This window comes from Euleptes europaea, chromosome 5, assembly GCF_029931775.1.
Source record: "Euleptes europaea isolate rEulEur1 chromosome 5, rEulEur1.hap1, whole genome shotgun sequence".
Classification (NCBI taxonomy): domain Eukaryota; kingdom Metazoa; phylum Chordata; class Lepidosauria; order Squamata; family Sphaerodactylidae; genus Euleptes; species Euleptes europaea.
Window position 1 is genome coordinate 75,259,764 of NC_079316.1, and position 72,089 is coordinate 75,331,852.

At 43.6% G+C, this 72,089-nt stretch overlaps 1 protein-coding gene across 1 annotated transcript; it reads left to right on the forward strand.

The window, feature by feature from the left end:
* Positions 1 to 10,461: 10,461 nt before the first annotated feature.
* Positions 10,462 to 42,394, forward strand: GLRX3 (glutaredoxin 3). The gene is made up of 11 exons (XM_056849511.1): positions 10,462 to 10,550; positions 15,945 to 16,053; positions 21,622 to 21,696; positions 22,188 to 22,389; positions 32,189 to 32,361; positions 32,456 to 32,517; positions 36,660 to 36,717; positions 37,065 to 37,117; positions 39,247 to 39,286; positions 39,404 to 39,496; positions 42,326 to 42,394. Exons 1-11 carry the CDS (start codon positions 10,462 to 10,464, stop codon positions 42,374 to 42,376), a joined length of 1,005 nt encoding a protein of 334 aa, XP_056705489.1. The 3' UTR covers positions 42,377 to 42,394.
* Positions 42,395 to 72,089: the final 29,695 nt, after the last annotated feature.

Here is a 72,089-nt window from a genome sequence, read left to right on the forward strand (position 1 = left end):
GTATGGTTTATCTCACAGGTTTTGGGAGAATCTGGTGAAGAACAAGAAGGCCATACTAAGTTTGATTCTAACTTGGAATAGTTAAGGTCTGAATAAGAGATCTGGCCAAGAAGATCCGTGAATCTAAATTGCTGCACTGAGTAATCACAGGCTGAAATTAGAGTCAGACTGGGAAATATTCTTTGTGGCTAGCAGGCAATAGTTTGAAGTCTATGCCCCTGGGTGCTTTGTTTGTATTTGATGTGTCAAATGTTCTAAAGGTAGGACCATATTCAATAACCATCCATAGTGGTTTAGGCTGCACTCCTGAGGATCCTTCCTGAGAGTGAGCCCCACTGAATAACATGGGTCCTACTTCTGAGTAAACCTGCTTAGAATTGCTCCCTAAGTCGCAGTAAAGCTGATGGGGCTATTTCATTACATGGTGTTTACAAGTCAGCCCCTGTAACCACCACAAACAACAGACCATTCTTTAACTTCTGTCATCTTATATTAAATAGGCAATCAAAGTCTTATAAGCAGGAACTATACTTTTTATTTATAAAGTAACTTTCAAATGTGCGACACATCTGCCCTCTCAAATGTAAATTATAACTGAAGATGCCATCTTTTAAATATTTTAGATACATTGATAATTTTGGGATTTATAGCCCTACATTGATTTACATGCTCTTTTATTAATGATATGGAATACTGTTAGCTGCTCTGAGCCCGATGTTTGTTGGGATTGAGCGGGATAAAAGTCAAATAAATAAAATAAAATACTGCTCAGAATATTTTTGATGGATACAACATTACTATAGGTTATTCTTTGTGTGCTAATACTGAAGATTTCCCTTATCTTAAATATTAGTACAGAGCTGATAATCTGCATTTGTGTGCTCATCCCACACAACAAATGCCAATGCCATGCAACAAAAAAGATAGAAAGTTTGAGTGTTCCAAAATGAATGCTACTTTTAAGCTTTCCCCCTTCCAAGACAGTTAATAAAAAGAGATAGTAAAAATCTAATAGCAACACAGTTGCTCGCCTTCAGAGGCTGTGGATGCCATCTACAGACAAGCAGCTATCTTTACAACTTGAATGTGTAAAAAAGACTCGTTTTTGAGAAATGTCTTAAGAGCTCAGTGGCAGCATGACTCTGTTTTATTTTAAAGCAAATGTGGAGTTAAAGATCTTTAACAAAGATCTGGGAAATTTGGAATTAAAAAAATGATTTGGTGTTATTTATTTACTTCACCAAATACATTTGAGCGCACAGAATCAGAACCTTTGCTATTTTTGACATCAGGTTAAACTTACATTCTCTTCTTGGTTAATATTTTACTGATTTTTTTTAAAAAATCTGTTGTGACATTTTGCCTTGTAGCATTTTCTTATATCTTTTTCATGTTCATATTTATATGCAATGCTTTGTCCTTACTTTCCGTAGACTTATGGGCAATTTGGAATTTTAAAGTTTTGTTTTGTTGGTTAGGTCTCTGTTTTGCATGGTTTGTGGGTTAGTACTGTAGCTTCAAAAAGTTGGGTACTACTAAGGAATCATGGGGGGATGGACAGTTTATCAATTTCATCCTACTCCCCAAATCCTCGGCTAAATTCTCAGGGGACTGAGCAGTTAATTTTACCTCCCACTCCTAATCTGTCACTCAGTTGTTTTCAGTATTCTACCCCTTCTGGGGCATATTCAGTCCTCATTAAACCATTTTCTGCTTTCTTTTGATTAATTTACAAAGTCCTATTTTTCTGCATAGTTGTGGAGCAAAATATCACCCCTACCTTGTCTGTGGGTGGCTTTGTTGTGTGGTTTTCATTATGCAAACTGGGGCTGGTCCGTTTGCTATAGCCCTCTCCAGCTATTACCCCATACATGTGATAATATGGGGAAATCACGCTACACGTGAACCAGAGCCAGGATTCTGGTACTTTTGTACCAAGGCTGAATGTATGTGCACTCCCCCTTTCAGACCAAAAGGTAATTGCACATATTGGGCACAAGTAGCACATTCTCCCCATATGTGTGGTGAAAAGTAGTTACTGAAAGGGGCATATTAAATATAGGGATGCTTTTTTTATGCTGGTGAAAAGGAAAAAAATGAGTCTATTTTAATTAGTGTGTGTGTTTATTGTACGATTGTGGTTTATATTGTTAAGTAATTGACATTTGCTTCAAACATCATTTTTTAAGATGGAAAAATAGAGTATAGTTTTAACTTAGAGCTCCCTGGGTAACCTTGGGCAAGTGACTCTTAGCCTAGCCTATCTCACAATGTTTTTGTGAGGAAAAAATGAAGAACCATGTATGTTGCCCTGAGTATGTTGGAGGAAGGGTGGGATAACATTTGTAAGAGAGATATATCCATTCCTATTGTCTGAGCCAGGCCGAGAGCTCTAAATGTTTAACTAGTTCCTGTACAGTTCCTTTTTAAACTATGAATTTTTTTCAATGCTCAGAGGAAAGAAATAGCTCCGATTCTGGGGCATCCAAGTTCAGCGAAGCTGGTAGGATAGCAACTTCAAATAACTCCAGATGTACAATTTTCATTCGCACTAATGTGCTATACCACATGTGGGAAATGCTTCTGAACACACACACATAGCTGTTTCTGACAAACTGTAGGTCCCTGGCAATCTAGAAAGCTGGTCTACTGTAATGATTGTGTGTGATTTGAGAAGTCTCTGATTCAAATCTTACATCTCTAGTGAACTTGCAAGATGTTTTTGTCAAGCTACTGTCTCTCACCTTTATATTTACCATAAGGGGATAATTCTGATTTGCTTTTACATGCTTCAATACCTGAGATATATCCCAGGAACTCAGGATGTGCTGTTCAGAAAGTAATGTGTGTAGGGTGGTACCAAAATACCTTAAAATGTCTCTGCTATCATGCAATACTCTTCACTAAGTGGAAGGAAGTCACTGGATCTAAACCTACATTTTCAGTCTCATTGCTTGTCTTGTCTTGTATGATATTATTGATGTTTCAATTCTGTTTTTAAGTTTTACCTTTTGCATTTTTACATTTTGTTTTGTAAGATACTCTGAGAGCTACATGCTGGCAGATAACGATAAGTAACAAATTAACATCTTTCTTTAGAACTCAGTGCCTTTGAATTGACTTAAATTTACTTCCAAGTAAAATTTCTTACGACTGCAAAAGTTAGCATAGCAAATGTGGGATGTCCATCACAACGCAAGGTAACTGCAGTATGCTTTTGTTGGTAGAAACCAAATATGCCTCTACACTAGGTACATAATAAGTAAGTTAAGCTTCAAACAGAGTTATATCTTTCAAAGACTACTGACTTGGTACCTTGGCATTTCAAAGGTGCTAAGTAAAGACCATGGCCAAGGCTAGACTAATCTCATCAGATCTTGGAAACTAAGCAGGGTTGGCCCTGGTTAGTACTTGATAGAAGACCACCAAGGAAGTCATAGTTTCCTACACACAGAGGCAGGCAATGGCAAATCACCTCTGCTCATCTCTTGCCTTGAAAACCCTACGAGGTCGCCATAAGATGACTGCGACTTGATAGTACTTTCCACCATCGCCACATAAATGCCAGTGTTCACTGCTTCCAAAATTATATTTTGACATGGTAAGTATTTTAGAAATAGCAAGTGGGCACCCAGAAGATACCACATTTTCCCTCCCCCACTATTTGCTTTCCCTTCCTTGAAAGCCCCCATAGTCTCTCCCCCTTTTCTGCTTCTCTCTTTCCCACCCACCCACCAGCCAACCTATCTCCCCGTGTCTTTAGCTTTCTCTTCCCCTGGCAGTTTCTACCTGGGAAGCTAGGTTGAGTTGTGTAGTGCCAGCTGTCGGGCCAGGTCCAGTTGTGCAGTGCTAACCACTGGGCCCATCTGTGCAGTAGGGAACCTAGATAGACTTGTGGGTAGCACCTTTTCCCTGTGTCTCTCTCCCCACACTATTTATTTTTTCCTCCTTGCAACCCCATATCCTCACCTTTCCATGATTCCTTCTCTCCTTCCCACTCACCAAACAACCTACCTTTTCTCTGCCCCCCATCTTCAGCTATATTTATTATTTATTGATTTATACCCAACCTTTCTCCCCAGTGGGAGCCCAAAGCAGCTCACATCATTCTCCTTTCCTCCATTTTATCCTCACAAAACCCCTGAGAATGTGTGACTGGCCCAAGGCCCGATAAACTTACATGGCAGAGTGGGCATTCAAATCAGGTTCTTCCAGGTCTTAGTCTGAAACTGTGGCCACTGGCTTTTGTGGGGTGGCCCGCTGTTGAACAGTAGCAAGCAGCCAGTCCTGGGTGAGTCATGCAAGTTATGTAGTGTCGGGTTTCCTTGTGGTTGCTGCCAGGCCAAGGCTTGAAGGCTGGCAGTACTGTTGTGGTTGACCAGTAACCCTCACAGTGAATACTGACAGGGTATTTGTTTCTTAAAGCTATGTGCACTACTTCTATTATTGGGGGTGTTAACCCCCGCTTTTTTTTTTTTAAGGAGTTCAGGTTTTTCTGCAAACCTGGGCTTTTTCAGGATTGTTCATGGCTCCATTCTCTGGGTTTAACTATCCACAGACTTGGCCATGTTGAGAATCAGATATGATTCTAGTAAATTATGCTAGTAAATTGTATACTAGTAAATTATCAGTAACTGAAAATGCACAGAATGTTTCTGGCAAAATATTACAAAAATACTTTGTTCATAAAAAGGATTGTATATATGAGCTCCCCAATCCAATTAATACATAATAAACAATCTGGATACTCCCAATAGTGCTACAATTTCCCAGATCTGAAAGAGGGTGTATTACCACAGAAAATGAAGGAGGAGAAAAGGTTTTAAAGTATTCCTTGTAGACAATTGGTTAAATTTTATGTATTTTATTATACAGCAATGGAGAGATAAAATTTATGTATAGAATGTAACCTTGTATTTGCCTTGAATTAATTTTAACTCTGTTGTCATGCATTTCCCCTTGACTTCAATCATTTCACTTCTGTGATCTGAAAAGACACGTCCTCCGTCCACTGCGATGACTTTGACTGGCTCTGTGTGAGGAAAGTGGTTTTAAGGCCAAAGAGCTTAAAGAAGTAAATCCTATTTTCCTGCTTCAGATAAAAATAGTGGTTCCAAAGGGAGTACTGGAACAGAATTCTGTTTAACTGTGTTAATTTTTAATGGGGGAATTTCTCTGGTGAATACATGGAAATAAAAACTGATTTTGTCAGGAATATGTTTTAACCATTCCAACAATTCCTCCCAAATTATTCTTATGAGTCTGCCATATTATAATAATTTGCAATTTTCCCTTCTTAAATCTTTACAGAGAAGACAAAATTTGATGAACCACAGTGCAGTTCTATGCAGAAGTAAGTCCCACTTTATTCAGCGGGGTTTACCCCCAGGCAAGTGTGAGCAGAATTGCAGCTGCAGTCAAGAATCATGAGCCTAAAAATTTGTGAGTGTATAATCCCAGGTGTTCCAACTGGATTACTTATGTGTAGCTGGTTACAAAATACAACTGTAATTGACAGGCCGTGTGGTCGTCAAGATATTTTGTCCCCTTTAATGTGTTTTACGCAGATTTGGATAGGGGCTCTCTAATCTGTTTCCTTTTAATTTGAGGTGAATACCTGCACATCTGGAAACTGTGGTTTTCCTACTCACAGAGCTGCCCCATTCATTTCAGTAGTGCTTGTATTGGCTGAGCGGTTGGAGGATTATATTGTCTGGGAGGTTTGCCAGATTAATTTGGCCTGCTGCCTGTTGTTCAATCTGGAGCCACTGAAGCCCTTGGTTTCTCTGGGACCCTGCTGCCAGATATTCCATATGGGATGCCCAGAAATATAGCCTAACATTAGGGAGATTTAGTTCTCCTATGTCTCAATGGGCCTATACATTTTTAATGACAATTCTTGTTTTTTGCCTACTAAATGAACCTTGAAAAGGTCTTGTGGAGCTTATTAAAGTGTGAGGTTTTAAATTTTCTGAAACAGTTGTAGTTGATATAAGAGACTAGGGAGGGTATTTATTTTAGGAAGCTGTATTCTTTCCATAATTGGTGTAGGGAGATTCATCCACCTATCCAGATGATCCTTAACATTCAGTGGCATCAGGTTTGTGCTTGGTTGCTGAATAGTGTCATTAGCATGTTAAATGAGAATACGGGCATGGAGTATATAAGGGCTTAAGTGGTTTGTGGATCAGAGATATGTCAGGATAAAAAATTATGGAAGGGGACTGAAATGCTGTTTTTTTTTCAGTTGCTAAACACCACTGTCCTACATATTGTTTGGAAATGTCCCACTGATTGCAGTGCAATTTATTTACATATAATGCCCCCAGTCCAGCAAAGAAAACCACCTGTACAACTGGGGATTCCTCACTAGCTGCTATAGAGCACAAACGTTTCATTTGGGCCCACAGGGCTCTACAGTTCAATAGCCAGCAAGACATGGGAAACCTACATGTTGTCCACTCCCTGGGTACACAAGCAATGTAAGGAAAGAGGTGATTTTTAAGCAAATGGTGGAAGGGGTCAAGCAGTTGCTTCTTCCCACTGCTCCTCTGCTCAGACTGCAGTCCTTTGAGGATGTCTGGCAGGTGAACACATGAAGCTGCCTTATACTGAATCAGACCCTTGGTCCATCAAAGTCAGTATTGTCTAATCAGACCGGCAGCAGCTCTCCAGGGTCTCAGGCATGGGTCGTTCATATCACCTACCTGCCTAGTCCCTTTAACTGGAGATGCTGGGGATTGAACCTGGGACTTTTCATGCCAAGCAGATGCTCTCCCACTGAGCCATGGCCCCTCCCCCAAAAATTGAAAAAAAATGGACTGTGGTGGTTGGGTGGGAATCTTACAACTGGTTTTCTGGTGTAGCTCGAGCCTCAGAATGTACTTCTCTTCCCCACCTCTTACTCCCTGTGGCTTCTGGCTCTCTGTCCTGATGTTTAGGTACAGTACTCTTTGAAGTAGCATCTCATTTCACTCTTATTTTGTTCCTCCAGAATGTGTGTTGATGCATATACTACAGTGTAAACACATACCAATTGTACCTAATCAATCAAGGCAATGAAGCTGAATCATAAAGCAATTTAAAGATATGGAATGGCAACCGTTTAAAGAGAAAACAGAGTAGTTTGAGTGCTATTTTATGGATGGGCAGAATAGATATAGTTACATGTATACATAAATATATGCATTTTTGGCATGTGTCACTTAAAACTGATTTTGCGTCAAATCCTGAAATCACTTTTGAACTTGATCCTAAGAAACATGATGCAACAACAAGAGCAGAACAAGAAGAGCCGCATGAAAAGGAAATGTGATGTTAAAATGTAAACAACTCTTTGAGTTGCAGCCATTTGTGCAGTTCACAGAAACTTAAACATTTTCAACTCTGTTGAAATTTATTACCAGTGATACAGCTAACTTTTTAAGGTGACATCACATGCATAGTGCTTGCAGAGCTCAATTTGTTTCATGCAGAATATTAATCTCCTTTATTTCTGTGGAGGTAGTCCAAGAAAAGAAGGCACCCAGGGACTGAGACAATAGACAATTTTACTCGGCAACTTCCCATCCTACCCTGTCCACCCGCCTGCCCATTTGCCTGACTGCTGCCCCTGCCTAGGTGTCAGAGGATCCTTTTTACCACTCACCCAGTCCTCTTTAAGAACAGCGCTGCAAACCACATGCTAATTTTCAAATTCCCATAGGACTCCTCCAGCATGGTGCAGTGGTTAAGAGCGGCAGACTCTAATCTGGAGAGCCGGGTTTGATTCCCCACTCCACTTGAGCGGCGGACTCTTAATCTGGTGAACCGGGTTTGTTTCCCCACTCCTACACATGAAGCCTGGGTGACCTTGGGCTAGTCACATATTTCTCAAATATCCAGAGAACCCATCCCATAATACAATCCATAATGCAGTATTAGTCAACGTTACTACTTCAGCATAAGTGGCTTCCTTTTGTGAACAGCAGGCAGGGACGGCACATTTTCACAGTCAATGCTCATAGGCTAACTGTGTTGTCAAATGCAATAACCTACGCAGTAATATATTTTATTCTTAAAGTTCTTCCCATGGAAATTATTAGACAAATATAACACCTGGATGCAAACAGTAAGAAAAAGAATAAATATCTGGGCTTTATGAACTGACCAAGATTGTACAGTGAGCGACACCTCTGTAATTTCGTATGCTAGTCCAAGGTATCTCAATTCCAAAATACACAAATGGGACATTTGAACAGTGCTCCCTTGAAATGAAGGATCAGAATGCATCACAAGATAGTTTTAATTATTATTTATTTAACTTTATAGGCTGCCTTTTTCACTGAGGCTGAAAGTGGAGCATAAAGTAATTCCTGGGCAATGCAATGAACTAGGATTACAGAATTAGAAAACAATGCAAACAACAAACTATTTAAGGCAAGGTATACTACAAATAAAACAGAAAATGGATTACAAGGTAAAGTAAAACACAGTAATAATTTCAGTGGACTACAGTCCTACTCCATTATAAAAGTATCCTATTGGGCTGTTCCATTCTGCTACAATTCTAATCTTTTTAAAAATGCCCTCTTGATCCTTTACTGGTTTGCACATTCTGCAGAATGACTCTGGGAGCCTTTCTGACCACCTCAGGCAGGACGGTTCTACAAACTGGGAGCCACTGTAGGGTTGCCAGCTGTAGGTTGGGAAATTCCAGGAAATTTGGGGGACGGAGCCTGGGAAGGACAGGTTTTGGGGAGGGGAGGTGTTGGATTAAACACTGGAGCCTAATTTGATTGACAGAGGGTTCTGTGCTCCTCTAGAATCAGCCCTCCCTTCTGGTGACAGTTACTTGTATCCAACTGACGCTGGCAACTGTCATTCTCTCTCTGCTTCACACGCTATCAAGATGTCACATTGTTTCAGTTAAGCTGAGGTTAATGTTATAGAAACCTCTAAAGGAAAATGTTGTTTGTTTTAAAAGACTTTATGGACATTTATTAAAAACAGTTTTCTTCAATTTTAATATGTGTGCTGTTCATATTCCTCTACATTTACAATATTGGCTGTTTTGCAACTCTGCTGCTTGAAACAGGTGGAATATCCTGCACCCAGTGAGTGCTGGGATATTGCCCCACAGAAGGGATTGGATTAAATTCCATTCCCCTCCCCTACAGTAGGGATCTCAGCAGGATATAATACCATAGAGTCCACTTCCAAAGCAGCCATTTTCTCCAGGGGAACCTATCTCTGTAGTCTGGAGATCAGCTGTGAGTCCAGATCTCCAGCCACTCTCTGGAGGTTGGCAACCCTACACCACTGAGAATGCAGGTGAACAGGCAACTGCCGATTTTACCTATTTGAGAGGCAGCACCTCTAGAAGGCTTTGCTTGGATGAGCAAATCTGCAAATTTGGTACAAGCCCAAGATAGTCTGATACTAGACAAGCCGAAACACTTCGAAAACAGGCAATATGGTCCCCATGAGTACAGAATTCTGACAATGATCATTTCGTATACTTCACTATAGGGAGGGGCACGCGATGTAGCACACAGCCAGAGACGGTATACCGAGCTACATTAAGGCTTAGACATGTGGGTGAGACAGCAAGGTAGACTTCCCCTGACTATGGAAGGTCCACTGATTTTGCAATTTGTAATAATCTCTTTTCCTTTCTGTAAATGTATTGAAATGTATTAGGACAGCAAGGGACAGCTTGTTGCTGGGCAGGGTATCTCTGTGTGTCTGTGTGCTATTAATTGGGGCAAGAGTCACGGAGGGTTACAGTGAACCATAACAAGAACTGGGTGAAACTGTTACTTTACTGCCGCCTCTATGTCTGTCGTGCTATCAGCTTTACCCTGAATGTTGATGGGTTGTCATATCTTGAATTTGGATAAATATCCCTTCCTCAGCACGATCGGGACTCAGAGACTTCTGCCCATTCGGGCCTCTGGGTCGCAGCGTCCAGAATAAACTGTTTTCTTGAAAACACTCCCAATTATCACAGCAAGGAATTTAGATCTGGATTTGCAGCGTGCAGAATTCCTTTACTAGCAAACCAATCAAGCTTCGCTCCACTCCCAAGACAGGCTCGAAGCATGCTAACGCGGAAGGCAGCCCCAGCAACGAGATTTACGACCCCCCACCCCCCGCGCAAGGAACTGCAGTCTGCCGCTATCTGCGTTTTACCTGGGAGCGAATCCCACGAAACGAGGTCGGGTTACAGGCTCCGTCCCCAGAGGCGGGAACTGCGGGCGGAAACGCAGCCGCCAAGCCTCACCCGCCCCGGACCCAACGCGCACGCGCGAGATTTCAGCCCGCGTTCTCGAAAACGGCGTCGGGCGTGAAGACACGTCGGCGTAGGTGAGCATGCGCAATGAGGCGTCCTGGAGGCGGAGATGGGCGGAGGGGGGAAGAGGGCGCTCTTAGCCCCGCCCTGCCGCTGCTGGGTCGCGGTGAGGCGGATCCGCAGCAGCTATGGCGGCGGCCGAGGAGGGAGGGGCGGCGGCCGTGGTGGAAGCGGCGTCCTCCGACCGGTTCCGGCAACTGCTGCAGCAGCCGGGAAAGTACGTTGCGCTGCAGATCGGTCAGGTCGAGGGGGGCGGGTGACGGAAGGGAAAAGGAGAGAAGCCGGCCTCGGAAAGCAGGGCAGGTCGGCAAGGCCGCACCGATGCCGCCGCCTGCACACGAGCGCTGAACGCGGGGTTGAGTTGCCCGCCTGCCGTTGCTTCCCGGCCCCCTCCCCCCCAGCCGTTGGGATGATTAAGGAACGGCCTCTGCGTCTAAGTTTTGCATTGGCTCGTGTGGGTGGGGTTCATGCGGTGCAGTCGTTTTTTTTAGAGGAGGATAATCTATTCTCAGGGTTTGTCTGGGATGTATTATTATTATTATTATTATTATTATTATTATTATTATTATTATTATTATTCCAGATCCCAAAGTCTATGAATGTGTGAAATACAAATTAAGTGTCTAGTGCCCTTCCCATCTCCATGCTTAGGTAGTAGAAAAGGGCAAGAGTCCAGTAGCACCTTAAAGACTAAACCAAAGTGCCCCAGAAAACCTTTTCCAAATAAAACAAACCTCGAAATCCTGGCATGTCGGCATAGGGGAGCTTTCAAATCAGTTGTAAGGAGTTGTCAGCAAATTTGTAGTGCGGTTCTGTGTAGAGTTACTCCATTCCAAGCCCGTAGATTTCAGTGGGTTTGGGCTTGAATAACTGCATCAGAATGGACTGCCAGTCATCTTATGTTAATGGTTATTCACAGTGGGTCGCCGCGTTAGTCTGTCTGCAGTGGTAGAAAAGGGCAAGAGTCCAGTAGCACCTTAAAGACTAACAAAAATATTTTCTGGTAGGGTATGAGCTTTCGTGAGCCACAGCTCACTTCTTCAGATGTAGCTAGAATGTGAATCCATCTGTCTTTAAGTAGAGGAGAGTGAATTCAGACAAGCATTAGTATGTAAATGTTAACAGTATATAAATGTGAATAGCAGGCGTGATGGGATTAGGTGTGGTATGCAGAAGAGTCTGTGATGTCCAGGGGAGACCTTGCATTCATAAAGATCTTGCATTCATGGCTCATTACCAATTCTGATTTCTCCACACCCATCTCTCCCCTGGACATCACAGACTCTTCTGCATACCACACCTAATCCCATCACGCCTGCTATTCGCATTTACATACTAATGCTTGTCTGAATTCACTCTCCTCTACTTAAAGACAGATGGATTCACATTCTAGCTATATCTGAAGAAGTGAGCTGTGGCTCACGAAAGCTCATACCCTACCAGAAAATATTTTTGTTAGTCTTTAAGGTGCTACTGGACACTTGCCCTTTTCTACTACTGCAGACAGACTAACACAGCTACCCACTGTGAATAATCTACATGCTTAGGGTTCAGCTTGCCAGTGAAGCATGAGTCCAGGCAGCTCGCTTCTGGGGAATGCTTCTTTTTGTCCCTGGAGCGCAAGACGTTCATGCTTCCATGGAGCGGCCCCTAAGCCGCAGGAAGAGATAAGGGCCTTGTCTAGGGCTCCTTACTGCTTTCTGCCACAGTATTTTCTTTATGTAACTGGTGGCTTCCCTTTCAAAATGACTCGTTCTCCTGAAAATAGAGAGGGAGCTTCCCTACAACTCTGTAATTTGAAATGTAAGCGAGAAAAATGCTGTATATCTAATCTAATAAGAAACTCTTTTAAAATCATTGGAGTGGTAGTAATGTGTAAGGAATGATAATTGCCGCTTTGTGTAGTGTAGAAGTAGGTTTGTGCCTGTACGTGTATACTTAGATGTTTTCCACAATGTATGATGTGCCTACTTTTACTGTCATGCCTTTCTTGGATTGCTCTGACTTTCTCTGACTGCTTTGATGTTCTGTTGAACCCCTGTACCTTCTAAGTTCTATAACTTGTATAGTGTACCTGAGGTGGAAAAACCCTGTCTACCCAGGAACAAATCTGTCTAACCCAAGCCATTGTAGCAATTCCATTAAAATCCTAATGTAGGTATGAGGATGTTCGCTGGGATTTTTTTTTTTTAAAGATGTAATCTTAGGTTCTGCTATGTAGGGACTGTGTCATGCAGGGCACAGTATAAGACACTGCTGTCAGGTGGCCGTTTTGTGATTATCTAGATCAGCTGTCCTTAATTGTGTGTGTTAAGTGCTGTCAAGTCACTTCTGACTCATGGTGACTTTATGAATCAATGTCCTCTAAAACATCCTATTGTTAACAGCTTTGCTCAGCTCTTGCAGACTGAGGCTGTGGCTTCCTTTATAAAGTCAATCCATCTCATGTTGGCAAGGTTGCCAGCCTCCAGGTAGTGGGTGGAGATCTCACACATGAAGCTGCCTTATCCTTAATCAGACCCTTGGTCCGTCAAAGTCAGTATTGTCTACTCAGACTGGCAGTGGCTCCAGGGTCTCAGGTGGATGTCTTTCACATCACCTACTTGCCTACTCCCTTTAATTGGAGATGCCAGGGATTGAGCCTGGAACCTTCTGCATGCCAAACAGATGCTCTACAAACGGATCTCCAGCCCTCTCCCGCTGTTACAACTGATCTCCAGGCAACAAGATCAGTTCCGCTGGAGAAAATGGCCACTTTGACAATTGGACTCTATGGCATTGAGGTCCACCCCCCAAAACTCCAGGTATTTCCCAACGCGAAGCTGGAAACCCTAAATGTTGGGTCTTCCTCTTTTCCTGCTGCCTTCAACTTTTCCTAGCATTATTGTCTTTTCCAGTGACCCAAACTATGATAGTTTAGTCATTTTGGCTTCTAGGGAGAGTTCAGGCTTGATTTGACCCAGAACCCACTTATTTGTCTTTTGTGCTCCCCGGTATCTGTAAAAATTTCTTACAACACCACATTTCAAAGAAATTCACTTTCTTCCTGTCAGCTTTTTTCATTGTCCAACTTTCACACCCATACATAGTAATAGGGAATACTATAGCATGACTTGATCTTGATTGCCAGTCATTTTTTGTTTGTTTGTTCTCTGAGTGCATACGTCCCATTTTCATAAATGGCATATTTGGGGATAGCAGTTTCTGTACTCTAGGGATTTGGTAAACTGGTGTGGAGAGTTCTAACAGATGTAGGAGTATATAAGTGTAGTTCTTTGGAGCTAGGGTTGTTCTTCTAAGGGACATCTAGCAAACCAAAGGGGGTTACCGCACTTGTATTCCCACCAATGTATTAAGAGTTTGAAAACGTTATAAAAAATACTGTTCACACTTTGTTTGGCCCCTTTAGCTGTGAAGGTGTCTTCCAACCATTTATAAGTTGTGGTATCCAAAAACCCTTTTAAAGCGATGTATTAAGAGTTTGAAAATGTTGTAAAAAACATCGCTGGGAATACAAAGTGCGGCAACCCACAAAGTTAGTTCTTAGCATCTCCTTACCTCTGCTCTCTCTAAAGGGATGCTTCAATTGCCAGTGTTTAGTGCCTATGACTGAGGTCTATACATTTAAACTATGACATTAATATTCCCATCCAGACAATAGCTTGTGTTGTATGAACATTGGAGAATGTGGTTTTTAACACTGCTATTCCAATTTCTGCAACTTAAGGCCTGTTCAGAAAAAATAATAATCAAATGTTTCATAAGTCCTGTCCTGTAGCTCCCTACGGATCTCTGGCTGCATCCTCTTGAGACAGAAGTGAACTTGAATGTGTGTATGCTAAAATGCTTGCATTGGATATTTCTTTAGATCTGATTTTTGTTGAGTAAGTGAGGTGAGCTGCGCATGCTGACCTTGCTGAGGAAGTTTTACAGACTAGGAATATGCTTGGCAGCAGCTCTGCATTCAGGGAAGGGTGGTTGGACACAGCATAAAGCTAAAGTATGTGTAAGAGTTCTGCTACTGACTTCTGTGGGGCAAAGAATTATTTTAAATTGTCTGAATTATTTGGTTTGCCTATGTTGCCAAGAGTCAGCGTGGTGTAGTGGTTAAGAGCAGCTAACTCTAATTGGAGAACTGGATTCGATTCCCCACTCCACCACATGCTGGGTGACCTTGGTCCACTCACTGTTCTCTCAGAACGCTCTCAGCCCACATGAAGACAGGCAAGGGCAAACCACCCCTGAACTTCTCTTGCCTTGAAAACCCTATGGGGTCACCATAAGTCAGCTGTGACTTGATGGCTCTTTCCACCACCACACATTGCCAGACCTTGCTCAAATACAATTTTTAAAAAGTATACACACATCTGTTCTCATTTTTATGGTGACCTCAAAAACAGATTTTTTTTTTATGAACGTATAGCACTTCAGAGAAAAAGGAATAGCGTTTTCTAAACAACATGGCGTAGAGGCTGCAAATAAAAGCGGGAGACCAGCACAGGAGGAGAGACACCTCTTAACCCTTTTCCTCTCATGCTGCATTTCTGCTGAAAGTTGCTTCTGTGCCCCCTCTATGGCATTCTATGCTGTTGTGCTTTATGTGCAGCTTCGTGATTTAAAAAACACGAGTTCCCACTGAGACTTAGCACTGTGAGTAATTCTCTGTCAGATCAGGTTTTGCTAAGATCAGGGTAGTTGTACTCAGAGACCCTCAGTAGAACAAACATCCTGGAACTCTCTCTTCTTCCTAGATGTTCTGCCACTTTTAAAGCAAAACTCAGCATATTTCCCAGCTTTCTCTATAAAACCTTAATGACTGATTATCCAACCATGAGGGAGTGGTTGCGGAGTGCCAAAGGCTATCACAGAGAAGAAGAAGAGTTGGTTTTTTATATGCTGACTTTCTCTACCGCTTAAGGCAGAATCAAACCGGCTTACCATCACCTTCCCTTCCCACAACAGACACCCTGTGAGGTAGGTGGGGCTTAGAGAACTCTTAATAGAACTGTGACTAGCCCAAAGTCACCCAGCTGACTTCATGTGTAGGAGTGGGGAAACCAATCCGGTTCACCAGATTAGCATCTGCTGCTCATGTGGAGGAGTGGGGAATCGAACCCGGTTCTCCAGATCAGAGTCCACCGCTCCAAACGACCACTCTTAACCACTATGCCATTCTGGTGAACACGCTCTGAATAAAGTAATTGCACTGGTTCAGCTCACAACTTCTACTGTATTCTTCCAGGGAGCTGCTGGGCTGACACTCTTCCAGAACATAGTCTTTTGAAAAATGGCTGGTTGAACTGGTTCCACAGATTTTCTGGTGACTAAAAGGGATGTGGATGGAAGCCCAATGAATTAATGGAATTGGGCTCTCCAACTTTGAATGCTCGTGTATTCAACAGAGTTGGAGGAGAGACTGATTTGCCATCTGCTTCAACTGTCTGCTCTTGCTGTTTGCAGCTTCAAACTCTCAGGCAGAGAAAGGTCTTTCCTAGACTATTGCTAGATATCCCTTAACAATAGGTACTGTTGCAATTTCAGTTACTTTTATTTACATTTGTCAATCATATTGTCAGTATCTAACCTTTGTGTGTTCCCTCTTTTGTCACAGGTCTCTTGTGGTGGTTCACTTTTGGGCCCCATGGGCTCCTCAGTGTGTTCAAATGAACAATGTCATGGCTGAATTGTCAAAAGAACACCCACGGGTTACATTCGTGAAAGTAAGTTAGCTTGTCAAAATACGTTGTGGTATAGCATGATTGCTGGCTATGTGCATGAATGGTGGGGAAGATGGAAATTCAATTTTAACACATTGTCCCAGATTTTCAACATTTCCTAAAACCAGAAGCTGGGCAAGCAGGATACATTTTCGCTATCAAGGGTGTGTGTGTGTCATATTGATGCTGTCTCTTCCCTGTTCTCAGTTTAAATAGCAATAAGAGCTGAGTCTGTGCCTGATATCAGAAGGTCTTTTCTTCTCCAAACAAATACCCCGTTCTGATTGGTTGACGTGGTAGGAGTGCCTTTGGTGATTGTAAATGTTGAGATTTGTGAGGACTGGCAGAGCGCCTGTTGGTGTGGAAAACCATGTTCACTTTCTCATGTAGAAGTGAATTGCATCCATTGATTTCTATGAAAGGAACTAATTGGTGGCACTGTTGAGCTGGGGTCAATGCTCACCAGTCCAGAAACTAGTTGCCTCATAAACCTTTTGCATAGCAGTCAATGGGAGCCGAACTTTGCTGATGAGAGGAGGGAACTCGGGCCTTCTTCCAACTGTTTTATTGTTGTTATGTTGGATTTCCAGTGCTTGAGTGCCCTGTACATGGGAGAAAGGCTTCCACTGGCAGTGCAGCATGACCAAAGGGGATATTGAACGGGCATTAGATAGAAATGAAAAGCTGTTTGAGGGGGCAGTGGGTGGAGGACTGTCCACACGTTTCCTCAGTTTAAGCTGCTGCTAGGCGAGGAAGTGATTGAGGTCGGTCTGGAAAATGGAACAGCTTTTAATGGTGGCTTGGGGGATGGGGAGAGGAGAAATCACCAAGGCATGTGAGAGGGAAAAGGAAAAGTTTGCATGTTATGGTTTTAGAATTGTGCTGGATTGAAAATGTTGGGAACTGTTGCTGAGGCGATGGTTACTGTATAGGGTTGCAAGGTCTCCCCTGGCCACTGGCGGGGGATAGAGGATAGGGTTGCCAGATCCAGGTTAGGAAACTCCTGGAGATTTGGGAATGGGCTTTGAGGAGTTCAGGGACCTCATTGAGGTACAATGCCATAGAGTCCAGCCTCCAAAGCCTCCATTTTCTTCAGGGGATCTGATCTCTGTAGACTGGAGGTGAACTGTAATTCCAGGGGATCCCCAGGTCCCACCTGGAGGCTGGCATCTGTATTACTGTAAGGTGAACCTTAACCGGTGCAACAGTTAATGTTTGGACAGCTTTTCCAAGTCAAAAATTCCTTTTGGGCCTATTTGAGCAGAGTCTGTGATATGGATGGCAGATGTGGAGGTGGGGTTGGTGAAATGGTTGTGGTAAAATATTTGTACTTACATGGTGCAGATTAACCTTTCAGATTATTCTTTTTAAGTATCTTTTAGCTCACTCCCACCGACTTTCAACATAAAACAGCCTGAGAATAAATGTACTATTCTCTCTCTAGGCTGATTTTTCACTTTCAGCTCTAGTCACAATGGCTTAATTGTACATACATTTTTTTGTTTTAAAATATCTGGGAGAAAATGTCTCAGGATCGTGCATAATGTGCAGTTCTGCCCTCGAATATTGCAGCAGCTCAAGCATAGCCACCAAAACAAGCTCTTCAGTGTGGCTAGTTCTCTGTGTGTGATGGGTTGGACTGCCAGCTACTGTAATTCCCATGCCAATTCTCATCTCTAAGGCTGCCATGTGAAGACCAAACTAAAACTGTCTGCAGCCAGCAATGTCGGCAGAAATGTTGACTATTGGTTGATGTAAGGAAAGCAGAAGGAGGGTTTGGACTCTTTTGCCAGGTTCAGAGACAAGATTGGCTTCGAAGGGAATTTTGGAAACTAAATGGGGCCCAGCTGGTAGAACAGACAAAGGAGGGGCAGAGTAGAAAGTGGTCTCATGAGACTGGAAATGATGGGGGGTGGGGGACGACACCTGATACAAAGTGCAGCGGCAGGAGGTGCTATTTCCGGGAAGGGGTGGCAAGAGGTCTGTGGGCACATAGAAGAAAAAGAGTTGGTTTTTATATGCCGACTTTCTCTACCACTTAAGGGAGACTCAAACCAGCTTACAATCACCTTCCCTTTCCCTCCCTACAACAGACACCTTGTGAGGTGGGTGGGGCTAAGAGAGCTCTTAATAGAAATGTGACTATCCCAAGGTCACCCGGCTGGCTTCATGTGTAGGAGTGGGGAAACAAATCTGGTTCACCAGATTAGTGTCCTGCTGCTCATGTGAAGGAGTGGGGAATCAAACCCTGTTCTCCAGGTCAGAGTCCATCGCTCCAAACCACCGCTCTTAACCACTACACCATGCTGGCTCTCTGTAGGTACTGTGGCCCACGGCTTTGAGGATAGAAGCAAATGTGGAAGGCTCTTAATACCAAGCATTGCCTTGGAATAACTAGCCAGATCTTACTGAATGTTAATGTTCTTGAAGATTCAGTCTTCTTTTGAGTTTAAATCTGTTCTTATACCAGGATTTGAGATGAGGATAGTGGCACTGTTGTTTTTTAAAAAGTGCTAAGCATTTGTTAAATCAAGACAGTGATGGTGTTGGTTAGGCAAATATGTATTTATTTATTATTAAATTTCAGCTGTTGAGACAGACTTGAAGAAACTGGTTTGTTGGATTGTCAGTTAAAGTAGGGGTTTGCTTTCAGTTAAAACCCATAAATCTTAAATCCTCATTCTGTTTAACTGGGAGTAAGTTCGGTTTCTTTCAGCAGTGCTTACTTAGTGGTCACAATAATGGGAGCCGAACTTTGCTGATAAGAGGAGGGAACTCGGGCCTTCTCGGTATTGAGAATGCAATACTATTGAGGAAACTATACTCTGCACTCTCCAGATTGGACCCCAGTGTTGTAATATGTAATAGGCACATTCAAATAGTAAACGTGTGAGTGCAGCAATATCATACAAGATAACTTATAGTACGGTACAGATCTGCAGTTGGGATAATAACAGCACTATGTATAGCTGAGTGGTATATATTAGGTTTCTGCAAATAACTGATATATACAGCAGAAAGTTACATTATCCTTCAAGCCTTTCACTGTGCTGCCAAGTAAAATTAATTATCAAATCTAATCTGTTTGCCTACTTATGCTAATGATTAAGAGAGAACTGATGGGGCTTAGAATGAATTATTATAAAGAAAAATGAAATATGAAAATATACCATTAGTCACGTTAAACAGAAAGCATATTGGATCTCTTTAGCTGTACTCATTGAGCTGATTCAGCCTAATATAGTCCTCTGAAGGGGCTGTGCCACCTCAGAACAACCAGCCTTCTCAATGACATGAAAGCTTTCCTTGTGTTAAGAGACTTTCATTATTTCCCCCCCCCCCCCAAATGAAATCTGGTTGGTCTTAGTTCTGTAGAAGGATTGCCCTAAAGGAAAACATCAAAGGAACAGTAGAAATATACAGGGAAGCACTACCAAAAGTCACAATAAAAAACCCAAGACTAAACCAAAGTGCCACAGAAAACCTTTCCAAATAAAACAACCTCGAAATCCTGGCATGTCGGCATAGGGGAGCTTTCAAATCAGTTGTAAGGAGTTGTCAGCAAATTTGTAGTGCGATTCTGTGTAGAGTTACTCCATTCCAAGCCCATAGATTTCAGTGGGTTTGGACTTGAATAACTGCATCAGAATGGACTGCCAGTCATCTTATGTTAAAGGTTATTTGCAATGATCTCTTGAGTGCCTTTCCCTGCCTTCCTGTTAGCTTCATGTTTTCATGTGTCACATGCTTGTATAGTTCAGTATATAAAAATTACATTTGCTTAGGTTCCGGCGGTTTTAACATGTGAATGTTGACTAGGGTTGCCAGGTCCCTCTTCGCCACTGGCAGGAGGCTTTTGGGGTGGAGCCTGAGGTGGGTGGGGTTTGGAGAGGGGAGGGACTTCAATGCCATAGAGTCTAATTGCCAAAGTGGCCATTTTCTCCAGGTGAATTGATCTCTATCTGCTGGAGATCAGTTGTATTAGCAGATCTCCAACTAGTACCCTGAGGTTGGCAACCCTAATGTTGACAGATGTATTTTGTGAATGTTTTGGGTACTTGGGTATTCCAGTAAATGTTGACAGGCCATGTAGCGGTTTTCAAACATCTCGAGGTGGAACCCCCTTCTAAACGCTCTGTACATTTCAGGATCGATTTGCAGCGTATTTCTGTACTATTGCCCCCTCTCCCCAGTTAACAGTAAACCAGTTTATATTTTGTTTTTCATGTTTACATTTAAAGATACAGCATTAGCGAGGAGGCTATATTGTGTGACTGTTTCACATGTTACGCATTAAAATATCCATTGAGCCCTTTCTCCGAGCACACCATGCTCTTTCTTCTTCCTCTTGGTCTTGTAATCAACTTGCCAGAAAGTCGCAAACCACTTTTGGGCCCCCATCCATAGTCTGCGAGCCACTGCTTTAGTGTGATAATCTGAAAAGTGGGGTAAAATACCTATCTTTATATGCATGAAGCCTATTTGGGCTATCGGCATTAACATATTCATGTTGTCATTCTCCGTTTTGGGCCACTGCTTGTTTCTGATTGAAATCAGTTTGCTTAATGGAACTATCCTTGTTTATCTTCTCTTCTCCCAACCATTCAGCCTTGTCATTGGCAGTTCACGCATTTGAATGAGCATGGGATGTCGACGTAATGCCGGCCATGAGTTGTTATGTGACTGAACCTTGCTCTCTTGTGCTCTTTCCTGTATTTTCCATCATGCCGTACAGTTCCTTCCCCATTTTAAGCAAGCTGCTGTTGGCCATTTCAGTTGGGATGGCAAGCCATGGTTTGCGTTTGCCGTCCAAACAAGGCAGGAGAATTACAGCAAGGGGAGGGAGGGAGTTGTGTGAGCCGGAGGTGTGGCTCATGTAATACTACACCACGCCGTGGCATGTCGTGTGAACGGAGCCCGTGCCTGACCGTTTTATGTGCGAGCATGAAAATGTGTTTGCGTTTTCTGTCATTTCGTGTCTGATTATCTGTTCAGGCGTCTCACTCAGTGGTATATTAATATCTAGCAGCCTTGCAGGAGTTAAAAGCTAAAATTTAGCTGGCATCAATAGTTTATTGAAGAAATACTCCCTTTTTTTACTTCATAATTTGCAGAAGGCTGCAAATGTCAGTCATGATGTACTGCCTCTTGAAATTAGTCAATAGAGCAAACAGCAAGGATTGCTGTGGGCAGAAAATAAGCACTGTAATCATGACATAACTGGGGTCAGTGATTTATGGATTTCAATATAGTAGTAGCTGCATATGATTGAAAATTTACTAGGTCACTAGTGCACCAAAAAATTTTATTCACAGCCTCCAGGCATCTTTTGAAATGTGCAACAAAATAAAAACCTCTGAACCTGTTTTGACACTGCCGGCTCAGTGGATGACAAGCCTGCCCTGTGAGTTTCATTTAAATGCAAATATGTCACAAACTTTTGCACCGAAATCCTTTTAAAACATTTAACATGGGCTAAAAAGAAACAGTGTAGACAAGATCAGCCAGCACAGTCTAAGCCATAAATAAGAATATGAAAATAATACCATATTTTATGCCTTTTTTTTTAAGCTGGAAGCTGAAGCCGTTCCTGAAGTATCTGAGAAATATGAAATTACTTCTGTTCCAACATTCTTGTTTTTTAAGGTAAGTTTAAGGGAAACTTTTTTTGGGGGAGGGACAATTTATTTGGAATTGCTAGGACTTTTGAATGTCTTATCATTATACGTGGGGTTGGGGCTTAGTTTAAAATGTGTGAGGCGACTCCTTTGTGCTGAAACTCACAAGTGTTTTGATGGGAAATATAAACTGTTTTGTTACCTCAATTTATGTTAAACCGTCCAAAAAGCTTTTGTGGGTCATTCTGTTACTAACAGAACGACTTGCAATAGAATTCAGTTCACTACAAATAGAGCTTGGGATAACTAAAGCACTACACATTAGTACTGTGTTCACATTTCCTTTTTTTAAAAAAATAAGCCTGATTGAAAACGCAATGAAAACGCTTAGAGAATTTGATCTGGCTTCACTTCACATCCTGCATAAGGATGTTTTGGGTGAGATGGAGGGAAATTTCAGCATCTGGTATTTTTCAAAAGGCAGTCACGCTTACTAGATTTGCTGTTCTCTGTCGGTAGAATTCCCAAAAGATCGATCGGTTAGATGGCGCTCATGCCCCTGAGCTGACCAAGAAAGTTCAGCGCCACGCCACCAGCTCATCTACTCCACCTGGTTCTAACGACGGGGCTAAAGAGGACCTCAACACACGACTCAAGAAACTGATCAGTGCTGCCCCTTGCATGTTATTTATGAAGGGAACGCCTCAGGAGCCCCGTTGTGGTAAGGAACGCTTTGCATTTCTGTTTAATACAGTAGGGCTGCTTCACAAAGGGAAAAAAAACCCTGTACGGGACCCACTGAGTTTTCCTGCCTGGTTTCCTCATGGTTCAGAGCTGCTGAGATGGTGTTCTTGGCGACACTGAGATGAATGGGCTCTTTGTCCTGGCTACCTGAACGCACATTTTAGCTGTCACGCTTCTGCTTCCCCCCTCTTGCTTGATTGCTTTAGCTCTGGCTTGCTGGGCTGCGGTCTGGCCTGCCATTTTGCTAAGCTCAAGGAAAGACGTATGTGATGTGAGGAAACAGCAGGCCTTTGCGGTTGAGTCCTGGTGGGGTTAGCTAGGGTTAGTGTAAATACCCTGTCAAAGGTATCTAAATTCCCAAGGCCGTCCATGTCGACATAGACGTGTTGCATGAATGAGCCAAGATTTAGGACTGCTTTGAGCCAGAGCAGCGTTCTGCAGACTTTCTCAATTTGAACTCCACTTCTAAACTGTATCTTGGATGACCTCTAACTCCGCACTGAAAAGTTCTACAGCTTAGTGTACAGAAACCCTTACAGCTAGACTTCAGTCCAGTACCACCTTAGAGACCAACACGATTTTTTTGGGGGTAGGATGAGCTTTTGATTCCCTTCATCAGAAACCCTTGCACATTGTGAATACAGCTTGTTGCCACGTGTGAGAATCTGCGGACCCCTCACTGTATAAAAAGGGGGTGGGGAAACCCGAACAGAACATACAAGCTTTACAAAACCCCACGGGGTGGGGGGATCATTAAAACAAAATAGCAGCTCTTCAGGTTTGAAAGATGGGACAAATGAACACATGAAGCTGCCCTATACTGAATCAGACCCTTGGTCCATCAAAGTCAGTATTGTCTACTCAGACCGGCAGCGGCTCTCCAGGGTCTCAGGAGGTCTTTCACATCACCTCCTTGCCTAGTCACTTTAACTGGAGATGCTGGGGATTGAACCTGGGACCTTCTGCATGCCAATCAGAGGCTCTACCACTGAGCCACGGCCCCTCCCCAAATGGAGGGACAGTCACCCTTTCAAATTCAACACTCATCAGTGAGGTTCCTCTGCTAGAAGGCATCCAGCCCACCCGTTTCTCAAGGTTAATGAGATAGTGATTTGCCTCCAGAACCTACCCACCTACCTCAAGCCACTAGAATTTCATCACCTCCCTTTCCCTGGTGTTCTATACATATCTTGGATAGGGGAAAAAGGTTTTTCTACCAAATAACTTAAAGTGTAGTCTTTTGTTCAAGGACTCGGTGAATATTTGGATAGTACTATAAAGAATGTTTGATTCTTGGCATCAGTTCAGTATTGTCGTCAGAAGACTGTTTTGTATTTTTGATCCTTATATCCAGGCTTTTCATTATTTTTCTGCAAATGGCTGTACAGTAGACCCTTATCCTTTGTGGGGATATCTGTTCCTGGGATCATAGCAAATGGTGGCAATACTAGGGAACAGGTTTCTTCTGCCTCCCCAAACAGCCCATTCTCCTACTGAGGCTCCGGCGTCTTGATTTGTGGGTTATTTCCTTCCATCATCTGGCAGGCTTTTCATGCCCACCAAATGCGAACTCAACCTTGTGCTGGGCAGGGAAGGGTTGAGTCACCTACCTCCTCCTCAAATAGATCTCAATCTACGCAGGGAGGGGGGGCTTCGACCAGTGCACAGTGGCCCACAAAGGCGGCATTAAAATCCCAGAATGTGGAGCAGGAACATAGCTTCCCTGGCACCAGTTCTCAAGCCTCTTCCCTCGACTCTGAAGAGGAAAAAGAAGAGGGAGAATTCGATTCCGATGAGGGGGTTCTTGGCGAAGAGCTTCAGTTCCGGCTCTTTAAAGGAGAGGATTATCAATCCCTTTTAGCAAAGGCCATTTTGGCCTTGGACCTTAATGAGGACTCAGCTGAGTCAGACGTTGCCAAGCCTAGCTTGAAACTGAGTAGCAGAGTGCTTTCCACGCAAGAAGGCGATACATAATTTGGTCCCATTCCCTGAGTTCTTTCTAAGAGCCATTCAGGAGGAGTGGAACAACCCAGCCTCCAATAGACAGACTTCCCCCTCTATCAAAAAGTTATATACTCTCGCCCCACATTCAATGAACCTTCTGACGGTCCCACTGGTGGATGCACCTGTGGTAGACTTACAAGCCCCAGGCCTAGTACCTGAGGACGGTTTGGGATCTCTGAGATCAATTGGATAGGAAGTCTGAGAGTCTCACCAGAAAAGCACATGAAAATGCGGCCCTGGCTATCCAGGCTAGCGCTACGACTTCAATATTTGCAAGAGCGTCGTTCCTCTGGATGAAGAAGCTTATCCAGCTAGTTCCCCCTGAGCACCACAGAATTGTGGGTGGTTTAGAGAGGGTTCAGGCCGCTGTAACTATGATGGCCGATGCATCACTGGATACCATGTCTTTTACAGCACGATCCATGGCTTCCATGACTTCAGTGCGGAGGGCCCTGTGGCTTAGGGCTTGGCCTGCGGACTTCAAGGCCAAAACTACATTGATGGCTTATCCTATACAGGAAGGCCGGCTGTTTGGGGACAAATTAGACAAGATTTTAGTGGAAACTAAAGTCAAAAAACATGTCCTACCAAAGTAATTCAAGAAAGAGTCACGGGCTCCGTCTTACCAGTCCTTTCGTGCCTCTAGAACACAGAGCAAATATCGCTCTGATTTCAGGAGGGGTTCCTGGAACTCTTCCCGTCCCTTTCGGAGGGGAGGAAAGTTCTCCAGGCCTCAGGGTCAGCAGTCCCGCTCGGAGAGAGGGGACAAGTTTCCAAAGCCAAACCCCCAGTGACGCCGATCAGATTCCAGTGGGGGAAAGGCTTCTGTTTTTCAGTTCCAGGTGGGCTGCCTCAGGCCCGGACCATTGGGTATCCCAAATTGTCACCAAGGGCTACCTTCTAGAATTCACCACCCTTCCAAAGGATTGATTCCTGCGATCTCCAGTTCCTATCAAGGTAGAGAAACTCAACAGAACATTCAGGGCCATTCAACATCTTCTGGCCATAAAGGCCATAGAACCGGTCCCAGCTCTTGAGAGGGGCCTGGGAGTTTATTCCATATTTTTTACAGTCCTCAAAAAGAGAGAGCCATCCTGAACTTAAAATATCTGAACAGGCGGATGGCTTGAAGACATTTTCGCATGGAAACAGTGAAATCAATTGTGGATTCACTACTCCCAGGCACCTTTATGATGGCGGTGGACCTGACAGAGGCTTACTTACACGTGCCTATACACAGTTCACACAGACGCTTCCTGCGTTTCACTTTCAGACAGGCACATTTCAAGTTCAGGGCCCTCCCTTTTGGGTTAGCCCCCGCCCGAGGGTTTTCACCAAGATCCTAGTAACACTCATAGCCACGCTCAGACAGGAGGGAATCCAGGTACATCCGTACCTGGACGACATCCTGATCTGTGCAAGGTTGGAGCGGCAATCCAGACAGCACACAGCGAGAGTGATATAGGTTCTGCAGGAACATGGTTATCTAATAAATTTTCCCAAGAGTTCTCTGTCTCCCTCACAGTCAATGATTCATTTAGGGGTTCACATAGATACAGTTCAGATTGCCCTGTCACTACCCCAGGAGCGCATTCAGAAGTTGATGGACGCCGCATCTTCCGCAGCCAGATCCAGAACGGCCAGACTTATGTTCCGTGCGCATCTCCTAGGGCTAATGATTGCATGTATAGCAATCGTTCCGTGGGCACGTTTCCACTCCAGGCCTTTACAATGGCAGATCCTGCCTTTTCAAGGGGACATTGCCAGGAAGAGGGACAGTTGGAAACATGGAGAAGCCTTCGATGGTGGTCAGAGCGAAGGAATCTAACCAGGAACACACTTTACATACACGAGGAGCCCACTCAGGTGATCATGGATGCCAGCCTTCAGGGTTGGGGTGCTACTCTTTTGTCTCACTCTACCCAGGGCAGGTGGTCCACGGAAGAGACGTCCCTGCATATCAACATTTTGGAGTTAAAAGCGGTAAGGCTAGCTTTACGAGCCTTTGCCCCCCTCCTCAAGGGGTTGCATGTCTTAATAAGAACAGACAATATTGTAACAAAGGCTTATCTCAACAAGCAGGGGGCGGTGGTCCCGGTCCTCTTCCCTTCATCGGGAAGCGGTGCAGATTTTTACCTGGGCACAAACCAATCTTCAGTCCATTCGGGCGGAGCACATCAGGGGAACCTTAAATGTGCAGGCAGACAACCTAAGCCGGCAGTTCGCAGACGAAGGAGAATGGTCCTTAGACCATACGGCTTTCTGTCAAGTTACAACCGTTTTCGGAGTTCCCTTAGTCGACTTATTCGCCTCCGCAGAAAACTGCAAAGTAAACAGGTTTTTCTCCAAGTATTACCATCCGGCGGCGGAGGGCATAGACACCCTTCTGAGCCCTTGGCCTCGAGGGCTGCTTTACGCCTTTCCTTCCCTACCCATTCTGCCCAAGGTATTAAGGAAAATCAGGCAGGAGAGGGCCGTAGTTATCCTAGTGGCCCCATTCTGGCCCTGTCGACCATGGTTTGCGACCCTACGCCAGATGTCGTGTCACGATCCGTGGCCAATTCCGACCTGGTGGGGTACCCTATGCCAGGGTCATCTAGTTCACGCAGATCCTCATTGGTTCTCTTTGACCGCCTGGCGCTTGAGAGGGGAGCCCTATTAGATAGGGGATACTCATTAGGAGTCATGGATACCATCCTAGAGGCACGTAGGCCTTCTACGAGGCGTATCTATAATACATCGTAGAAAGCTTTTGTCCGGTGGGCCAAACGTAAGAAGGTAGATCCCTTTCACCCAGGCATACACAATATTCTGGAGTTTTTGCAGGAGGGCGTGAAGCTTAAGCTTTCCGCTTCCACCTTAAGGAGACAGTTAGCAGCTCTGTCCACAGTTGTTCCAGAGCTAGAGGGGGTTCCCACGTCCAGGCACCAACATATACTCGCCTTTCTAAAGGGTGTCACTCAGACGCAGCCACCAGTCTCTCATAGATTTCCATCGTGGAATCTTAATTTGGTACTGAACGCCCTCACAAAGGCTCCCTTCGAGCCACTTCGTACTTCGCCTTGAAGTCCCTTAGGATGAAGGTTTTATTTTTTATTTCAATCACATCCACTAGATGGGTGTCAGAAATCAGAGCCTTGTCCATACGCAAGGGTCTCTGTACATTCCATAAGGACAAGGTAGTCTTGATCCCAGATCCTACCTTCTCCCCAAAGGTAAATTCTCCATTTCATCGAGCACAAGAATTGAACTTACCTTCCTTTTGCCCGCAGCCTTCAGGTAAAAAAGAAGGGGCATGGCATACCCTTGACGTACGTAGGGCTCTACGTATATTTATAGATAGAACTGCGGACATAACGTCAATCGGACTACATGTTCATAGGCATTAGCAATCCTAGAAAGGGCATGAGGATGTCAGCGGCGGCTGTCAGCCGCACCCTCAGGCTGTGCATTCTGCAAGCTGATAAGGCCACGGGAACCCCCGCGCCAGAGGGTGTCACAGCGCACTCCTTGCGCAGTGCTGCCACCTCTGCGGCTTTTGATCATCAAGCGCCTGTAGAGGAAATTTGCAGAGCCGCTACCTGGGCGTCGGTATCGACCTTTATTAAACATTATAGGGTAAATACCTGGGCATTAGCCCAGGCGGCCTTTGGTCTCAGGGTTCTGCAGCATGTGGTGGAATAGGTTACACTTCCCGCCCTTTTGGGAGCTCTTGGAGGTCCCGCAAATCAAGACGCCGGTGCCTCAGTAGGAGAACGGAGTATTGTTTACTCACCGTGAATGCTCCTTCTCTCCTGAGGCGAAGGCGTCTTGCCCGCCCAGCACAGTTGTTAAAAGGGTTAATCAGAGCTTAATTCTTGGTTTCTCATGTTTGTTTCCTGTGTGGGAGTTGTCAAGCTGTTTGTTATACATGTTATTCATCGAAGGAGCTTCATTCCTGTTTTTAATAGCTTAGCAAGACTGTTACTGAGATTTGGCAGGCTATTTCCCACCAAGGGAAGTCAAAAGATCTTAGTCCTTCCTATCCAGATGATGGAAGGAAATAACCCGCAAATCAAGACGCCTTCGCCTCAGGAGAGAAGGAGCATTCACGGTGAGTAAACAATGCTCCGATTTCACTCAAGATTTGATGATACAGTGGTTACAATGATGGCACAATACGAGCAAAAACGGGCCGGAGACATCATGCGATCAGACTGAATAACTGAGATCATGAATTCACAAACAGTGAGGGTCTACTGTAATTAATGAGTGCATTGAATATAAGCAATACCGATCAAGAGACAAATTGGTTCTTTGGCCCTAGTAATCCATTTTGTAGTCATTTCCAGGTTTGTGAGGTCTAAACAAGGACAGCCTGTTTTATTGTCGATTGCATTGTCTGCAGAAAAAGTAAACAAGAGTACAGTTAGGCTGGTTTTAAAAAAATCTCAGATGGAAAGACTTCTCTGTGCGTTGTAGAACAGTTATCGAAAGCACATGTAGGGCTGTGTTGTAAAGCTGGAGTGAGCAAGAACTTTAGATTTAAAGTTTGTGGCTTTGAATCTGACAGAGGGAGCATTATCGTTTTGCACATGTGCAAGTCTTCCTGTGAAAGGGTGGTTAAACACACATGACAGCATTGTGCTAAGTTACTGCCCGTTAAGTGATGATGGTTGCACATGCAGTGTCAAGCGTGCGTGCTCTGCTTTCTGCAAGAGGGAGAACCAGAACTGTATGTCCTCCCTCCACAAAATGGCATCAACGTATGCTAACCAGAGAGAGGTGGCAAGGCCACACCTTAGGGTGGGCAGCTCTTCAATTTGGTCCTCTACTTAACGCAAAATAATTGCTTGGGTGAGTAATGGGTTGCACCAGGTGTGATTTCTGTATTCTATTAGAACGAGTTTGAAACAGTAAGTTTGAGGAAAAGTTGTTATCCTAACCTCCAATCTTCTAGGAATAGGTGGATTTTGTTAGATGTATTTTTTTTTTACCCTTGGCATATGTTTTTTCTAGATGTACTCCAGAAAAATTACCCTTGGCTGGGCTGTGTGTTAACCAGGAGCCCCTTACCATTCAGTACATTTCATTCCTGTGCCTCAGTTCTTACCTGTTTTAACCACAACGACGTCCACATTTGGTCGGTCCCTGCAGGGAGACCACAAAAGGTGACTTCAGTAGGAACCGAAGGGGGTTAACTGTAGCCTGGCTGGGAGAGCGGCTGCCTCGATTCTCTTTGCTTCCTGAGCTCTTTCAGTGAGGTCCGGCCCCTTCAGGGCATCTGCGCTGGCAACGGCAGCTCCGGGCTCAGGCAAAGGGCGATAGAGAGTTCCGGCACAATGTAGGTTGTGATGGACAAGTTGTAAATTCATTTATTAATACGGCAAATGTCATTACAAACATATCAGTTACAGAATTAAAATTGGAGAATATACAGTAACTAAAATTATAGGATATACAATTCATAAACAGTTTATATGATTTAAACAGACCTCGAATAAGTAAAACATTTCTATTTTAAGTTACCAAGCCCCAGCTTTGTCTGACGGATCTTATATATTGCGGCACAGAATTTAGCTACTTGCTTCACCCTCTGGTCTGATCCTTCCCATAGGAGACTCCTCAGTCTCCCTTCCTCGGAGCTATCCTTTATTGGATTAAGGAGAGGGGAAATTAGTTTGTCTTGGACTTTCTGATAGAACAAGCACCTGAAAAAGACGTGTGCAGTAGATTCAACTTCATCCGACTTGGCAGGGACATCCCCATTCTGATCCTGGTAATCTTCTAAATCTGCCTTCTAGGATCGCCAAGGGTAAGGCAGAGCTTCTAGCAAGCGAAAAAACCCTTGTGATGGACAAGTTGCTGATGGATTGTGTCCAGACTGATTTTCATACTAATAACAGATTGGCAATTGTAACCAAGCGTAATTGGATCTTGGTATGGAATCAGCAATCCTTGTTAAGTTCTGTGTTTTAGGCTTTCCTATGGAAAGCCAATTCGTAATAGTGTTAAATGGGGTCTATCCCCTTGGCTCTGTGTTCACAGGCTTGTTACTTGCCTACATCATTAGTATTATAATTATACCTGTACGTGGCTTTCTGTTGCTAGCCAGAGCAGCATCCGTTTTGCTCGTACTGTGGCCTGTATGTTCACATGTGTTCACTTCGCTCCCGCTTTCATGAGGTTTTGTATTGCTTTGACTGTGGCTGGTTCAGAAAGTCAGCCTAAATCTTTCTTTGCTACGGGAATAAAGCAGTGTTGCCACTTTATCCCTAAGCATAACATTTTCCAGCATGCTACTTTAACCCTTACAAATGAAACCCCACCAATCAATCTTTCTCGTCTGCATGGAGTTGCCTACAGCTAAAATGAAGCGTTCTCTCTCAGCCTTTTACAGTAGAAAGGAGTTAATATATTGGCAGCAGAATAACCATCAGCAATCAGCCCGTAGCTGTTTACTAATGAACTCCCCAGATGAATGGAGGGGGAAAAAATTCAGGATTCTTGTTTCACTCCAGGCTGTACAAGAACTTAATGCTTCAGTTGAGGGAAGAAAAGCAGCCTAGCTGGATAAATAAATGTTAGTTGCTCATGGCTCAAAAATGCAGATTTGGAGACCTTAAGCTATAGTACAAATCAAAAGTATAATGGATGTGTTTGCCAGGCAGAGATTGTGTAAAGGTTCTTTTCTGTGTACACTTCTTAAACTTTTAAAATCTGTCATTTAAAACTCTAGTTTTTGGAACCTTTTGAACATGGGTTACAATTTTTTTTAAATAACTGACAAAGCTACTTTGATAAGCTATTTTGTTAGCTAAGGAAGATTTTTTTTTTTACAAGAACTGTAATACAATACAGGACCAATATTATCTAGGTTATCGGTTTAAACATATTTGATTATAAAGGTATTGATGTGGGGTTCTTTTTCAAGGGGTATGGGAATTGATCCTTGCAGTTTTCTTTTAATGAACCTTGTACAAGTGGGCCTCCTTGCACATAAGGAGATGGGTAGCCTTGCGTATTTGTGGCAAGCAGTGCTTCAAAAAATGGTCCACTGTGGTTAACAAGTTTGATTTGTTGGATGCAATCCTAAGCACATTTTATTTAGAAGTAAATACTCGTAACATTTCTTGGGCTTAATTCCAGCTAGATGTCTTTAGGAATAGATTTTCCTGAAATGGAAATTCAGGAATCATTTGGTGTTGTGGGCCTGATCTGTTGCTGTGGAGGAGAAATAATAATCAGAAATTGGATTGTTTTTAAATGATAAATTATGATCTGAAAGAATGGTGTGCATGATGTGATTTTGTTAGTTTGGATCTCTGCCTGTCTCTCATACATTTGTCTTGGCAACTAGGAGAGAACTTAAAAATGCCAGGTAAGATTCTTGGGAAGCCAACACTTGTTGTTAGGATCCTATTCCATGCTTGCACAGATACATTAAATCCTAGTTAGAGTAAAATATTTTCTGGTCAGAGTTAAATACCAAGCTCAAGTCAGTTATCCCATTTACAAACCGCATTACATTGGAGAATGGCAAAAATGTAAATTCAGTTGTCAAATTGAGTTGCTATCTAAAACTGTTACATTAAAAGGCAGGTCACCCTAAGGGGTGTTTATTCCTGAGATAGATGAATTGGAAAGGTGTGATCATCTGTAAGTAATCTTGTTTTAGATTGTTTTCATGTCATTAATATAAGCTATGCTTATATTAATGCTGGGGCACTTCCTTGGTGAAAGGTTGGTACAGCCTTATTCAAGCATGTGCCTTTCTTATTTTCTGCCTCCAGGTTTCAGCAGACAAATAGTGGAGATTCTTAACAAGAATAACATTGTGTTTAGCAGCTTCGATATCTTTTCTGATGAAGAAGTACGTCAAGGACTGAAAATCTATTCCAGCTGGCCTACTTATCCACAGTTATATGTGGCTGGAGAACTTATAGGTGGGCTGGATATTGTCAAGGTCAGAAAATGCTAAATCTGCATTAAAAACACTATCAGTTTTATTTTATAAAACAGCACGTGTCCTTTGTGAACTCAAAATAACTTATTTTCAGGAACTGGAGGCTTCAGGAGAACTGGATACCATTTGTCCCAAGGCACACAAATTGGAGGACAGGTATGGTGTATTTTATCTTCTGTTGGTTTGTTACCATGAAGGAAATGGCATGTATCCTATTAATGAGCTTTTGAAAATTGAAATGACTGCTGTGTTAAGCTTCTGCGAACATAAGAGAAGTTCTGCTAGATCGGACCAGTGGTCCATCTAGTCAAGCATCTTGTTTTGCATAGTGGCCAACCAGTTATCCTGGAGGTACAGCAAACAGCACAGGGGCCAAGGCCTTATCCTTATATTGCCTTCTAGCGCTGGTATTCAGAGGTTTGGTGGGCATAGTAAATAAAACTGTGCAAGATACCTTTTGGGGAGGGGAGAATGAGGAACTGGGGCAAATAGTGGTAATAAGGCAGGAAGTCCTAGAATGTCTAGACAAACTGCAAACTAACAAGTCACAGGAACCAGACAGTATTCATCCTAGAGTTCTTCAAGAACTCAAATGGCAAATTGCTAACAATGATGTGTAACTTGTCCCTTAGATCAACCTCTGTACCAGAGGACTGGAGAATGGCCAATGTAACACCCATTTATTTTAAAAAAGGTTCTGTGGGAACCCAGGAAATTACAGGCCAGTTAGCCAACTTCACATAAGCACTGATGAGATCTGTGCTGGCAGTGACAGACCAAGAAAGGGATCTTGGGGTGGTAGTGGATAGCTTAATGAAGATGTCAACCCAAAATGCAGCTGCTGTGAAAAAGGCAAATTCCATGGTGGCCATAATTAGACAAGGAATAGGGAATAAAACTGCTGCTGTCGTACTATCCTTTTTCTGCTTCTGTTACTCAGAGGAACTGGAGATTATTGAACATGTCTTTTCCAGATGTCCTTTATACAAGACAGCCCGTTCCAAAATGGTTGAACTCCTCATTGGGAAAATGGGCGCTGGAGGAGAGGGTGATTGGACAAAAAGGTTTTTGTTGGGTGATAATTCCCCAATTACCTCTCAGGTGGCTAAATATTGCTCGGTTGTACTTAAGGAACGTCACCTCAGAGTATTTCCCCAATCTAATTTGGAAAATGTATAACCTGGTATTTTATATTGAGATTAGTCTTGGTTTGTAAATTCACTCTTTGCAAGGTCTGTCCCTGTTTTATCTGGCAAATAGCCATAAATAAATTATTATTATTATTATTACTATTCGTGTACAAATCTATGGTGAGGCCACACTTGGAATACTATGTATGGTCCTGGTCACCACACCTAAAAAAGGATATTGCAGAGCTTGAGAAGGTGCAGAAAAGAGCAACCAAAACGATAGAGGTCTATAAAATTATGCATGGTATGGAGAACGTGGACAGGGAGAAGCTTTTCTCCCTCTCTCATAATACCAGAACGTGGGGTCATCTGCTGAAGCTGGAGGGTGAGAGATTCAAAATAGATAAAAGGAAGTATTTCTTCACACAGTGCATAGTTAAATTGTGAAACTCCCTGCCCCAGGATGTGGTGATGGCTGCAAACTTTGAAGACTTTGAGGGGAGTGGACATGTTCATGGAGGAGAGGGCTATCCATGGCTACTTTCTTTTCTTTTATCCCTTAGAAGCTCCTTGATCAATTGATCTTGAGCAGCATATATCTAGTGTTGGAGGGATATAAGAACTGAAATTCATGGCTATTAGTCACAATTAATTCTCTCCAGTATCTGAGGAACATGCCTGTTATGTTAGGTGCTGTGGAACACAGGCAGGATGCTCCTGCAGTCATCTTGTTTGTGGGCTTCGTAGAGGAACTTGGTTGGCCACTGTGTGAACAGGCTGCTGGACTTGATGGGCCCTGGTCTGATCCAGCACAGCCTTTCTTAAGTTCTTATGTAAGTAATCTGTGGAGGTTAAGTCAAATCAGACAGTGTTTACTAATTGGTTTTGGGCAGACACAGCAGCCTCTGCGCCTCTCCACTTAACTGTCAGTTCTACCAGGTAGCTCCCTTTGGTCCCTGCTGCACCTTGTGCCAGAGGGTTGGCCTATGAACATATAATTAGCTATATCTGTACCTCATAGATATGGGGCTTCTGAGAGTTTGGGGCTGATGAAATCTGTAAAGAGAACCTCTTTAAGGTGTAGGGGTGTGTGTGTAGCATATCATGTTATGCCAGTAGTTAGAATTTCAAGAATTAAAAGGTATCTGTGGTGTGTGTGTTCACTCTGCAGTGTTAGCAGTGTGGGATTACTGTAGCTCTGAGATGCTACTTAGAATCATAGAAACATAGAGTTGGAAGGGACCACCAGGTTCATCTAGTCCAACCCCCTGCACAATGCAGGAAATTCACAACTATCTCCCCCACACACACCCTGTGACCCCTACTCCATGCCCAGAAGATGACCAATATGCCCTCCCTCTCATGAACTGCCTAAGGTCATAGAATCAGCATTGCTGACAGATGGCCATCTAGCTTGACCACCACTAGGCATAATTTTGTGGGGAGTCTTGTGTCTGCTAGTTTACCTTTTATGTACTTCATAAATCTGGGGATGGACTGTGATCAGGTGCTTTTTGGACATCGATCCTGCAAATCTAACTGCTGGTGTCCCCTGGTATGCTTTGTATCATTTGACAGGGCCCCTGGGTAAGGAGAACTTTGCAGTATGACTTGTTTTTATCTTTGGTGCACACTGCTGTGACTCAGTTGCTTCAGGATATTTTGGGATGCCAGTGGTCAGTGCAAGCTGATGGGAACCCTTTCTCAGTGCTCAGCATAGTGAAAATCTAAAACTGTTAGTGACGTGCTACTCTATTGCAGGCAGCCAGTCTTCTAGTACCAAAGAAAAACACATCCAACTGCTTGTGGGACATATTAAAAAATGCTTAAGGTAGTAGTTTAAATTTAGAAAACTCTGAAAAGTTTATGGAATCCATCAAGTGGCCTTGGGATCATAGAGCAACTTTTGTAAGGTTTGAGGGAACCAGAACAGTCAAGAAGATGTTATCATTAGCTAGGGTCTGAAGTCATGTGAGCACAGCCATAATAATGGAAAAGGACTTCCCAGGCTTCCCTATGCTCTGCCTCGCCTATGAGATTTTATTTGTGTATGTTGGAGAAGCACTCCTACAGGAAGAAGAGTTCTTCTGAAGAGGAGAAGGAAGTTAGGATCTTTATCACATTAAGCTCCAGCACACAGAGAAGCCCACTAAAGACCATTGGTTTTAAGTGGGCTTGAGGGTACCAATGAGTGTACCACTGAGCATTGAGTTTGTGACCCTCTTCTTTAGACCTGTTACTAATGTGTAGGTAGGTGCCTGCAATATTATTATGTTAGTTATAATCATCCTTTTGATAAGCACAGGAGCATTCTCAATTGAGTGTAACACTGTGCATTGGTTTGTCGACCTGTTAATGATGTGTAGGTATGTGACTGCAGTTTTATTATGTTAATAATAATCATCCTTTTGATAAGCACAGGAATGTTCTCAATTGAAATCTGATCATTGTTTTTATTTTTCATTGCTTAACAACCCATTCCTGAGTTTCACGGCTTTTTTTTTCTTTAACTGGGGCTTTTTGCCTCATTGAAAACAGCGAGGCTGCGCCTGCAAAACAACAGGCGCAGCAACGCTGTTCTAGCCACCGGTGCAAGTGGCCGAAAGGAGGTAGGAAGCTGCCTAACCGGCGGCTCCTCCCCCCGGCCTGTCCCGGAATGCCCCCCTGCGCCGGCACGGCGTCTCTACGCCGTTGTCGGTGGAGGGGAGAGGAACAGCTCCATGGTGCTTGGCGCCGGCGGGGCTGCCCTCCCCGCCAGTGTAAATGCGTGTAATCTCGAGATTATATGCACTTATGCTGGCGGCTGGGGCAGGCCACCTCCTAAGAGGTTCCCCCCCCCTTGGGAATGGGCTGTTATAAGATGTTTACTACTCTTGCAACTTAATGCAGTGCTTAACTGTACCAAATGTCAGTTTTCGTAACTTTAGGATATAACTTAGTAGTTAAAAATCTCAGTTTTACAGAATACTTTTTCTTTAATATGCATTTAAGGTAATCTTATGTAATGATAAATAACCATTAGTTTTACAAGAAGTATCATTCTTTGAAGTACGTATGTACAAGTGCAACTTTTGATGGTGCTTTGAATTGGAAGGTAGTGAGCAGCAAAAAAGGAAATGCAAAGTTTTTAAGTGCTGAATTAATCGTATTTTCTCTCTCTTGTTCCAGACTCAAAGTGTTGATAAATAAAGCTTCAGTGATGCTGTTTATGAAAGGGAATAAGCAGGTAAGAAACAAGGAAGCGTCAGCTGGGATACTAGACACCAGCAAGTTCTTCCCCTCAGCTCTGGGATGACATAGAGAGGTTGCTGTAAACCAGGCTGAGCGCTCAGTGAGCAGACAGCCATCTCTGAAGAAATGGGTAATGGATAATTGAGGTCAAATTCTTGCTCACTCTGACCCCGAAGGCAAATGAAATAAAATGAGTCTGGGGAGATGTTTGGCAGGCCTGAGTGCCTCAAATCCCAATGATTCAAGGAAAGGGTGTTCGTAGATTCTAAAACTTAACTTTGGACGCTTGTCATGTTTTCTCGTACATTAAGCATCATTCTCAGTATTTTCTTCTTGTTGCAGGCGGCGAAGTGTGGCTTCAGCAAGCAAATAATAGAAATCCTAAACAATACTGGGTATGGAGGTATTTTTTAGTCTTAAATGCATCCTTCAAAAATAAGCACGAAACAGAATCACAGTTGGAAGGGGCCACCAGGGTCATCTGGTCCAACCCCCTGCACAATGCAGGAAATTCACAACTACCTCCCCTCCACACCCCCAGTGACCCCTACTCCATGCCCAGAAGATGGCCAAGATGCCCTCCCTGTCGTGATCTGCCTAAGGTCATAGAATCAGCATTGCTGACAGATGGCCATCTAACCTCTACTTAAAAACCTCCAGGGAAGGACAGCTTACCACCTCCCGAGGAAGCCTGTTCCACTGAGGAACCGCTCTAACCATTAGAAAGTTCTTTCTGATATCTAGACGGAAACTCTTTTAATTTAATTTCAACCCGTTGGTTCTGGTCTGACCTTCTGGAGCAGCAGAAAACAACTCGGCACCCTCCTCTACATGACAGCCCTTCAAGTACTTGAAGATGGATATCCCATCCCATTGATTCTCTTAAACTGACAAGTTGTTGCTCCTCTGTGGCCTTTTCAGCCTTGTCACATGTTGCCTCTCTTGGCCCTTTTCCATATCTTCTCTTCCTACTCCTTCCCCTCAGTGTTCTCTGGCCCATGTTGTTCTGTGCAGTGCCTTTTTGCACAAGTGGCTTACCGTATATACTCGGGTATAAGCCGACCCGAGTATAAGCTGAGGTGCCTAATTTCACCCCAAAAATGGGGAAAAATTAGGCACCCACGTATAAGCCAAGGGGGAAATGCCCCCCCTCCCCCCCCGCAGGCTTACCTGACTGGGCTCCAGGCGCAGAGGCGGTGGCGGCGGCCCCCTCCCTGCGCGCAGGAGGCCCTTAAGGCTGCTCCTGGCGCGCAGGAGGCCCCGCAGGGTCAGCTGGCAAGCGGGAGGACCGGACAGGGCGAGGCGGGGGGGTGGGGGGGGGAAACCGCCACTGCCCAGCAGAAGGTGGGGTGGGGGGTAAAGAAACCGCCGCCGCTGTGCAGAAGGCGCGATCGCGCAAAAGGTGCGACGATCGCGCAAAACGCACGATTGCGCAAAAGGCGCGATTGGGTGGGGTGGGGGGAAGAAACCGCCACCGTGCAGAAGGCGCGATCAGGGGGGGGGGGAAGAAGCCGCCGCGCAGAAGGCGCGATTGGGTGGGGTGGGAGGCAGAAGGCGGGACAGCCTGCCCATCATCTGGCCGGCGGGAGCGTGCTGGGAGAGGGCCCAGCAGGCGAATTACCGTATTGACCCGAGTATAAGCCGAGGTGAGTTTTTTAAGCCAAAAATCATGGCTAAAAAACTCGGCTTATACTCGAGTATATACGGTAATAAAAACTCAGGCATTGTAGAAAGCCTGTGGCTGCAATTAGGGGTTGGCCCCTCCCCCAGTTGTGATCAGGGCAGTCAGAATACTGATCATGCAATAGGCAGTAGAAGGGTTAAAGAAGCCCCTACCACGAATTTGGCCCTTTCTGTGACTCCCGTCCTCACAAGATTGGAATGATCCGTTCTCCCTGATGCTGAGCTCTTGCTTGCGTACCGTGTGTGCGGTATAAGAGTTTCTGCTGGCTCTTCTCTAATATGAGGAGCAGAATGGGGGTCTCCCCTGCACCCCACCACAGAGGGTCATTGACATTGGTGGCCAAGCTGCTACATGCATGTTTCTCTGATTGCAGCGTGGGCTTTGACTTGAATGAATTTGTGCATAGAATCTCTACAGCAAATATTCTTTTGGGGTTCCAGTGGGAGAACTCAATAGTATGTACAGATCAAGCATTGTGGCATTGCAAGCTCTTATTTTGCGGGGAGGGGCCATGGCTCAGTGGTAGAGCATCTGCTTGGCATGCCGAAGATCCCGGGTTCAGTCCCCGGAATCTCCAGTTAAAGGGACTAGGCAAGTAGGTGATGTGAAAGACCTCTGCCTGAGACCCTGGAGAGCCGCTGCTGGTCTGAGTAGACAATACTGACTTTGCTGGACCAAGGGTCTGATTTAGTATATGGCAGCTTCATGAGTTCGTATTTGAGGACAGAAACCCTTGAGATTTTTAAATTGTTAAAAATAAGTCACAGGAATTAGCACAATGGGTTGAATAACCCTAGCTTGTATAATAAAACCTTTCTTGGTTTTTCTTTTATCTTTTAGTGCTGATTATGAGACGTTTGATATATTGGAGGATGAAGAGGTAATGTTTCATTGGTTCATTCTTTTTAATCTTCCTGAAAATTGATAGTGAACGTTGATAATTGAAAGTTGACTGGGAAATTGATAACTGAACGTTGACTGGGATTATTGTTCTTAGGTGCGGCAAGGTTTAAAAAAGTATTCAAACTGGCCAACCTACCCGCAGTTGTACGTGAAAGGTGAACTTGTTGGAGGACTTGATATTGTAAAGGTAAGGAAAGAACTCTTCGCTGACAGGCATATGCAATCCTCAGTTTTTAAAAAAATTCTTACAGACTTCACAATCTGAGGTGGATCTCTCCCTTCCATTTTAATTCTTGCGGTATGGAGTTCAGAAATTTGGCTTTCCTGTTATCCCTTCATCATGCTACCACGATAGGGCCAAGTACAGTTTGGGTTACCTTTGCAGTGGCTTAGCTGGATGGCACAGGGAGGGGCTGTGGATCAGTGGTAGAACCTCTGCTTTGCATGCAGAAGGTCCCAGGTTCAATCCTCGACATCTCCAGTTAAAGGGACTAGGCAAGTAGGTGATGCGAAAGGCCTGTCTGAGACCCTGGAGAGCTGCTGCCGGTCTGAGTAGACAATACTGACTTTGATGGACCAAGGGTCTGATTCAGTATAAGGCAGCTTCATGTGTTCATGTGTTCAGTATATAAATAGAAGGACAGTTCAGGTGGGTGGATAGAGTAGTGGATAATATTTTAGCATCTCTGTTAAGTAGGGTTGTGGATCTATAGATCGGGGTGGGTTCTGCAGCTGATTCAGTATAAGGCAGCTTCATGAGTTCACGTTTAGGTTTTCTTGACTGCTGTTTATCCAAACACCATGGACTTTGGCTGAGTCAGGGCATACTGTTAGAGGACAACTAGCGTGTGTGTGAGTTTTAATATGCTCAGCTCCCCTCCCCCCCAACTCCTCTCTTGATTTAAAATGGAATGGCTTGATTGGCTTTTCTGTGACTGTCACTCGCTTTAATATATTGGTGAAAGGAGTCTTAAATCTCCAGTGTGCTGCTGCATTGCCCACTAACGTAGCTCTGAAATGTATTTTCTTGACAGCAGTCAGTTACCTTTTTGTAAGAACCATTTCCCCCCTGTGGGTACATTTACAGGTTTCATTTGCTTCTTAGTTTCAGTTTTTGACATTGGTTTTTCTCGAATAAGGTGATGACATTTTACCTAGCAAACTGTCTCATTCTTGAGGAAAGGTAAGGTTTTATTGTATACTTTTTTGGAAAAAAAAAACCCAAAGCAACAAAAATAGATCTTCATTTGTTACTGCATCTTCTGGGGTGTGTATGTATGTTTTTTTTTCCCCTGTAACACAAGAGGCACAGGCTTCTCAACCCAAATGCTCTTGAGCCTATTCTTGTCTTGAATGTTTTATAGCCAATTCCATAGGCATTGTAACTCCTGGGAAGACAGAATCAATACATCTCATTAGGTTTTAAAAATAAGTTGGTGTTAGCTTGTATAGCCGATCTTGTTTTTTTAAAAATATTTATTTCCAGATGTATTGCATTTGCAGGTTATTTTTTGGATGTGTATGTTTTTAGACAAAGGCAAAATTAGCATTTGGCGTTGGTAAATGTGTGTTCTATAATCTTTTTTTTATTTTAAAATATTTTAAAATAAAATATTTTTATTTTAAATATTTTTTTAAAGAAAAAATCTTTTTTTTCTCTTTTGGAAGAAGGCAGATCTTACAGGCCATGGATTAGCTGAAATTGATCCGGCAGTCAGGATAAGGGCAACAGTTGGATGTTTTTCTTTAAAGAGAAGGATCTCTTCATGTTCACTTAGTTATTCCTAGATAAGGGATTTCTTTGCTTTTTAAAATTTAATTGGCAGCTTAAAATCCTTCCTCCCTCCTCCAATCTTCCCTATAATATTTGGCAAAGCACCTGCCACTGTGAGGTTTTCTTTACTCCCCCCTCCCCATGTGTGGCTGTTTTTGACGTGGATGAGGTTTGCAAAGAACGATGTAATTATTTGATTTGCACTGAGAGAGGTTGCTACAGAAGAGAAAGAGAATTAGGGTTTGAATTTTTGGCAACGGCCTCCCCATCTCCTGTAATGTGTAGTTCTTGCTTCCTGCTGTTTGCTCATATTTAGAAAGATACAAAAGCAGGTCTCCTGCTTGAGACACCTGCTCCACCCTCCCAGATTCTAGGGAGTGTGTTTGACCTAGGAAGTGAACAGGGGTAGTAAGCGAGACCAAAGGCTACAACACCTTGATTAACCTTTACCATGGGTTGACATTGTGGCCAGTTGTCAAAGAGAGTATTTCTTTCATTTAGGGCATGTTCCCCTTCTAAGGATTCTATAATCCTAGTGATATTACAGTGCTATTGCCTTACTTTGCATATGTGTCTACTCCCAGTGTGGTGTAGTAGTTAAGAGCTGTGGTTTGGAGCAATGGACTCTAATCTGGAGAACTGGGTTTGATTCCCCACTCCTCCACATGAGCGGCGGAGGCTAATCTGGTGAACCGGGTTGGTTTCCCCACTCCTCCACATGCAGCCTGCTGGGTGACCTTGGGCTAGTCACAGCTCTCTCAGCCCCACCTACCTCATAGGGTGTCTGTTGTGGGGAAGGGAAGGAGATTGTAAGCCGGTTTGATTCTTCCTTAAGTGGTAGAGAAAGTCGGCATATAAAACCCAACTCTTCTCCTCCTCCCCATCAGAAAATGACTTGCTGTTGGTGGTAGAAGGTATGCCATGGTTTTTGGCTGTCATAGTCCAAAAACCTGAGACTAGAGATTCTTCAGCAAGGCTGTGTTTTCCTGCTGTGAACCAGACATGATTTCCTGCTGTTGAACCCGACATGATTTCCAGTTGAAGGTGGTTCCACAGGTGAGGGATTTTTCTAAACGAACGTTCTAGGGAAGAATCCTTGCCATCGTGATAGATGGGCAATAGGACTTGTAAAATGCTAAATAACAAAGTCGTTTTGTTGGAGAGGAGGATGCCTTTGTTCACTTGATCTTGTTGTTGAAACATCATTTTTAAAATGTTTTTCTCTCCCCCCCCCTCTTACAGGAACTGAATGAAAATGGAGAATTGTCATCTGTTTTGAAAGGAGAAAATTAATGCAAATGGACACATTAATAAATCCAATTCAAATACAAAACATACAAAAAAATTGCACTGGAACAATTTGACTTTACCCTAATAGAAGGAATAAAACAGTCTCTGATTGCTTGTCATGCTTCACAAAGCCATGCTAGAGGTGTCTCTAAATGTAGATTTTTGCCCCAAATGCAAAGTTGTGACCATCTTCAAATTGAATTAAAGTTGGAATGTTCAAAATGTGTTTTACGTCGTTCTTATTTTTCTTTTATGCACAAAAGTGGTCGGTGATCATAAATCCTGTGGCTTACATTCAAGCCTTGTGAAGAATAATTTCTTGTTTGATGCTTCACAGGTAGTGGCCATTTATGCATGTGGGGTTTGCCTTGGATTTGCCACTCTCCAGATGCACATTTTCCCCATCTGAATTCTCAAAACTCAAAAATAAGCCCCCATACAGAGTTTTGAGAATTCAGATTCAGATGGGGAAAATGTACATTTGGAGAGCGGCAAATGCAAGGCAAAACCTCCCGTGCATAAATGGCCAGTGTCTGAGTTACTTGTACTTTGGTTAAATGACAAGCTGTGGAAAGGGGTTGGTGAAATAGGGCTAAGGTTGCTCCTGAGCGTTACCAAACTTGAACAGGGAGAATGCTGGTCTGTTAGATGACAAAGTAGTGAAAGGGTTGAAGCAAAGCTTTATTGCAGTTGGAAGTGACCCATGCCTGAACAGCTTTTTGGTAGGAGATCACCTGAAGAACTGAGTCAAGCTGAAGTCACAAGATGGTTCATGTAATAGCAAGTGAAAAATTAACCAGTCATCGTTTCTTGGCCCCATGCACCTGAGAGTTCTTAAATTTCTGGTGTCTTAACCAAAAATGCAGTTTAGTCGCTAAGGATTTTCCTCAGAGTTACTAGAGGGTAGCCAGCGTAATACTGATTTTTTTTTTTAAACAGAGAAATTACAGATCATGTAACCTAAGGTCTCTCCAGGGAAATTTGTGGGAAGCACCATTATTGATACTGTTTTTTTCTAGAAGAACAAGCTTTGTCTAGTTTCTGCAAACAGAAGTCATGCTTCACTAACCCCTTGGTGAAAACCATGTATGCTGCCCTGAGCTTCTTTGAGGAAAGGATGGATACATGTGATTGTCAACAAGCATGTGGATGTGAATGGTTTGGCAGATACACTTAGACTTCTGAGAACATTTTGACAAAATTCTGAGGTTCAGTCACATGAACACATGAAGCTGCCTTCTACTGAATCAGACCCTTGGTCCATCCAAGTCAGTATTGTCTACTCAGACCGTCAGCGGCTCTCCAGGGTCTCAGGCAGAGGTCTTTCACATCACCTACTTGTCTAGTCCCTTGGAGATGCCAGGGATTGAACCTGGGACCTTCTGCATGCCAAGCAGATGCTCTACCACTGAGCCACAGCCTCTCCCTCCTCAGATGCTGAGAAAGACCTACAGTATAAATTTAAGGAGTTCAGTGACACATGATATCACTGTCATTAGGTTAAATGACTTAAAAAAGGAACTATGAATTCATGAAGGATGCGCCTTTAGTGACCCCTCCATATTCTGAATTATGAATACTAGTTGGGTGCAAAGGAGGGATGTTTCCAGTCATGAACCCCAGCATTTGCTTCCCAGTGGGGGGAAACCACAGCTCTCATAGGCCCTGAATAGGAAGTTCTAATGGCTTCCCTCCACTGCTAACTGGGAAACTCCCCTGGAGGTGGCAGGGGCTAGTTAACAAGCTTTGATGCCCACCCCCATTACTGCCTCTTGCTGATAAAAAAAACCCAACCTGCTTTGCAAACCTATGGTAGATATGCATGAAAGATGATCTCTCTCATAGATGAAGCAATTTTGGGTTTCTGCTCATTGTATAATGCGGGGAAACAAATAGAGTAACTCCCTGCCTCTGTCTGTAATGCATACTTGACCACAAAGGGGAGGGGCCTTTCAAACTGCCCTTATAATCCATTTGAGCAGTCGTTTGCGGACGGATTTTTTGTGTAATTTCAGACACAATTGTTTTGGTTTCTGGTGACTAGCGGATTTTTCAGACAAGGCCGCTTGCATCCCTTTGGCATCCTGGGGCTCAGCCGTTTTTTTAATGAAAACTGCGTTCTCCTGATTTTAGTTCTTCCTTGCGCTTCTGAAAGGACTGCCCCCCCTTTCCCACCCAGCGTTCTTTTTCAGCTTTTTTTTTAACGTTCTAAGATTTGTGCTGTTGCAGCACCATTGACATGCCTGTTGCTGTAGCAAAAAAAGAACGCTGTGCAGAAAAAAAATTGTAGTTTGAAACAGCCTGAGCGTTTTAGAGACTGCTCATAAACAGATTGAAACGAGCTGTATAAGACACCCATCCCTGTATTGCTTTGCTTGGATTCGGGCTAACAACGGATGACATCCTTCTAAAAGGGGCCTTTTCCTTAATGAACAGCACTTAAATACTTTGTGTATGATTTTGCTCTTTTACAGCAGTGATAGCGTGAGTTTGAATCATTATTAATGCTTTATTCTAAAAATGTTTTATTCTGCTGTTCCACTGCAACTCTCTTAAATAATTTGGATCATGTTGAAATCATAACATGCTGATTGTGTGTGTGTGTAAAGTGCCGTCAAGTCGCAGCCGACTTATGGCGACCCCTTTTGGGGTTTTCATGGCAAGAGACTAACACAGGTGGTTTGCCAGTGCCTTCCTCTGCACAGCAACCCTGGTATTCCTTGGTGGTCCCCCATCCAAATACTAACCAGGGCTGACCCTGCTTAGCTTCTGAGATCTGACGAGATCAGGCTAGCCTGGGCCATCCAGGTCAGGGCAACATGCTGATTAAAGATCACTAAAGGTCTAAAAAAGGACAGCACCAGAACAGCCAATAAAAGACAAAATAGAACTTGAAACAACAAATTAAGTGTTAAAGGCTTGAAGAAAGATAGGCCTTTTATGCAGGGACGTTTCCTCGCAGTCACCCCCGTTGACTGCTTCAGGGCTTCTTTTTGATTATGCATGCCTTTTCCGACAGTCAGAAGTCGCCTCGCTCTCCGTGCGCATTTTACCTGCATTTTCCAGATTCTGGTTAAAACAGCATCTGGAAAATGCGGGCAAAATGCGTAGGGAGAGCATGGCGACCTCTGATGGGTGGAAAGGACATGCGTAATCAAAAGGAAGCCCCAAAGCAGTTGGCGGGGGTGACTGCGGGGAAACATCCCTGCTAGGGTTGTGCATATTGATATACCTGAACCAAAAAATTAGCCAGAAATTAGCCATTTCAGCAATATTTGGGTTTTGGGTAGACTGAATGCCAAAACCTGGGAATCTGCCCAAAGCTGAATAGGCAATTCCCTTTTTCGGGTTTGGCTATTCGCCTTTGCTCAGATGCACAGCTCTGTGCTTTCTCCCATTTTTCTATCTTTTGACTGGTTTTGTTAGGGCCCCATAGTTGGGTTTTTTAATGCTGATTTTCTCTACCTTTTAAAGAGAATCAAACTGGCCTACAACCTGCCTCCTTTCCTCTCCCCACAACAGACACCTTGTGAGGTAGGTGGGGCTGAGAGAGTTCAGAGAGAACTGTGACTAGCCCAAGGTCACCCAGCTGGCTTCATGTGCAGGAATAAAGAAACCAACTCAGTTCACCAGATTAGAGTCCGCTGCTCATGTGGAAGTGTGGGGAATCAAACCCAGTTCTCCAGATTAGAGTCCACTGCTCTTAACAGCTTAATGAAGCAGAGTTGGTTACCATCCTGACATCATGTGGCTATCATTTCGCCCTTGCTTGAATCCTGGATGTGTGGCCATCAAGGGGGGAAGGAATGAATCAACTAGGCTGCTTGAACAGTAACTCATCCAGCTGCTAGCAATTCAGGAGTCTCTTCAAACGGCACTCTTATCCTTTATCTTGAAAATGTATTACAATAGCAAGAATAGTGGAGAAAAACTTGTTCTAAAGTTGCGGTCAAATGCATCCTTTGAGAGTCATAGATGTGAGGTTGTCCTGCCTCCATTAAGAATCGAGCACCATCCTGACATCTGTATCATGGAAGCCACACAGCTGTGTGGCCACACTTTTCTTTTAAAATGTCAGCCAAATAGTCTTATGTGACTGGATTTAATTTCTTGGCAAGGATGCCTATCTGTATGTTTTCTCTGAGCCTGAAAAGCAGTTGCCTAGCTCTCCAGATTTTTCGTGTTCTTGGGGGTTACTCTAACTTACACCTCATTGCTTATTCGCCCCCATTATCAAACCACAATGTCTATGATGTGTAAGAGGCATGGAGGAATAGGGTTTGCCTTCCTTTGTTTTCGTGAGCAATCAAAACCTCAGTGTATGTGGGAACACTTGGGTGATTTCCATACATTGGAAATACATAACTGCTTGCAAAGTTAAAAAAAAGAAGAAGCTTTAGTTACATTTTCAATATATTTCACTTCAGTTGCTCCACCCCCATTTTAACAGATGCACAAAGTCTGAACTCCCACCTTAGGGTTGCCAGATCTGGGTTGGGAAATACTTGGAGATTTTGGGGTTGGAGCCTGAGGAGGGCGGGGTTTGGAGAGGAGAGGGACTTCAATGCCATAGAGTCCAATTGCCAAAGCGGCCATTTTCTCCAGGGGAAATGATCTCTGTCATCTGGAGATCAATTGTAATAGCGATAGATTCCCCAGCCACCAACTGGGGGTTGGCAGTCCTATCCCAACTCGTACTTTTCTTTCTTCCCCACCATTTTTAAAAGGCATCTCCTTCAACTAAGAGCGAGGTTACAAATTCCACCAATTGTGTACAAGTTCTTTTGTGAACTGATAAAATATCGAATTAAGATTTCCAGCTGACAGAACTTGGCATTCGTCCTACATATGCTTATTCAAAATCTTTAACATGCGTCTAACATGCGTAGCAAAGTCACAGCACCATCCTAAGCAGTTACACCCTTCTAAGCTCATTGACTTCTGTGTTGAATGACATTGTTAATCACAGACTTTTTCATGTTGTAAGGGAAGCGTTGACATGGCTCTCAGTAACAGACTGAACATGGGAGCAGAATAGAAAGGTTAAAGATAAAGCCAGGTGGATGGTGAACTCGAACAATGGCAGTTTCAACGTTGATGAGCATTCCATGACACCACACACCAACTCATGGCAAACTTCAATTTTTAAAAATATAGGATCTCTTTTATTGTTGCAGCTTTTATATGATGATTGAAGGCCTGTTTTTGTGTTGCTTTTAACTGCTACTTTAAATTACCATTTTTTGGGATTTACTGATTTATCTGCTGTCATGGTTTGAGCTTTATTTTAATTTTATTTTTAATTGTATGTTGCTTTGGATGTTATCCACAGAGAAGTGACGAATACATCATTTCATATATAATTAGGGTTGCCAGGTCCCTCTTGGCCACCAGCGGGAGGTTTCAGGGGTGGAGCCTGAGGAGGGCGGGGTTTGGGGAGGGAGTTCAATGCCACAGAGTCCAATTGCCAAAGCGGCCATTTTCTCCAGGTGGACTGATCTCTATCGACTGGATATCAGTTGCAATAGCAGGAGATCTCCAGTTAGTACCTAGAGGTTGGCAACCCTATATATAATGGTGGGAGTGTGACTACTGTTCATATAGGAGTTTGGTTGATAGCCACTTTAATAGTGATCCATATTAAGGGAGATCGTAAGCAAATCTGGGGAACCCATTTAAAATGATTTGCCAGGTAAAGTTAAAATTGACCGGAACCATGACACCTATCCAGGTAACTGCATAGTCAAGGGAACATCCATGGGTATGGCAACACCTACTGGAATCTTACAGTGCTTTGATACTTACTCCATGGCTCAGGAGCCACCTGTGTCTCTTCTGAGCACTGTTGCCCAATGTGGCACCTGCCCATATTTCATAGGGTTGCCAATCTCCAGGTGGTGGTTGGAGATCTCCCGCTGCTACAACTGATCTCCAGGTGACAGAAATCAGTTCCCCTGGAGAAAATACCTGCTTTGGCAATTGGACTCTATGGCATTGAAGTCCCTCCCCTCTTCAAACCCCACCCTCCTTAGGCTCTACCCCCAAAATCTCCAGGTATTTCCCAACCCGGAGCTGGAAACCCTAACATTTTGTGAAAGTGAGCAAAGCCTTGTACAAGCCCCAGTAAAGCTTGTAGTTGCCCGGTGGCACCCACCTTGAAAGAGCTGACACTGGAGGACAGGAAAGCAGTGAGCCTCCCTCAGTGGCTGGGCTTCATGACAGAGATGGAAGTAAAGAGCCCATCCTCTCCACCAGCCTTCTACTCGCCTCTGCAGCATCTGTCAGGAAGAGAGCAAGCTGGTTGCAGAGAAAAGAGAATACAGCCACCACCGTGGCAGCCACCCAGGAAAAGGGCAAGTGGATGCCGTAGCATGGTGGCAGCGTTCCTTTCCTTTCTCAATGACCAGCTTGCTCTCCCTTGGGAGCCTTGGCAGTCTCACTCTCTCCTCTGAGCTGCTTTGCCTCATGCTGAAGACAGAGCAGGAAGGAAGGCAGAGAGGGAAACCCTTTCCATACTCCAGATACACAAGGGCTGGGTAAGACTCAACAATGGTGGGGAGGGGTATCCTTACATGCTCGGAGCAGGGTTGCCAACCTCCCGGTGCTAGCTGGAGATCTCCAGCCGATAGAGATCCGTTCCTCTGGAGAAAATGTCCACTTTGGCAATTGGACTCTATGGCATTGAAGTCCCTCCTTTCCCCAAACCCCACCCTCCTCAGGCTCCGCCCCCAAAATCTCCAAGTATTTCCCAACTCGGAGCTGGCAACCCTTGCTCAGACGTACTCTTGTAATTTAAAAGATTATAGGTGTTAACTTAATAGTTATATCTTGTATTATTGTACATGTATGTTTGGTGGGATGGCGCACAGGGCATACAGTAGTCATGTGGTTGTTTTGATTGATAGTAATTGCAAATGTGGCTGTCCACAAGCAGCAGAGAGAGTACCACTGTGCATTATTGTAATGGTGGTATCCAATAGCTTTAACATGGCTGGTACTATATCAACTGCTGCTGGTCTCTGACTGCAAATAAATTTGAATTTGAGAGTACCACTGGGTAATGAGTAACTTGGCCTACAGTCAGTAGTTGGTGGAACTGATTGTTAATGTGAAGACAGTCTGACAGCCAACAGCAAAGAAACATTAAAAAAAGAAAGAAAAGAAGGCAGCCTGCTGTCCCCTCTGGTATTTTTGCAGTTTCTGTGACTTTGCGGAGAGCTTTTCCTACACACCTACCTATCCTGTGCTTTACTTTTTTACTTTTTATTTTTTTAATAACCCTTTAACTACCCTAGCATGGCTTTGCCTCTTCTTTAGTGTGGATGTTTCAACCAGGATATTCCATGACTCTTGTATACTGGACTGGGGTATGTTGATAGGGTTGCCAGGTTGGGAAATACCGGTACCTGGAGATTTTTTGGGCAGAGCCTAAGGAGGGGCAAGGTTTGGGGAGGGGAAGGACTTCAATGCCGTAGAGTCCAATTGCCAAAGTGGACTTTTTCTCCAGGTGAACTTATCTCTATCGGCTGGAGATCAGTTGTAATAGTGGGAGATCTCCAGCCACCACCTGGAGGTTGGCTACCCTATATGTTGACTAGTTTTTTATTAGATTTCTAATCTATTTTGTATGTATTTAAAAAAAATAGGTAGGGAATACGTTCCTTCTTGTCTTGTGTAATGAATCATTAAAGCACATAGAAGTTGTGCTGGTAAAGGGGAAAAGAGCTAGTCATGAGTCAGACATAACTTTATAAAAATTACAGAAGGGGGAAGCGAAAAGAGAAAGAAGAGTTTGAACCTGCAAAAATGCCTGAAAGTTCAGATCCAAAGAAGAACACTAATTCATGAGGAAGAAGAAACTAGGCTGTATGGACCTGCATGTAAAACAAAATAGAGGGAAAATGCTAGCAAGGAGTCCATGCTGACCAAACATTAAATCCTGGAATACTGATAAGTGTTAATCAGATCCTATATGATTTTCATAAGTGTCTAGTATATTTGGCATGCTTCTAAAAAGTATACTGTGGCTGAGTGGAATTACATTATTCCTCTCTCTATATATTTTTACAGGGATTCACATATTCTACCTATTCTATTTTTTAAAATAAGAACAGCTTTTAAGAAAACCTGCAACAATGTTTTGCTTCCACAAGAGGGTACTGCATACCACCAGAGGTAGCTCAAAATTAAGTGATGCACGCAAATATACCTTTCACCACAAGATGTCAGTCTAGGACTGATAGTGTCTGAAATTCAAAACGCTGGATTACATTTGGGCTACTAATAAAGCTTGAGGTCTTCATTTACCATGCCCCATGATGGAACTTTGCAAAAGGAATGGTTAATGCACAGGCCAATGCGATCTGCAGCCTGTCTGCTTTGCGGTTATCTGAGAAAACATGTGTACTGCTTTATCCATTGCTGAATTACTGTTTTATGTACAAAGGCCTCCACGGCTGATTTCTGCAGCACAACAAATGTTGGGGGTTTGGTGCTTCCCCCTCTCCCTTACTAACTCACGCAGTGATCCAGGTCTTCTTAAGTTATCAGCCTCAAATTTAGATATATGTAAAGTATTTGGATGGGAGACCACCAAGGAATACCCGGGTTGCAGTGCAGAGGAAGGCACTGGCAAACCACCTCTGTTAGTCTCTTGCCATGAAAACCCCAAAAGGGGTCACCTCACCAAGAGCTGCGGAAGAACAGAGGTCTGCAGCGTAGCAAATATACTCAATATACAATGATGGAATCATCAGGGGGGAAAAGGCTGCTGTGTTCTCTGGAAAAATCAGGCCATAATTAAAACTGGGCTGTTGCTTATATCTCTACCCAGCACCCAAGGGCACTGATATCCAAGCAGATAACACAGCTGCTCTGTCTGTGACGGTCTCCTATCTCTTTGTTCATGGAGGCTGTGATTATGTAATTTGTTCATCATGACCAGAAACCCAAATCGTGTGCGACTACAGAGATGCTTGGTTGGATCCAAAGCGTGTTTTCTGCAGGTGGAAGGAGCTTAGATCAGCAGACGTAGGGGTGGCTGGTTGCATCTCCCACTGTGACCGACACGTTCTTCCAGACAGTTCATTTCTCAGCAGGTGCAGCAGTTCGGAGAGCAGCAGGAGGGAAGCATAAAAGTCCGGTTTCGTCACCGGAGCTTCACTGGGTTGGATTTAATCTACTATGTCTGTGTGCAATAGCCTTTCCATGCAGGGCATGTTGACTTCCTTGCCCCCCCCCCCGGAGCATTTTGGGCTGCAGTGGGAAGGGGAAGGCTGGGGACAACCCAGGAACAGCATGGGGGTTGCTGAAGTACTGCTTTGGAGGGGGAAATCAGCACAAATGACCCTCCAGTGCACATGTACCTCCTGCTATTACCCCCATGCATTTTGCCCGCATTTTTCAGAGACCTGTTTTATCTCGAATTTCAACATGCGGGGAAATGCAGGGGGAGAGCAAGGTGACCTCTGATGGGCAGAAATGGGATGCATAATCAAAACAAAGACCCAAAGTCATTGGAGGGGTGACCTCGAGAGAAACAGCCTTGCATAAAAGGTCAAAGATGCAGTGCACAGAACCACACCACTCTGCCCCCAGGTCTTTAGCACACAAATGAACCCTTTTAGATGAAACATTAGCTTTGACTGGATATTGGCATAAAGAGACCCAGAATCCAGGGAAAAGGAATACAAACGAAGGGCAGATGTTTCCTCAAAATCCTTTTATAGCAACTTTCCCTCAAAGTGACCAATCCACCCCCTAGGAATCTCCAGCGAGGACTGAAGTGCAAAACCTCCCAGAGAAAGGGACAGGGGGCTCTCCAAGTAAGGTTGCCAGGTCCATCTTTGCAACCGGCAGGAGGTTTCGGGGGCGGAGCCAGAGGAGAGCGGGGTTTGGGGAGGGGACTTCAATGCCACAGAGTCAAGTTGCCAAAGCGGCCGTTTTCTCCAGTAGAACTGACCTCTATCGGCTGGAGATTGGTTGTAACAGCAGGAGATCTCCATCTAGTACCTGGAGGTTGGCATCCCTGTCTCCAAGGATAGGGCAGACATACTTGAATGGAGGAACCCTCCCCTCTTCACTATCAAGAAAACAGATGGCATGCAGAATACATCTGTTGTTACGGAGCGTCTCCCTTGCTGTCAGAGGAAGCTGCATCCTGGCTAAGCAATATTCCAGGGCACAGCAGGTGGCAGTAACGTCTCTTGCACAGGGCAAAGGCGTTTTGCAGCGAGGGACTGCGATGGATGGTTTCAAGTTCTGCCTTCCGGGAGTCTCGGCCAATCACTTTCAAACGGTGGATCGGAATGCTGAGGAGGGGGAGGAGGAGTTTGGCAGTTTAACTGCCGGCCAACTGACAGAGTTTAGGGCTGCTGGATTTGGGTGGGAGAAGGGGGCGGAGGTCTGCTGCTCAGGCAGGGAGTCCATTAGGGACTTTAGGTATTTTGAAGATATGTAGGATCTGGGTGCTCTTTCTGTCAAAAACAATGAAAGTAGGGGGGGGGGAAGCCTCCCTGTTCTGTGTTGTAAAGGTTTGGGGGATGTCCCGGTCAAAACAAGTTCAACGTTAAAATCCTTTCTGGTCGTTTACGCGTGGGAGTTTTACCTGAGGTTTGTGGCTCGCTGGACCCACACTTTCCTGTTGGGAGTCTACGCACCAGCAGCCTCCAAGCTCAAGTCAGGAAGTATTTGAATCTCCGCCCCTTGGAATGCTGCTTCGTAATTGGCTGCAGTGAGAGAAAAGTTCCCACCCAAACCCAATTGCCGCAAAAAGAAAAAAAGCATTTTAAGAACAAAAAACAAAAAACGGAGCAATCTGAAAAGAAGGGGAGACATCTAAGCCTCAGTTTTAAAAAGCCGTTTTTCTGCTCAGAAAGAAGCTCCAAGGAAGCAGGAAGTATTTGAATCCCCGTCTCTGGACATGCTGCTTTGTAATTGGCTGTGAGCAAAACTAAGCTTGTGTGTCCCACACTTTGCCTTCTGCATGGAGAATTCACCCAGGCTGAGCTCAGGGGAGAGGGAAGAACTGGGTTAACAGAGGAATGGGAAGATCCAGGATTTGTGAGGGCTGGCAGTGAGGTCATCTCTAATGGAGGGAAAACTCATGCATAACTCCAAGGAACAACCGAGACAGCTGAGGGGTGAATGTGAGTGAAAGTAATCATGCATAAACGACCTCAGTTTAGGGTTGCCAGCTCCGGGTTGGGAAATACCTGGAGATTTTGGGGGTGGAGCCTGAGGAAGGCAGGATTTGGAGAGGGGAGGGACTTCAATGCCATAGAGTCCAATTGCCGAAGTGGCCATTTTCTCCAGGGGAACGGATTTCTATTGCCTGGAGATCAGTTGTAATAGCCGGAGATCTCCAGCCACCACTTGGAGGTTGGCAACCCTATTTCTGTTCCGTGTTATAAGTTTGACTCAGTCAAACAAAAACCTGCTTTGTAACACATTCTGGATATTTTTGGGGTGGAGCCTGTGGAGGGCAGGGTTTGGGGAGGGGAGGGACTTCAATGCCATAGAGTCCAATTGCCAAAGCAGCCATTTTCTTCTGGTGAGCTGATCTCTATCAGCTGAAGATCAGTTGTATTAGCAGGAGATCTCCAGCTAGTACCTGGAGGTTGGCAACCCTAGAAATTGGGATTATAAAAAAGGAGAAATGGGAAGACGCTTACTGGAGGAGAAGAAGGGAGAAGACAGAGGCAGGTTGCAATATTGCTTCTCTTCTCCATTGTAATGCTGTGTAACCCTGACGTGGGTGAAGGTGGGCTATGCAAAATTGAACCCTTCCTACCTAACCATCTATGGAGCTGGCTCAATGGTGTGACTATTGCCTGACAAAAAAGATGGCTGTTTGTAGATGGCTGCTGTTTAAGCTTTTACGGGATCTTCTGTCTGAGGGAAGCTCTAGATTGGCTGCATGTTACTTCTCTCCTACCTAGCGGCTTATGGGAGGTATCACTCTGACAGGATGAGGTGCTGTGATAATCTCCTGGGAGCGTGCTGGAGTTAGCTTTCATGTATCAACTGCCAATAGTGGGACAGCCTGAACATTATAAAGCTGTATATTTGGGAGGCAGAGATCATTCAGGGCACCGGGTACTCTGCTTGTGGTTTGCCATGTAATCGAAATAAGGAATAACTATGTTTGATAAATTACAAGTTGGTGCAAGGCTCCATGAACTGCCCCCCCCCACCTTACGCTTAAGCCATCCTTGGCCTGTGAAACAGCTGTTTTCTTCTGTTTTGTCACTGAACATGATAAATTGAAACCATTTAAGACTCTGCCTCTGAGGCTACAGTGACCTGGTAAATCTGCTTTATTTCTTGACTTTGCAAAGTTTTAAAATCTCCTTGAATCTTCACTTTTCAGGAGTTTATCTTCTGAATGATTGGTAACTAGCCGACAGGATTGTACAACTGGGGTAAGACTCTGCTAGCATCACTTCAGGTTGCATCTTTTCAGCATACTATACCCTAGTTCTAAAATACCCTCCCTAGGGTTGCCAACCTCCATGTACTAGCTGGAGATCTCTTGCTATTACAACTGATCTCCAACCGATAGCAATCAGTTCACCTGGAGAAAATGGCCACTTTGACAATTGGACTCCACCCTCCTCCACTCTGCCTCAAAAACCCCCTGCTGGTGGTGAAGAGGGACTTGGCAACCCTACCTCCCCCTTCCCATCCCAGTTATCTTAATGAATAGATAGGAGTTGGTAACCACTGTAATATACCGCTAAGCTTTGTGTCGATCCTAAATTTAACTTTGGTGGTGGAAAGTGCCATCAAGTCACAGCTGACATATGGTGACCCCTTAGGGTTTTTAATGCAAGAGATGAACAGAGGTGGTTTGCCATTGCCTGCCTCTGCGTAGGAAACGGGGACTTCCTTGGTGGTCACCCAGCCAAGTACTAACCAGGGCTGACCCTGCTTAGCTTCCGAGATCTGATGAGATCGGGCTAGCCTGGGCCATGAAATTTAACATTAAGAAGTAGTAATCAAATGTGATCATGTGGCAGGCATAGTTATTTGTCCCTGTATACTTATACAGTTTAATTGCTTTTGATTTAAAGATGTTAGTCCGCACAGGGCTGTTGTCTCCCAGCTGTCGTATGACACAGCACAGTGAAAAATTGGATTACTATGCCTGTCATTAAAAATGGATGGCATTTTCAGCAATTATTCTAAACTCGTTCGCTCTGCTTATATTGAATTCAGAATAAATATGAGCAACACTAGATAGGGCTTTCTGTGCTCTAGTCGGAGCTGTCAGAATGAATATATTTTTTTTCATTTGGGAAGGAAAACAGTGGGAAAAGAAAACTCCCCCAGCGTATGGTGGTTCCTGACATAAGGAATGAGTATTCTCAGAGGAATGATGCAGATAATACTAGCACCACATTCTCCATAAATAAATACTGAAGGGAAGAGTTATGTTACCGAGAGTGTCCCTATGCCTATATGAACAAATAATTTGAAATGTCAACTATTTATTAACACTAATAATTTCTACTGCACACACAGTGGTTGCAGTCTTTACCTCATTCATCCAACAGACTGGTCAGGTGGTTGCTTGTAACTCCCACTTAAAAAAAAGAACTGAAACCGTGACTTATTCATGGCTGGGCTAGGATTTGAACAAGTTCAAGAAAGTCCAGCTGTTCACCCAAACAATAGCCCATTACTTATGCCAGAGAAAATGTTTTGCTATGGTGCATATATGGATCCCTTCAGGATTGCCCCTTTCCTTTAAATGGTGGAAGCAGCTCCAAGTGCCCATTCCTTTGTAGACACATACCTTGATCCAGAAAGGGACATCTATGGCATGTGGTGTTCTTGATTACTGTGAAGCTGAGTTTGCAGAGTGGATGCAGATATGCATATACCTTATTGAAGGTATAGGCAGGAATGCACCATTCCATCTGACTTGCAATGTGGATGGGGTACAGTTCTTTGTAAAACCTTCTTCTATTAATCATAGGACATTTTGGAGGTCATTAATTCATACAGTCACCATAAGTCAGAAGCCCCTTGACAGCATGTAACACAAATATTCTTCCAAATATTCGTCAATCAAAATTATAGAATTAGTGTGGTGGGATTTGTATGCATAGATTCTGGATAACGGAGATTGGATTCCAAGAACTGCCATTGCAGCCCCACTAGCCAAATGATCCTTCCTATTTTCTGCACCATCAAAAAAAACCTTACTCCCGAGTTGGGGCGCCAGGTCCCTCTTCGCCACCAGCGGGAGGTTTTGGGGGCAGAGCCTAAGGAGGGCGGGGTTTGGGGAGGGACTTCAATGCCATAGAGTCCAGTTGCCAAAGCCAAGGCCGTTTTCTCCAGGTGAACTGATCTCTATCAGCTGGAGATCAGTTGTAATAGCAGGAGATCTCCAGCTAGTACCTGGAGGTTGAAACCTCAAGGCAGCACAAAGGCTCACACAGCATTAATCAACCGATAACAAATATACTGTAAACAGAAGCCTATATTCTACTAAACGTATGCAGGTGGAGAAACACAAAGATGTATAATACATACATCAAACCCTATATACACATTAGAACGCATACATATGTGTACAAATAGCCAACAGCGAATCAACGTGTTTAGGTAAGTCAGATTCAACAAAAATGGATGCAATCCAGTGAACCGCCATAGTTCAACGGAGTACAGTTCTACCTTCTACGGACTCAAATTTCAGTCCCACATCGAGACCTTCTCCAATAGAATAGGACACTGATTCTAGATATTCCCTGCATTTCGATAATCTTCATCAGCTGTCCGTTCTGTGCTACTGAAGATATATACAGTTCCAACTTTATTTCAATCTTGAAAGTAGACCTCTGAGGGTTCATACTTCTCGCTCCCTAATGGATGCTACCTGGAGGTTGGCAACCCTACTCCCGAGGTCGAGGGACTGTTGTGAGCAATATGGGCTACAAGTCAGGGCCTGGAAGCTCAGATGGGAAATTTGCAAAAATGGTGTCATCTTTGCATATGTGAAAATGCCTTTGAATCCAAACCCACTGAATAGATGTAGAACAACATAGTGTGTGATTATTTAGTATTTATGTTATTCAGTGGTTAATAAATGTAATCATAACTTGGTGTCAGTGATACACCAGAACAGTTAAAATATAGAAATAACTGTAGATATGAATCAGACCAGCTTCTTCATTCAAGACCACATTCTGGAACACTAGCTTACAGCTTCATTAGGAACACAACCACTTTCTTAACCCATTTAAGGAATTTTAAGGAGCATGAAAGCAATGGATCCAGGATGCTGATAAACAGCAGAAATAAACAAGTGCAGAGGGGAAAAGTATAGAAAAATTTGATGAAATTATTTTCCTTCAGTAAATATAAAATTGGTATTCATAATAAAGAGTCACACAGAACCACAAATATTGGCTTATAAAATGTGAAATGCTCGTGCTGGGCTGCTGTTAAAAAGCAGCCAACCTTAGCCAAAAATAGCCTCTGCCATATCGAAGTTTCTGATTCTAGAAGGATTTAAAAATAATTTCCCTAATGTGCTGGTCTGCTAGTTTAGCCTTTTGGCTTCCTGGAAATAGTCATTAGAGTTAAGAAAGCAAGCAATCAGCTTACAAAATCCACCACTGCAAATCTTTCTCAGTTGTAGCCATAGAAGGTCCTGTCATAAACATGTAACAGCTCAAAATGTGATGCTGTTCTCTCTAAAGCAAAAAGCAGGTGTCATACTGTGCCATTTTTGACTTTTGTGAATTCTTCAAGCATGAGAAGTACAATGGATCATTAAAGGCCTCTGTTGCGGCAACATCTATGATCCCCAATGCTCTAAAATACAAATTGGAGATAAGATTGGAGATCTTCAGTCACATATTGAAGATCCTTGTGCTGTGGTGACAACTGTTGCTAAAGTAACGTTTTAAAAAATCTGTACAGCCAATCAGAAGCCCTGCTGCTTTTTGCTCCATCTTGCCCCACCCACTTTCTAAAAAACATTTGGTGGGCACTAGAAAAGGTGTTGACGGGTGTCATGGCGCCCATGGGCACCATATTGGGAACTCCTGAATTAGTGTAATCACAGCTGCCCTGGGCATTAGAAGACAACTCTTCATACTGTGTGTATGTGTGTGTGTGTGGGGGGGTGGGAATAGAAGAAGAAGAGTTGGTTTTTATATGCTGACTTTCTCTACCACTTAAGGGAGACTCAAACCGGCTCACAATCACCTTCCCTTCTCCTCCCCACAGCAGACACCCTGTGAGGTAGGTGGGGCTAAGACAGTTCAAAGAGAGCTGTAACTTGGCCAAGGTCACCCAGCTGGCTTTGTGTGTAGGAGTGGGGAAACAAATCCAGTTCACCAGATTAGCGTCTGTCGCTCATGTAGAGCAGTTGGGAATCAAACCCGGTTCTCCAGATCAGACTCCACCTCTCCAAACCACTGCTCTTAACCACTACACCATGGAATACTGATGCTGGAGAGCACTGATGCCCAAATATGGGTTCATGTAAATATTTTTGCTCCTTTTTGAAGCCCCTCGCATAATTACTGAAAGAGGAGACATTCACAGGGTGAAAATATTTTTTTGTGTGTCAACACCCCCCCCCCCCCACTGGCTCAGTCATATGTATATATGCTCATGAACAAGAGCTTCGCAAATGGGAAAGTCAACATACTGCTTGCTTGGATTATCTTCTGTCATTCTCAAGAACCGTGTGGTACTGGTTACAAGATTAATTCCAATGTACCCTTGGTGTGTGTGTGTAGGCGTATGTGTAAAAGGAGAAAGATGATGTTTTTTTCAAAATAATGAAGGTGATACGATAAAGTCGTCTCTTTCATCTTTGGTAAGCAGGCTTTGCAGTGATTTAAACTTGCAAAATCTGTTTGGCCAGAGATAATAGGGGAACAAAGAAATACGTACATGGCAGGCAATGTTAGTATCATACAATCTTCAGCTCTCTCTTGAAAGCTATTGTCAGTGTTGTATGTGTGCTGCGGAGAGCTTGGATTTCCTCTCTTATGATAAATGTCTCCATCCAGGCATCTTTAGTAGTGTCAGTAATTTGAGTATGTTCTTAAATCAAGGATGTGCATTCCTTGTCCTCTCCTCCCCTGTTCGAGTACTTGGTGAGATTAGAAGTTTGTCCATTGGAGTCCCAACTGATCCCATTCTGGTCCTTTGTCCATCCATATTACAGAAGGCGAACATGGTGTATCAACACTGATACAATAGCTTCCCCAGCAAGCTTGTCTTCAAGATGCTTCAAGTTATGCAGCAGCATTAAACTAAGAGCTTGGGAAACTACCCCTGTATGAATGTTCCAGTCTGCTACTTCCACTGTATAGAGATGGATAACTGAGGCATCCAAGAGTTAAAAAACTGATGCTTAAAGACCTGGACTTGAGAAGGCACAAAAAACCAACACCCCCCCCCCCCACTTCAGCAATAACTCTTGACATTGTGTTTGAATGACAATCATTCTTTTGAGGTCCTCTTTAGATCTGGCCTGTATGTAAACTGCTCCACGAAGGAACCTGCTGTGGCTTTTGCAGTGGCTGAGAATCTCTCTTTAAAACTGCAATCCAGTACATATTTCCAGGGAGAAAGAAAGCTGAACAGTTTCTAAATAAAGATGTTTATCGCTATGCTTTTATCAGAACGGTGTATCTTCTTTAGTACATCTTTGCTTGTAAAATGAAAATTCTTCCATTTCAATACTTAAAGATATGGACATTCTGAGATACTGAAAGGGTATCACAAGTACAAAATAATAATTTACTCAAGAGAGCCAGCATTGTGTAATGGTTAAGAGCGGTGGTTAGGAGCAGTGGACTCTAATCTGGAGAACCGGGTTACATTCCCCACTCCTCCACATGACCAGCAGACTCTAATCTGGTGAACTGGGTTGGTTTCCCCAATCCTACACATGAAGCCTGCTGGGTGACCTTGGGCTAGTCACACTCTCTCAGTCCCACCTACCTCACAGGGTGTCTGTTGTGGGGAGGGGAAGGGAAAGTGATTTTAAGCTGGTTTGATTCTTCCTTAAGTGGTAGAGAAAGTTGGCATATAAAAACCAGCTCTCCTCCTCCTCCTCCTCTTCCTCCTCCTTCCCACCTGCCCCTAAAATGTGAACTCAAGGTAGCTTACAAATATGCACAAAGCATAAACAATAAAATAATAAAAACACAGCGCAATACAAATCATTACACAAAAAGTATAGAACAGCAATATAAAACCAGCAAAAAGCTCTTTGGAATAAAATCGCCCAGCAGTCTGCTAAATATAGGAAAGGACAGGGGAGTCCTCACTCTGTGGGCTGTTCCAGCATACAAGAGGGGCCTCCTAGAAAGCCCTGGAACAGGCTACCATCAAGCAAGCTCTCTAATGGAGAGGGATTAATATTATTAGGATAGGGTCTCTCAGCTACAGTGCTAATATACAGTCACAAAGCTCCACATTGAACTAATTATTTACTGCAGCAGTTGTATGAAACCAATTATACCAATTGGGCACTGTGTAGGAGGGTTGCTGTGAATTTCACCACAAATGCATCTGATAGTCAAATGTACTGCATTCAAAGGTGTCTGTCAGATGTGAGTCAATTAGCTGATGTATTTGGTTCATGCTGAACTGGTTTGCATAGAGTTTGCACAGAATTGTGCATGTGCAAAGATGCTGCTGATTCAAACTAATTGGTGGCCATTAGCATTATTAACAGTTACTTAGATGACCACCAAAGGGTAGGATTTTATTGAAACACTACATTTATTTATGACTGATAGTAGGTATAATAGGGACCTCTGATTTATATGATCTGTAAATGACTGAAATGTCTATTTAAGCAGCTGCCCGCTGAACAGAGCAATTATGCAGCAAGGATGGAAGGATAGTAGAAGAACTTCATTGAGCAGTGTGAGAATGTATATGTGTGCAAAGCCATTTGTTTTGTACTACGAAGAGCACAGTGAAGCAACTTGTCAAACACCCAGGAACAGAACTATTGAACCTACTGGAGAAAAATCAGGTTCTGTTCACAACTGTTCTGGCCTCAGTTTCCTCACTCATTGTCTCCTCAAGAGGCAGGACCTATCACTTGCCTCAAGAGGCTATCTGCAGGCTATCACTTGGCAAGGTCTGGAGCTGGGTTGGGGCCTTGCAAACCAGTTGATCCAGCAAAGCTCTCTTCTTATCCCCCAGCTTAAATAGGCTGGAGAAAAGCAACTCCAGCTGTTCTGAAGGCAGCTGCTGGACTTCATCTGGGTAGGTCATAATGGGGCCAGAATCCTGCAGAGGCCTAAGACAAGTAGGGCAGTGGTTGGCTCATTGGCTGGAGCATGGGCTGCTAGCCAGGCACTGCATCTTCTTCAAGCTGCATCTGTGTAAGCCTGTTGCCTCTGCATTCCTGCCAGGTGCGGAATAGGGTTGCCAACCTCCAGGTACTAGCTGGAGATCTCCAGCCGATAGAGATCAGTTCACCTGGAGAACATGGATGCTTTGGCAATTGGACTCTATGGCATTGCAGTCCCTCACCTCCCCAAAACCTGCCCTCTTCAGGCTCTGCCCCAAAAACCTTCCCCTGGTGATGAAGAGGGACCTGGCAATCCTAGTGTGGAAGGATCCTGGAGGGCTAGGTCTGGCATGCTGACATACAGTTGTCACAGGATCTGGGAGGGCAGTTGGAAGTTCTGGTGATGTTGCCACAATACCTCCCTGAGATCAGCCCCTGGATTTGCTGTGTTGGGTCTGAGTAGACTGTTACTGCGTAGGGTTCTCCCTGACCTTCCTGCTCTTCCTCAGGCAATGTTACTGGTTACTTTAGCTCCTCTTCTGAGGATTCTGAGTCTGAGTTCATGGGTCTGCCCAGCAGGGGACAGGACAGTAACTGGGGAACAGAATACAAGCCAAATTGGTGGTTGCTGGAGCATCCTTTCTTCATAGGGAAGATATGTGTATGTTGTCTTTTGCAATTCAGTAGACTTTTAAAATTTAATCTCAGCTACATGCTATAGCAGGCTTCTGTAAATTTTGTAGTGTCCTTCAAATTTCCTTCTCCCAGTGAAACCTGAAATGTACTCCACCCAGCCCATACTCCAGCTGACGTATTTATAGGGTTGCCAGTTCCCTCTTTGCCAGTGGGAGGTCTTTGGGGCAGAGCCTGAGGAGGGCGGGGTTTGGGAAGGGGAGGGACTTCAATGCCTTAGAGTCCAATTGCCAAAGCAGCCATCTTCTCCAAGTGAACTGATCTATATTGGCTGGAGATCAGTTGTAATAGCAGGAGATCTCCAGCTAGTACCTGGAGGTTGGCAACCCTAAGTATTTAGGATCAGGGACCATTTCCATAAAAACTTCACCCAGAAATACACATGGAAAAAGTAAATGGGCTACTTCACAGAGCATACAAATGCTTTTCTAGTGCCACCCCAATTTTATAAACAATTGTTTACCTTGTTTGCTCTGTTGCTTATCACTGCATGTTTCCCTAATACAGTACACTGATGCATGCAGAGAAATGCTACTAAGAAGCCTTCAGTAAATGTTTAGATTGACATTACCTCAATATGCTGATCAAATCCTGTCAGTAAATGTAATAATATTCTAACAGGATTATGCAGCAAATCAGTCACGGCCTGTTAACATGGCCACAGGGTTTATTTCCTGATCTGTTTAAGTATTAGGAGTAGAGACTGATGTACAGTTCCAGAGTGTTGGTTTTTCTTGCCTGTTTGGGTTCTAGTATTTGTGTCAGTCTTGGGTGGGGTCTCGGAATGTTTGCTGTTTTAAAATGTACTCACACCGAAGCAATGCTAATCATAATACCACCAAAAGTCATTCATTCTTCTCAATTAGTACTGCTACGTTTATATATAGCAAAGATATCCTATTTTTTTTAATTTTATTAGAAAAAAACCAATGGCAATAACAACTAAAAAAAGCAGAATTACTAACAGTCTTTGTAATTTAAAATACTATATATATATATATATATATATATATATATATATATATATATAAGATCAAGTCTCCCATGCTACAGCTTATTTCTATGTCTTCATATTCATCATTATGTCCTGACTGATCGCAACACATTCCTCTTTCCCGCCCTTATTCATGAAATTCTCTGTTTTACTTATTGTATGTGACCCTACCGCATCCAATCTTATTGTATCTCTGTTTTTCTGATATGCTGTTAGCTTAATTAAAACATATATTTCTTTAACTTTAACCAGCCATTCCTCTATCTTTGGAGTTGATTTTTGTTTCCAGTGACTGGCAAAGGTTGTTCTAGCCACAGTTATCATATGTAACACCATACAAAGTTGATCAGCAATGATATCCTATTGATGTGTTTTGTTTAATTGTTGTTTTAAATTGTTAAATGTAGATAGACAAGTGGGAACCCACAAGGGCTTGCAGGAGGTATCTCATTTTCCCTCCCCCACTATTTCTTCTTTCCCTTTCCTAAAAGCCCCCATAGCCTCTCCACTTTTCCTGCTTCCTTCTCTCCTTCTCACCCAACAGCCAACCTACATTTATCTGCCCCTTTGTCATCAGCTTTCCCTCTCCCCTCCCCAGCAGCCTGTACCTTGGAAAACCATGGCCTAGTTGTGTGGTGCTGGCCACTGGGCAAGGCCCGTTTGCATAGTAAGGAACCCTCAAGGACTTGTATCCCCCTCCCCGCACTATTTCCTCTTTCCCTCCTGCTGTGTGTGTAAAGCGCTGTCAAGTCGCAGCTGACTTATGGTAACCCAGTAGGGGTTTCAAGGCAAGAGACTAACGGAGATGGTTTGCCATTGCCTCCCTTTGCATAGAGACCCGGGTGTTCCTTGGTGGTCTCCCATCCAAGTACTAATTAGGGCTGACCCCTGCCTTTTACTGACAGAGCCAAGTCTGGAATCTGTGGTTGCCTAGTAATGGCCACTGAGGAAATCTGTTGCTTAAAGCTACAGGCGCTCTGTTTATCATTTTGGGGTTCTTTAACTCCCCCCAATTTTTTTTTAGATTTTACATTTTTCTGCATTCTGGGGCATTTTTCAGGCTTGAAGAAAGCTGCGTCTTGTCCGTTCAAAGCTCCAGTCACTGGGTTTAAATATCCTCAGGTTTGGCCAATGTTGCTATTAATATATAGATGATGATACTCCGATACTTTCTCTAACTTCTCAGCTGTTACAGGGTCTTTTAAAAGAAGTTAATTGAATATAACAAAATCACAGTACTCATTTCAATGACACTGATGATTTAGGGCCAACTATGTGGGCAATATGCACTTACTGTTAGGTGACCAAATTCTATCACCCACAGGTTAGGCTTTTAATTGCTCACTATGGGTTAGCAGTGGCAGAAGTGTGACTGGATCTATTGGATCTATTTGACTGGATCTATTGCTAGATATTGGGCAAAAACGCATGGTCGCTTTAGCCTCCTTTATTCCCTGTTTCAGCCAGGATTCAGCCAGGATCGAATGCATGCGTTTTGCCGAACGTGCGTTCGATCCTGGCTGAATCCTGGCTGAAACAGGGAATAAAGGAGGCTAAAGCGACCATGCGTTTTCACCCATTGTAATATCCACCTCTTGGATTTTCTTGTGTCGAGGTGAGGAATTACAGTAGTGCAATACCCTACAATGTGTGGATACAGTCTGGTGCCGTGTATGGTGGCACCTACCCATAATTAACATAGCATAGGTAGGGGGACAATGCCTGCAGCAATTTCAAATGGCCATCATCATATACTCACATCATAATTAACTTTAAAATTACTCTTGCTGCAAAGCCAAATGAAGACAATAGCAATATACAGTTAGTAAGATTTCTGGTTCTGTGTCCCTGAGAAGAAATTCCTATCGAAGTGGTAGAATGCTTTGGAGATTCATGCTTAGCCTTTTTTTTTTTTTGCCCCAGTAGCTTGATAAAACCAAATTGTAGTTTGCTACAGAGTGGGAGTTCTCATGGCATGATGGATTTGTTACTGCCATCATTTTAAAACCATTTGCTTACATCTTCCTAAATTGTTTTTACAACGTTTGGTGCATCTGTTTGTCTGTCAACCTGTTACACAGCTTAAGTCTAGGCAATTTAATTTTATTGGAATTTCCTTACTATCAACAACTCAGCAGCTTATCAGGGTGTAGGAATGTGTGCTGTGTACCCATTTGTACTGCAACAACATCTAAACTATGCTATGGGTTGGTTTCCCTTTAATATTTTACTCTAACAGTGAGCTGACTTGTTACCTACTCTTTAGGAACAACATGAGATGTTTTCATGAACCACAGCCAATCTTTCATTCTCTGACTTTCCTTGAACTCCCTTCTTCTCTGCACGAGCTTTATGGCTTTATTTTGCCACAGCAATACAGTTTAATGGAAGTAAGTGATACAAGCAAATGGGAGTAAGTGATACAAGACAATACTAGAATAATATGAGTTACCTAGGAGAAGTGTGCCCCGGACAAAGCTGACTGACTAAATGGTATGATCTTGAAACCTGCAGCATAGAACGTCTTTCAATTCAGTCGATAAAATGTCCTTCTTTTCAAAGCCCTCCTTTTCAAATAAGGTTGCTTCTTCCATTTCTCTGTACCTTAAAACTAAGGGGCATCAATGCATTCAAGGATGCAAGACTGAATTTCACATTTCCAAAGGCTTTCTGGTTTACCTGCTATAGTACCCTGTTGCCATGTAAGGCATGATCTCGACACAATAGTCACACCATAGGGAAGGCAGTGTCACAGCTAACTGGGAGAATGGAAGTTAAAAAGGCATGAATTGCTGCTGCTGCATGATAAAGAAAATGGCCCCAACTGTATCACTGGGTAGAGTTGGTGAAAAGGATTTCTGGTAACCACACAATGTAGAGATTCAGGAATTAAGATGGAATATGAACACATGAAGCTGCCTTATACTGAATCAGACCCTTGATCCATCAACGTCAGTATTGTCTACTGGCAACGGCTCTCCAGGGTCTCAGGCAGAGGTGTTTCACATCACCTACTTGCCTAGTCTCTTTAACTGGAGATGCTGGGGATTGAAACTGGGACTTTCTGCGTGCCAAGCAGATGCTCTACCACTGAGCTACGGCCCTTCCCCGTAACTGGTGGAAATTAAATCCCTTCTGTGACAGTGGTCCCCCATAAGGGCCATTAAGCCCACTGTTCATCATGGCTTCAGTTTTGTCAGGGTTCAAATGTCAGTTTGAATTTTTCCAATCCCCAACCACGGGAAGACACTGGAGGGCCTTGGTCAGGCAGAAAGAAGATTAGGTTGTGTAGGGGAGGCATGAAGTATCAGAATGCAAGAAGATCATTCCTAACACTCTGTCATGTACATTGAATGGAAGCATTGATAGACATTTGTGTGATCCCTTAGCAACAATGAATCAGTCTTTGGGACCCTTGAGACCTCTCTGTCTGGAATGTTAGGAACAAAAAAAACCAGCCCGTCCCATGAGCCCATACAATCTTGCTATCAGTACTGTATCAAAAGATGCCAAATGATCTTGGCATTCCCCATTCATATTTGTGGAATCACATGCTTGGATTCCACAAGCTTCCCCCCTTGTGTTCTCTTCATCTGCTGCAAAGATGGCCCTGTGCTGGAGAGTATGCATTCCTCCAGTGTTAGGCACTTCTATTTACACAACACCAATGTCTTTCAAGGAACTGAAAAGCGCCTACCATTAGAGTTCTGCAATGCATGTAGGGTTGCCAGGTCCCTCTTCACCACCGGTGGGAGGTTTTTGGGGCGGAGCCTGAGGAGGGCAGGGTTTGGGGAGGGGAGGGACTTCAATGCCATAGAGTCCAATTGCCAAAGCGGCTATTTTCTCCTAGGCAACTGATCTCTATCGGCTGGAGATCAGTTGTAATAGCAGGAGATCTCCATCTAGTACCTGGAGGTTGGCAACCCTAAATGCATGCCTGTCTTTGTCTGCAACAGACAGAGAGGAGCACAAGCAGAAAAAAGGTGTAGGATCCAAACCTTAGTTTGGTTAAGGGAAGTTCAAACTAATCCAGTATCCCATCCAAATGCAGCCCCCCATACAGTGCAATCCAAACTATAGAGTGTGCGTGCCAAGTTGTACCTTTAGGAGAAAGAAGTCTTTGGAATGGCTACTCCATCATGTCTGTTCTTCACAATCCATTAGTACAACAAGGAACCTTGAAGGTTGCACAGTCAACTGTAACCAAATGTCAACGATGAAGAAAGGTATAGTAATGGTGTTCATGGGGGAGCACCAAAGGACTAGAAAAAGGCCAAAACACAGGGTCAGCATCTGAATGCCAGTATGCAAGACACACTTGCAGCAAGGGGAATAGGAATCTTTATAGCTACAGACAACTTTTAATCTGCTTCTTCACTTGTAGCCAGCTAATATTGCAAGGCTATATTTAACTCAAGAATGTAATTAAATAATGATTTCTCAAGTATGTTGTCACAGATTGAACTCTGATGAACATGAAAGCATAGATCCATTCTCAGAATCTGTGTTCTTCCTTAGCCTTGACTGACCTAAATAATTTTGTCTTCTTACTGTCCACAGTTTCTTTCAGCTTGTTAATGAATATATTGAAAAATGCCAGACCTGGACTAGGTCTCAGGGGCACTCCACTATTAACCTTTTTCCATATTGAAAATTGGCCATTTATTTCCAGTGGGTTTCCTGCCTCTTCTTAACCTATTCTTTAATACATGGACAGGACTTTTCCTTTTATACCATGGTTGCTAAGTTTTCTCTAAGAGTTTCTTGTGAAGAATTTTAGTGAGCCTTTTGAGAGGCTGAATAATCCACTGAGCTTTATATACTTAATTCAAATCTCTCAGAAAAGAAGCATAGTTTCCCTGACTGTTCTTCAGGATATATGTGCATGCATGTTTGTGTTTTAAAATATTGTTATAGTGTCCCCACTTCTCTGAGTGGTTAGAAGTTCCAGGGGTTAGTTCTTACCCAGGTTGGCTTCCTTGAAGGAGAGAGAGTACTGGAGGTTTATGATATATAATAATTTGCTTTTTGAAGGAGGAGACTTGCATGCTCAGTTCTCTCTTTTTTCCTTATTTCTTTCTTTAAAAAATAAATAAAAATAAATACATGCCCAGTTCTCTCAGGTTCAGAAAAGCCCCTCAGCTGTCCCTGGTCTTTGCCCAGTGATGCTGACCCTTTTCCTTACTCTGAGGGGAAACCAACTTTCTCCCTCTCTCATAATACTAGAATGCAGGGTCATCTGCTGAAGCTGGAGGGTGAGAGATTCAAAACAGATAAAAGTAAGTATTTCTTCACACAGCTCCCTGCCCCAGGATGTGGTGATGGCTGCCAACTTGGAAGGCTTTAAGAGGGGAGTGGCCATGTTAATGGAGGAGAGGGGTGTTCATGGCTACTAGTAAAAATGGATACTAGTCATGATTCATACCTATCCTCTCCAGGATCAGAGGAGCATGCCTATTATATTAGGTGCTTTGGAACACAGGCAGGATAATGCTGCTGTAGTTGTCTTGTGTTTGTTGGCTTCCTAGAGGCACCAGGTTGGCCACTGTGTGAACAGACTACTGGACTTGATGGGCCTTGATCTGTGGGCGTAGCAGCTGATGCACTTGCCTGGCCAGTGGCTCCTAGTGTTCATGTCCCCACCAGCTGGCTGGCAGGCAGCTCTAGGTACCTGTCAGTTGGCCAACTAGTAGCTCAAGGTGACCCCACTTGGCTGGATGGCTGGCAGCTCACACGTGTGCATCCCACCCACTTGGTGAGCGTGCCCAAAGCTTTTGGGCTGGTCTTGCCTCCTCTTTACTGCTGTTTGGAAAGTGGCACTAAATAGTTGTGATATGGGTACAGTGGCTTCAGGTATTGAAGATGTAAGAAAGTAGAATAAACAATTAAAAAGTCGGCACATAAAAACCAACTCTTCTTCTTCCTCAGTTGTTTTTGGCTCTTGGTTTCTGCATTCCCTCACCAACCTCCACGTGGTGGCTGGAAATCTCCCTCTATTACAACTGATCTCCAGGCGACAGATATCAGTTCCCCTGGAAACAATAGCCGCGTTGGCAATTGGACTCTCTGGCATTGAAGTTCCTCCCCAAACCCCACCCTCCTCAGGCTCCACCCCCAAAATCTCCAGGTAATTCCCAACCTGGAGCTGGCAACCCTAATGTTATGAGTGATGAGTCTTAGGGACCCAGTGATGAGTGATGAGTCTTAGGGACCCAGAATCTACTTTACATGAAGAAGGTACTGGATTCTATTACTAGCATCTCTACTTAATAAATCAGGTTGTAGATGATGCGAAAGTCCTCTGCATGAGACCCCAGAGAACTGCTTTCATTCAGCATAGATAATACTAACCTTGAAAGCCTGACTCAGTATAAGGAAGCTTCATGTGTTTATTGAATTCATTTCTACTTTTTAACAACAGAATTAGCACATGAAATGAAAACAATCAATCTTTTTCTGCAAAGCGGCAATTCTGTTAATGGGTTTTCAGTGTCCTCAAGACTTACGATCCCATTGTCTGAGATGGGCGATACCCTCCCAATAGTATAAGCAAGGGAAGTCAAACAGGCTTAAACAGCGTGAAGACACAATGACATAGCCTCTGCACTCGGTCTATTAAATGCAACAGGCCCTTAAAACTAAGAAGTAGTAATTTACATCAACTAAGGGTTTTGATAATTTTATACTGTCTGTCTTAAATGGTTTTCTCATGTGCTATGGTGAAGAACAAAGTGATTTAAAATATGAGAGGTACAACTGGAAAAGGTTTAATAAGCTTGGTGAACATTTGCAAAAAAGAAGAAGAAGCTAACTCCATATCCTTTCTGTGTTTTTTACTGGAAACTCTCATGAATTGTCACTCTACATCAAGCTTTTCTATCAAATATTGTATATTTATTTAAGAGGGCGTGTTAGCATACAGCTATTGGCTAATGCTGGACTAATTTTATTCCAAAACAACAATAATATAGAGCTATTGACTTCCTTTGTTCAAACAATGCCCAGAGGGACACCCCAACAACATTCTACAGTAGGATCCATGGTCTTAGGTCAATTGCAAGGGACAACTTAGTGCTAGTTTCATATTTGTTTTTGTTAGGGTTGCCAACCTTCAGGTACTAGATGGAGATTTCCTGCTATTACAATTGATCTCCAGCCAGTAGAGATCTGTTCACCTGGAGAAAATGACAGCTTTGGCAATTGGACTCTATGGCATTGAAGTCCCCCTTTTCCTCAAACCCCGCCCTCTGCCCCAAAAACCTCCCATCGGTGGCGAAGAGGGACCTGGTAAGCCTAACCTTTGGGCTTCTCTGGGTGGCCCCAGTAAATGGCTCTACTGATCAGGGGGCAGGAGCATTCATGTTTATGGTGGAGTTTTCTTGGTCCAAACAGACTCATGGAAACATGCACTGGACTCTACCTGATAAGCAGAGAGGATTGTATAGGAACTGGGGCAAGGCAGATGGGTTTTTGTGTGTGTTGCCATTCCAAGAATGAAAATTAGTTTGGGTAGCAAGATTATTTATTTATTTATCATAGATTTATATACCATCTGAAAGACCTAAGGTTCACAACAGGGAAAAAAATTCTAATTCCATTTTATTCCATTTTATTCAGATAAAATAGCTGTATACATTTCAGTCAAGGTATTAGCTTAGCTTTAAATCCTTGAAAGCTACCCCAAACAGACAGCTGGTAATAAGCTTCTGGAAGACTCTCAGTTTCAGATGTTGACATTTTGAAGGGGAGAAAGAAATGCACTGAACATCTATATATGTACCTTTGCTTTCTGGAGCTGGTATAAAAACATAATTGTGAAGGTACCTATGGCTGGGTATGGAAAATACAATGCAGGATGGATTCCAGGATCATTATGCATTGTGAGAATTCCTGAGAGCTAAAATTATAGCATCTCAGATGGTGGCATTATTGACATGCAGGGCAAGTCCATACTGTGCGTGTCTTAATGCTGGATGCATACTTGGCACACATTGATCCACACAATCCACACTGTTTTATTTATTTACTTGGTTTTTAGCTTTTTCTCTGAGACTCAAGGCAGATTACACAGGTAAGACAATGCAATTAAATATCATGAGAGATCCAACAAACACTGCAGCTGGTCTAGGATCACAACTTAGAAACAATGGCAAAAAAAAAATCCGACAAGATATGTCATAAACAATGCCAAAAACCATGGAATTAAGTAAGTAGAAACGATGCAGTAAGAACAAGGTAATATATACCATAACCAATGGAACAGACTACAGTCCCATTCTCTTTCTGCTCTCATATTACAGCCTTATTCCCTTTACAGAAATGCCCTCCTGAAAATTCTTTTGCGCAGTCTCAGGAATGACAGAAGTGTAGGGACCTTCCTGACCTTCTCAAGCAGATCATCTCTACCATTAATAGGACAACTACTGTAAAATCTTAATTGCATGGTGTCCCACCTGACATTGTGAGGAGAGGCAGGAGAGCAGTAGCTTGGTGCTGTTAATTCACTTGGTCTGTGATCCATTAGTAGGGTTGCCAACCTCCAGGTACTAACTGGAGATCTCCTGCTATTACAACTGATCTCCAGCCAACAGAGATCAGTGCACCTGGAGAAGATGGACGCTTTGACAACTGGACTCTATGGCATTGAAGTCTCTCCCCTCCCCAAACCCTGTCCTCCTCAGGCTCCGCCCCAAAAACCTCCCGCAGGTGGCTAAGAGGGACCTGGCAACCCTATCCATTAGGAA

Bases quoted from the DNA above. Each gene is read 5' to 3' on its own strand.
- GLRX3 (XM_056849511.1), top strand. From the start codon at position 10,462: ATGGCGGCGGCCGAGGAGGGAGGGGCGGCGGCCGTGGTGGAAGCGGCG. The intron at 10,551-15,944 runs GTACGTTGCGCT...CTTTTGTCACAG, and splicing joins CTGCTGCAGCAGCCGGGAAA to GTCTCTTGTGGTGGTTCACT. The intron at 36,718-37,064 runs GTAAGAAACAAG...TTCTTGTTGCAG, and splicing joins TTATGAAAGGGAATAAGCAG to GCGGCGAAGTGTGGCTTCAG.